General features: G+C 40.0%; 1 protein-coding gene across 1 annotated transcript; it reads left to right on the top strand.

Annotated features, from left to right (window-relative positions):
• Positions 1-29,081: 29,081 nt before the first annotated feature.
• Positions 29,082-51,413, top strand: LOC127021437 (1-acylglycerol-3-phosphate O-acyltransferase Pnpla3-like). Its single transcript, XM_050904493.1, has 9 exons — positions 29,082-29,268; positions 35,101-35,333; positions 36,089-36,154; positions 39,030-39,239; positions 40,907-40,967; positions 43,124-43,339; positions 44,308-44,440; positions 45,684-45,800; positions 49,095-51,413. Exons 1-9 carry the CDS (start codon positions 29,082-29,084, stop codon positions 49,384-49,386), a joined length of 1,515 nt encoding a protein of 504 aa, XP_050760450.1. The 3' UTR covers positions 49,387-51,413.
• Positions 51,414-51,678: the final 265 nt, after the last annotated feature.

Genomic DNA, 51,678 nt, shown 5'->3' with positions numbered 1-51,678 from the left:
AAATATTTATCTCTTAGTACTAGACAGTAAATTATAGCTAATTTCCATTGAGTTTACTGAATTGTGAACAGCAACCAGCTGGAGGTTGTGTGTCCTGTCAAACTGTCCTTTCTATAGGAGCAACCTCAGGAAAAGCAACAGTGCAAACAGCTGAGGGCAGTAACTGCTTTCAGCCTTTATAGTTCTATCTACCAGCATGCATAAATCAATGCTTTTACTGTAGTTTACTTACACTTGTTCATATGAATAATAAACTGCAGACATTTAAAACTATGGTTAGAGCAGCTAGGAAAAGTCCACCAAGAACTAACATCAAAAGTATTGTTTCATTGAATGAAAATGGTTTGCAGGAATGTGTTAGGTAAAAAACAAACAAAAACCTTAGAGAGAAAAATTCATCCCAGAGCCAGTGGTTGACTAGTAAGATTTGCCCTAGAAGTTGATAATGCAGGTTCAAGTCCCTGTGATACTAAGTTTAGTTTTGAGCCTGCTTCTTCAAGACACTGAAATCAGAATTATCTGTTGACATCTAAAAGAACTTTTCCAATTTAAAAAAAAAAGTTTTGATAAAAAGTTGACAAGAATAACATGCAGCTGGGCAGTTGGTATTCTGTATTTTAAGACAATATTGTAAACTCAGAAGCAACTGGCATTCTGGCACTGGTGCCTGTTCTTTTCTTTCCTATGGTGTTTTAAATAGTCTGATTACTTCTTTTCCATGCTTAACAAAATAATTAAAAATTACAGTTTTCTATGGGAAGTAGAGTTGTGGGGTTTTCTAGCCAACCTTTGAGGCAAAATTTATTTATTACTCTTTTCTGATGATTAAAAGCATTAAGCTATACTAGTAATAAGTAAATTTAAAGTCCAACAAAACAGAGACTTGAATTCTAGTCTCTATTACTTTTTTTAAATTTGAATTTAGTTTTTTAAATTCCTAACTTAGTCCTCGGGCATGGATATGGTCTTTGCTCAATACATCAAGTGGAGGGAGCCATATTGACAATAGAAAAACTCTGTTTCTGTTTTCTCTTTAAGTTAATAGGAGTTGTACAAATGTATCTCAGGGTGGAATATCAGCTTATGCAGAGCAAAAAGCCGGCCAGGCAGGCATTACCACAAGGGACACAACAATAATTGGAGCTATCTCTTTAGCAATGGATGCTTTCACTTACCTTATAATTTTTCAAATGAAAGAGCAATTGGAGCCCAATGTGGCTGAGAAACCAGGTGCCCTGGATTAACTGCACTTGGAAAGATCATCCCTGTGTTCCAGGTGCAGTAAATCCTAATGTAGGGGTGTTGGACCTATAGTGCATAAGTTGCACAGCTGATGTATGCATGTGGATATTAAGCATACAGGATTTACTGCATGCATGCAGATCACTGGCCCAGCGCTTACTCAGATCTGACATATCTGAGACACATCAGATATGGATGCAAGCCGTTTGTTTAGGAATTCCCCATAAAAAAGGATGACAGTCAGTACATTGTGCTCAGAGGCAGTGCATCATTCACCAGCAGGGTGGTCTACAACAAAAATGGTGAAGCGGGTAGACCATTATTCAGTTACCCAAGGGTATATGCAAACGACCTGAGGATGATCCAGTATTAAAGATAAATAAAAATTAAGTATGCTGTAACAGATGAACCACACTGGAGTGTTTCACTTCACGTCAAACTAGAGAGGAGTTGTGGGGGGAATCAGAATATGTAGGCTGCAAAGTAATTTTCGGTAGATTGCTTTTTTCCTGCTTGAAAGAAAAATTTTAACAGTATCTCAGTCTATTTGAATGTGTTCCCAGCCTTTTCTGTAACACTTAGACCATTCTGTAATGTAACTGATCCCAGAATGTATAGCTATTCAGTGTCCCCATGAAGTAGCAGGAAGAAATGTGGGTGAAAAAGTTTGGATTCTTTCACAATGATGTAAACTGGGACCAACTTCTCAGAAGTCACTAGACTCCCCTCTGTATAAAACTTGGTTAAGAAGAAACTTGGGAAAAGAAGAAGATCTTAGAAAAAGAATGAAATGCTGACCTTAGGAAAATTTTGATCTGTGAAAGTAGGATTTAATCCTGGAAACAGACTGTCTGTACCTATGGTGTTTTGGTATGTCTGTATTTCTGTGGTCTGCCACTACAAAAAGCACTCCTATACCTTTGTACTCCTGAAGAGTCAGAAAGTATCTCCTTGTCTTTGCTGTCAGATGTGCCTACTTATTAGCCAAAGATACTGTAAAGAATGTCCCTCTCTTGAGATGTGTGTGTACTGTTGCACACACAAAAATGGAGTTTCAGCTTTCAAAATCTGTCTGATGAAGAAAGATAAATCTGGCAATGTTTTGTCTTACCTTTTTATTAAACCATTGTAACAGCAACCTGCATCAAGCTTGGAGGGGCATGTTTAGAGGAAGATAAACTGTTTGCACATGTTGGGGTGCCAACTGCAGTTTAGTTTTAGATGTGAAATCTGTAAATGCTACCATAAGTATTACATGAAGTCTATGTAGTGATACCCTAATAACAGCATGTGATATTGTATTAATGCAGTAAACAGCTGTGCAATAGATTGGTTTTTGTAAACCACTGCTGCCTGCTAGTCATTTACATTTGTTCAGTAAGTACACATGAACTTTCAGGAATGTTTCTTACTGACTCAGCCCAAAGATGAGGTATAGCTGTGTGAGGTTTGAGAACATCATCCTAACACAGCATTTAATTCTTCTACTGAATGTGGCTGCGGATCAAGCTGTTAATCGGCACTCACCATCTTTTTTTTGTTTCTGGTCCCTGTAACCAGGAATGAGTGCTCTGGCCTCATAGCCAGGATGTTACAGAATCTGATCCCTTTTCTGCTAGGATTTCTATGTAACCTTAACTAACTCAGTCTTCCTGTGCTTTAATTTCCACCTGTGAAAACAGTGCAAGTACTGTAATCCACCTCACAAGGCTATCTGTAGATAAATCTCTTGCCTCTCATTACCCAAGCACAAGATTCATGGTCTTTCTAGGAGGCAAGATTGATGCAAATCATGATTTCTTTGATATGATCCTGATCAATACGGTCAGAATGCAAATGTGTTTACTTATCTCTGAAGTGTTCATAACTGGTACTTGAAAGAGCCAGTTGCTCGGTGTCCCAGGCTGCAGAAGACCACTCAGTGTTAAATTCAGTAGCAATCCAAATCACTCAGTGTGCCAACTCTGAGGCAGGTCCTTACCATACAATATTTTTCACAAATTTACAGTGCTTCTAAAATTATACCCTACGGCATTTCAAATTCAGCAGACTTGGATCATGAGTCCATGTAGACGTCACGTATCGTCTTTATTCTTAGCACTACGTTTCCCAGCAGGCTGTGTAGGGAGAGACTTTCAGACAAGATGAGCTTGCCTTACTACCAGCCTAAACAGTATAAGGAAATGTGTGGTCACTTTGCTGATGCATCATATACATTGCACATGAAATGAGGACAGGAACACAAAAAAGCAAGTAACCAAAAATAATCAGCAAGCTGTGGTATCACTTCAAAGGAAAAATGCAAGAGGTGCACCAGTATTTTTGGTGAGTCAAAGCAAAGATCACATGTGAGGAAGATGGGCAGCAAACAAGTCAGCACTGCAGATTAATGGCTTTGCTTTTCTGAAAGGTCAGCATTGCAGTTTTTTAAACCCCCACCACAAATTGTGCAATGATAATTCCACCAGACAAGACAGTATGGGATACCTTGCATAACTTAGCTAGCCACACTGTAAATATTTCCCCAGTGGGTTGTAGATGGCTTTAGCTATCTGCACGTTTCTACCTCCATTCCATCCTCCCACAATTTTGAATTTGTGGCTATTTTTAACAGCAACTTTTATTAAAAAAAAAAAAGGGCTAGTTTTTAATTGGGGATAATTTTTGTAGCATAACTGTTTAGGGCTGGGACTGAGCCATAAGGAAAGACAATTTCTAACTTAATCTGCCCTTGGTTTCATTGGAAATGTTGACAATGTGGCCTTGTAGGCACAGTGCTGGCCTGGGACATAGGGTATCTGGATTCCATTGCAAACTCTTGCCACTTCCGTAGGTGAAGTTGGGCGAGTTACTTTGCCACCCTTTGCTTCAGTCACCCTTCATTTTAAAGGGGGACAGAGACAGTTGATCATATTTATGTGTTCATGGGAGAAAGTACATTCAATATTGATATAACAATGCTATCAAATAATTATGCTTATTAATTATTAGTCTTATGTTCATTATTTGTGTTGTTATTAAAGTTGAAGATGAATGGTTTGGGGATAACTTAAATGGTCACTTAAGTAAGATTAGGGCACTGAAGGCAAATGATCATTTCAAGGCAGTAATTAATGTCTCTTTTACTGTATTCTTATAGTAACTATTTCTTAGTTTTCAGTGTATTAGGAGAGGCAGACAACTGAGTGGCCTTTGGATACGCTAGTTTCATTATCTCTGCATAATAAAGGTTGTGCAGCTATCTCGTATAAAACTGGTTTATTTTCGAGGGGCCTGATTTGAACATCTCAGTGATTCAGTACCACAAAACCATATCAGTTCTACAGGAGTTTTTGTGATTGTTGTGGTTGCAACACTATAGAAACTGAAGCCTGATAGGAGGAACTGGATGTGGTTGCTTGAGCACTATGGGCTGAGAGTTATTTTCCCTCCTAAATGCCTCTGAATTTATCTATCTCAACGCAAGCTGCTGTAGTAATGGCACAGATAACAGTTGTCCCTGGTGAGAATCAGTGAGAAAATTTTCATTTGTGTTATGCTTCTAAAAGTGTATTAGTATTTTTTTTATCTAAACATGGGCATAGTGGTATGAGGATGGATAATCTTCAAGTCATGGGCCTTAAACCACACAAGACCCTATGAGTTCCTGACTGGACTTTAAAGTGCGTGCTTTTGTATCAGTTTTCTGCTGTTCAAACAGCTGTGGAATGTCACGTCCAGTTAACTGGGAGCATGTGTACATGAAAAGATGACTCTCAGTTGACTCTGCACAAGTCCGGCTGTGGTGTAGCCAGGTTTGTGTAGTGATGTAGGGAGGTTTCACTGCTTCCAGACAGCAGCTCGGCCTTCTGTGTGCGGCTGAGCAACTGTGTGTGGATTTAAAGGCTTGGGATGGTATTGTACAGGGACTCTGCGCTGTGCTTTGCAATGCCTAGTGTCCTGGTTTCGTCTGGGGCAGAGTTAACTCCCTTCTTAGTAGCTGGTACAGTGCTGTGTTTTGGATTTAGTGTGAGAATAATGTTGATAACACACTGATGTTTTAGTTGTTGCTAAGTAGCGCTTATCTTAAGTCAAGGATTTTTCAGTTTCCCATGCTCTGCCAGCAAGCAGGTGTGCAAGAAGCTGGGAGGGAGCATAGCCGGGGCAGCTGACCTGAACTAGCCAAAGGGATATTCCATACCATGGAACGTCATGCCCCGTATATAAACAGGGGGGAGTTGGCCGGGAGGGGCAGATTGCGGCTCTGGCATCGGTAGCGGGTGGTAAGCAATTGCATTGTGCATCGCTGGGTTTTTTTCCTCCCCCCCGCCCTTTTTTTTTGTTATATTTCTTTTCATGACTATTATTATTATTATATTTCATTATTATTATTGTTAATATTATATTTTACTTTAGTTATTAAACTGTTCTTATCTCAACCCACGAGTTCTACCTTCTTTCCCGATTCTCCTCCCCATCCCACTGGGAGCAGCGGGGGAGTGAGGGAGTAGCTGCGTGGTGCTTGGCTGCTGACTGGGGTTAAACCATGACACCTACCCTTCAGGCACTTTTGTAAAACCACTCAGATACCTGATCAGCATCTCCTAGCAATGACAGCTTTATAACTCTGGCCTCCAGGCTTGAAATTTGGGGAAAGAAAAGAAAAAAAAAGAAGTGTTAAAGGAAATTAGCTACTATAGCTGTGCAGTCATTTTTACAATGAGGATGTAGACAGCAATAAAAGGTCATAGCAAACAAAGGAGCTGCTCAGTTGGGCTTCTGAGGAGTGTCTGGAGTTGCTTTAATCATCAACAGGTGTTGATCATGGTTCTAGACTACTTACCTCAGAAGGTAGTAAATATGCCATCCTAGACAATCTCTTATATGGTTTCAGAAAGGTACAGAACAACAGTCTCTGCTACACATTCATTAAAAAAATTGCCTTGCATCAACACAGAAAACCGAATGTGTACACACAGCTGTGAGGCAGCTTTCTGCCTCATTTACTAAAGAATTTCTGGGAGAGGAAAGGCCAGAAGGAAGAGATTAGAGAGATTGAGGGGAAAGCATTAAAAAAAGAGAAACATATCTCTGCTACTGAGTTGAGCAAACTAGAATGTCAGGGAAGAGACAGGACAATCACAGAAAGGCAGCGTAAAGGTATTCAGTCTAGGAAGAGTGGAAGCGCTTATCAGATAGAGGTGGAAGGATCTGGATGCTGAAATGAATGTGCCAGGTTGCTTGCAAAAGTGGGTGATGGCTTGGCACTGAGCCTGCTGCAGTCAGGAGCATTAAAGGTCCCAGAAACATAAGACACAGAAATTGAGGGGGGTGGGAAATGGAAGACCACACAAGGGGCCTACAAGAAGGTAAGAGCAGATTTACATAGTAATGTGATCCATACTAAACTACTCTAAATACTGACTAGGACTTAAGATGCAGACATTGAAGAATACATGACTTGAATTACACAAGCCCCATCAGCATGAATGTGGCTATTTACATACTTAAAATGACCATGTGCTTAATACTTTATTGCATTGATGTGTCAATAATAAAGGTGTTAAAATGCAAACTTTGAGTGGGAACTGATAGTAGTAATGTCATTAGTGACACAACTGACATAATGTTCTGTATGTTCATGCATGTATGTATCACATACATATGCACTTAACTAGTCATCTACTACTTCAGAACAGATTTGAGTCAAGCTAACTGTGATGATCAAGAAAATAGTTGCTGTTGATCTCAGTCCTGACAGTTCCTCTGTGAAGTTGTTCTACTTTATATTCTGTCTGCATGTGAGCACATACCCATGATGGTTTTCAAGGTTAGACTCATTCTCAAATGCATTCCCAGAGAGTCTGGTATTGTGAGTTACATCACCTGAGCCTCAAAACATACACCTCAGGAAGTGTGATGAGAAAACCTTTATCTGGGACACTAAGCAACTGGCTCACATGGTTCTCACAAATACGCCTGCTTCTTATTTTTAACTGCTGGGGTAAGGACTACCTTTCTTCTATGTGAGACACTAAATAGCGACAAAATGTCTATAATGTAGACAGCCTGTTTGTAAGAACATAATTCTTACAGACTAGAATCGATGCAAAACCTCCTTCCTTCTCTTTTGTCACCATCTTTGGAGCAGATGGTGCCTGGTACGCGTTACCTGTGAACTTGAGCTACAACAGTACTGCCATCCAACACTGTCCTCAGCTGAACATGTCTCATGCATTCTCAAGACAAAGTAGGTAGTACCATATATGATTTATCATACAACTAGAGTGCTTCTTTTCAATCTTCAGAGGAAGCTTTGGGTTTTTTGTTGTATGAGTCCAAAATTTGTCTCCTGACCTGTTTCCTAGTCACTCATTTAATTCCTAGGTATTGGTGGAGAAAATTCCTAGGTATTGGTGGAGAAAGAGGAATTTTAAGGGACTATTTCCTCTTCTGTAATTGTAGGCAGTCCAGGATGACAGCCTCTATGGGGGTAGATATCCTGGACACCTACCAACTGCTGCTGCAGCTACTATGAGGAAAAGTGGCTGGTAGATTCTAGCAGAATACTCAGCAGTGGGAAGGCATAGTGGTTGGAAAGAACTTGAAAAGGCGGAAGGAAGTGTGGTGACAGATGCCTTGAGGAGGATAGTTACTCAAAGCACCAAAATGTCATTCCTGCAGCTCACAGTGTAGAGCGTACAAGCTGCAGATGTGGACCATGATCTTGCTACTTGGCGATCACAGGGCAAAGTAAATCTCCCTCACGATTATTCCAGACACTGGTGCAGTAGCAGGCATATACTGCTGAAAGGGAGGGAGATATTTTCTCATACAAGTGTTTGAATAACATTTCTTATTATGTAAACAAAGTGCAGACAGAATAGCTGTTAGCACGTGAGAAATTGCAGCCTAGACTTTCCCCATGTTTTGCTAAGGCTTCTTATGTGAGTGGTGGCAGCTGCTGCAGTATTCTTCGGGACATGTCTTCTTTCTGATCCTGCCTGTTGCTCCTTGTGCAAAGTGCACTCCCTGAAGGCTTGTGTGGCACAGGAAGGGAGAAGCGAGGCTCTTCCTCTATGCTTACTACAAAAAGTCTGTTCAGCAGGGAGCAGGAAGGATGTGAGCAATGCCTACAGCATCGCCTGCGTGGATTGCGTAAGGCACAGGGACAACGACCCTCAGGTACCCAAGAGTGACTATACAAAACTGACTGAACCTTCCCTGTGTGTAAGACCCCACGACTGGTTCTGTGAGAACAGCAGTATTAATTCATATAGTGGCCTGATTGTGCCCAGGTGTCTGTAACAGAGATTAACAAACCACATTACTACTGTGCGTTACTATATGCCAGGCTTCAAGGCCACTCTGCCCTGCAAGTTCTGAAGTCATATACAAATGGAAGAGCAGGCTCTTTTAGTGGCACTTGCTGTATTTGGAAGTGAAGCAGTTCATCTTTCAGCTGCCAAATCCAATGCTCTTTGGGTAGGTCTGCTCTGCCTTTCATGCATAGACCCAAATCCATTATCAAGCTTCAACAACTTATTCATAACGGAGGGCCATATGTTCAAAAAACATTAATGTTTCCTCAACTACGTGTGAATTGCACTGAAACTGTAGATAGCCTGTAGAGGTTCTCCAAAGCACCACTATACGTTCACTACAGGCTGTGCTGAACAAGTAGCCTGCATTATTCTTGTCAAATTTAGTTTTCAAATGGAGCACTATCTTTGACCAGAATCACTGCTTACTCATTCCTCATATGACCTTCACCTGAAAAGTGAGCCATTGTTTTGAAGTGATGGGAAGTTGCCGTGTTTTGGATGGGTGTCCCTGCTCCCCCAGCCAGAGTCCCGCAGTAGCAATGTACACTCGTTGTGTGAGCACTCCTCTGATCTGCTTTACTACTAGGTCATCCAGGCTGGCTCAGTCACTCTTGCATTTCTATAGCAAATTAAACTAAAATGCGTGACCCCACATTGAAGCAAATAATGTATGCTCCCATTGCTTTTACCAACTTTGATGTGGGAGCAGCGATCTCCAGAAAGGGGTAGCAGGGAGACGAACAAGACACAACTGCTCCATAGATTTACAGCATGATCTTGTGGCCAGGCTCATGTTTTACAAATTAAATAGCATGTCCTTGGTCTTCAGTGATTCCATTGCTTTTGGTTTGCACTGCAATAGTCATTACCAGAGTCAGAATTGCTGTGTTTCAAAATGAATGCTTTTTTATTGTAAAAAAATAATAAGGAAGTGTCCCCTACTCACGTTTCATCTGGCAATATTTCCGGTGCTAGAGAATACATTTAATAGCAGTATAACTCCAGGCAATTTAAAAAAGTGTACAATTTCCTACACTGCAATTTCATACAATGCAATTTGCATTCACAGACTGAAACTGCAGTGACTGATGCAACTTCAGATGCTTCTTTCTCTTTCAAGGGGGTGGTTTCCAATTGAGGGCTACAGCTGTGACTACCAGATGTCATCCCTCAACACTAGGGACACATTAAGCATAAACTGCATTGCTTTTCATCTCTGCTGTGTCACAGGACAAAGCATTCTTGGATTTAAATATGGATTTAAATGGATTTTGGTTAAAAAAGGACACTTCATAGCCTAAGTAAATAATACATGCAAGGAGAAAGCAAATAAACAGAAGAAAGAATGGCACTTTAGCTGTAACAAGGAGACTGTTTTCCTCCCCAGTTCTAGGACTGCATGACCTAACCTTTGTAACTCTTGTTTAAACTATCCTTTAATTATGGTGTTGCATTTGCAAAAGCCAGGCACATGTCGAATGGGGCTGTCAGAATTTAGCAAGAAATTCAGCCTGCCAGATTTTGAAAATCTGACCTGCAAGGGAGTGTTCCTTCTTGTACAACAAACTAAATCTATTTCTAGTTCTCTTGCACCTGGCTTTTCTCTCACTTGATTTATATCAGCATTATGTTCCATGATGTTACATGCAAATGAAACTGGAAAAAAATAAGAAAGGAAAATTTGGCTTAATAGGTCTGGCTTTGGAATTGAGAAACCAGAACCCCCATTGCCTGTGTATGTGTCTTCCAGCTGCTGAGACTGTAAACTCTGGGTTGGCAATAGGACTGCATTAATCTGTGCTAGACCTGCTTTCTAGGTTACTGCTGTTGGCATTACAAAGAAAAAGCTGTAGGATTAAGCAAAACAATAGTTACTGGACGACTTGTTACATATTTACTTGTAGATACTATAACACCATTCACTTTTTGCTCTATGACAATTGATATCAGCTATACTTGAGCACTATGTTTTTCCTCCTGTAAATGTCTAGTGATACATTGCCCATTAGATCATAACAAATTTTAGTTTTAAGTGCAAAGCCTCAATCAAAAAAGGTCTGTTTGTATATATGATTCCTCGTGGTTTGCAAGAAGTGGGTGAGCAGTTAGGTCTTGGATCTGCTTTTTGTTCCTTCTCTGTAAAGGAAGGCAAAAGAGTTAGAATGAGAAAAATAGGAGTTATATTTTCTACACATGATGTTGTGCTAATAATAATGAATACAGAGGTAACATTCTGTGGTCCTTTGAATCTGCTGTTACATAGAGAAATCAAACTACTGAAATACAGAAAATGGACTATAAGTCAAACAACATTCAGCGATTTTAACTGAATCTTATGAGCTGCAGCAAGGATTTGGTTTTTACTACTATGTAGATTATACTTGCAGATTCATATATGCTTGAGATACATGCCTCAAAGAACTGATGAAAATGACATTACTGCAATGCAATGTTCTCCTCTGCTCTATAATGTCTTTTCTGATATTTTTGTTTTAAGAGTTGTTTCAAGATTTAAAGGTCATTTTATACAGTCTTTCTCTATATTGTACTCTTTTCTAATTGTGAAATGAACATTTGACAAGCTTGGTTGCATTGTCATGCTTCGCAGCGTTGCTCTGAGGATCTAACTTATTTTGTCATTCCAGGAAACTACAAATTAATCAAGCTTGCTTGACATCAGGAATGTTTTTTAACAAAAGATAAAATCTTTAAATAGAATTAGGACTGTCTCTCAAAATCAATTAAAGCAGCTATTTTCTGTGCATTAAACTTAACCATTCCTGTTGTGAAGCAATGACAGCACATATCCCTGATCCCACAAAAAGCTCAGCATATTAAAGAACAGTTTCAGACTGCTGTTCCACCATACTTTCTCTTGATCAGTTACTTCCCCATCTCCTTCTTTTTCCCAACCTCAGCTGTTCATTCTTGCTTATTTGCTTCTGTGCCAGCTTCTCAGTTGTGTTATTTTAACTGCTTCTGTGGCTGCTCATTCACCTTGCAAAATAGACCATGATGAGAGAGGATAAGCTGCAGTCTTCTGTAAGTTCTGAGTTTTTATTGGGAGGAGGAAATAAAAGGTGTGAGGGTGTTGACAGTAAATGCTTAACTGAGAATAATTTTCTATTAGAGAGTCAGGCTTCTGGTTGGCAGAATATCAGTGAATGAAATACAGAATAAGATTTTTCTTTACAAGAAAACCAGAAATATATATATTAGGAACAATACAACATAGAACTATTCCCTATTGGTCCTGCAGGGCACTGTTTCTTTGACCTAGAGTCTGTGCACTACTGATGGGCCACAGTACATGAAAGAGAACAGAGAAATCTTGGCAGAAATGGTAATGATCTCATGTCCATTCCTTTCTAGGAAAATAAAAAGATTTTAAAATCTAATATTTAATTCGTAGTACATAGTGACCAGCATGGCAATACTGAACAAATTTCCTTAGGTTTATTTGGAAAACGGTTAAGTAGTCATTCAGTTATCTCTTGCTCTTTTTAAAGGTGATGTGGGGATCTGAGGAATTAGTCACTTAGCTGCAACTGGAAGATCACAATGAGATGTGGGGACAACTTTCTTTTTTCCACATTTTCTGTGGGTGTTTCTTAGGCAGCTGAACTGGAAGTATACACACTTTCTTCAGAGCTAGGAAGCAGTATGTTATGGCTTCAGTCAGGAGACTTCGTAAATTTTGAGGACAGCTTTGATCTGGTTTGATTTCTCAGGAAGGGAAAAGGAATAACGGTGTTGGTTTAAGCAGAAGACTGGGATTGAAGTTCTGGATTCACTAAAGCTAGCAACAGTTAACAAAGAAGGGAATGGATGCATCCCCTTGGTAGGGGACATCACAGCCAACTCGCAAGATTAGGAGTTGTAGGAATGTGTTTTATCAGTGCTGGTTGCATTTTGAAAGGCGTTTTGAGGTCTTGGGCTGAGAGCTGACTGAGGTCTCTATAACTCAGGATGAATAAAGTGCTTGTGAGCAGTTTGGGATACGTACTGGGCAAGCTGTGTACAATAGGCCTCCATCTGACATCAGACCTTTTGTACTTCTAGGATTCATCAGTGAGTGATTAACAGCTGGACAGCCAAGAGCTTCTAGCTGAACCTTCCCATCAAACTATGGGGAAAAAAAAATTCCCACATGCTCCTTCTGTTGGACTTTGGATTTGAATGTAGATTATATGAAATTGTGTTTCACAAAGTGACAGGTAACTTCAGACTTGTGTAAAGACTCTTTCAAACCAGCCACACCCCTACCCCACCAATTTAGAAGCTGATCCAGGAAGAGTGGTTTGTCTCTACATGCTCCTTGAAAGAACTGTAGAATTATAACTGATCCCAGCAGTGACTTACGTGAAAATATTTTTAGCTGTAGACTCAATAAACCTCTTAACATCTCTTTAAGAAGGCATCCATGAAAAGTTTTTTTTCTGGATTTTTAATTTTCCAGGAGGCAGACAGCCCTTGGAGTGTTGATGTCAAGGGCTGGCTTTCACAGCTTACCCATTGCTAATAGATATTTTCTATGAAGAGAATAGATTGCTTGCACCTGACAACAGGAGAAAGTCCTGTGTTTATCAATGTTTCCACTTTCAAAAGCCTTTAGGCCAGATTAATGGGGACAGAGCTGCAGCACGTGCTGGAGGAAGGCTGGAGTACTGCCTGGTGTTACGGCAACAGAGCAAGGAGTCTGCTGCCTGCAAAGGAAAAGGGCAGCGAAGAGGGGCATTCAAGGACAGGCAGAAGCAGAAGTGGTAGTAGTCCTAATGCCAGGAAGATGGTAGTCCTGGTAATGTAAACCCAGCTGGCGTCACCTTCTCTTCTAGCAGTTACTGTAATGAGTCTCTGAAAAGAGCAGCTGATGACTCCTGAGCAGGTGCTGCAGCTTGTACAACTACCTGGGGTCACAAGGAGTCACCCTGCTTTGTTGCAACAGGCTTCCTATGCCTAGAGGGCAGAGCCAAGTGTCTACAAAACAGTGCTCCCAAGACTGATCTTTTTATCTTTCTCTCTGACTTGCACCCTGTCCTTTGTCTAGCTAGACCTGCCCCCAGGCCAGCTTCCTTGCTCCCTACATGCACCAGTATGCCTTAAAACTCTCTGACTTTAGAGCACACAGCTGCCAAGTATCTCTTTAAGAAATAACCTCTCATCATGTCTGGATAGCAAACAGAAAGGGGAACCTTTACTTCAGTTGTTCCCTATTATAATCTTAATTACGTTACTAAACATACCTCAACCTCAGTAACTATTAGATGTGAAATGCAGCCATTAAATGGATGCCTGTAGAGCTTTGGATATGGAAATACTTGCTGTAGGTTGCAGTATGGTCTCCTATATGCTTGTCTATAGCAAAGGTTGTGGTCTAAGATTTGCCAAAATTGAATGAACAGCCCAGTAACAGCCAATGGCAATGGACTGAGACAAATTGTATTCAGCTTTGTGGCAGCTTATCATGACTGAATCTTGGTATTTCCAGAGACTGCACCCTGCTCTTTGGGGCCAGGATTTCCATGGCCCCACACAGAACAGCATTCTCTTGGTACTCATAAAAAGGCTGAAAAATGTAAGCAGACACCAAGGTCAGAAAGTGACTCTATATGCATATAAGCATATATGCGTCTATGTAGTTCATTAATGCTAATAGTTTGTGACAGAGTAACACCTCAGTTTATAAACCTATGATGCAGCAAAAGACCTAAAATTGTATTTCAGTGCTTATGCTGTTAGTTGTTCTGTAGATATATGTATTATTTTTTGTGGTACAATGGAGGTAGGCAAAGTCACATGGAAGTCTTCTCTGAGTACAGAGATACCAAATATGTGCCTTAAATTATGCCAGAAAAGCAGCTTACCCTGATAATACACTGAAAGTTCCTGTGCATAAGGCAGGATTATCTAGCTGAACTTTGAAATCCCCCCATGAAATCATGCTAAGCTTCTAGTTCTGCTTGGCAAATTTAATGCAAGATAAAGATTAAAGCTACCAAGTGCGTTGCCTTTTTGTTTTCTGAATATGCAGAAGTTGTGCTTATGTTGATCTTGGCAACAAATGAGATTAAAAGAGGTCATCTAAAGATAAGATTGCTTATCCCAACTACCTGTACTCTTTCTTCCTCCTAGTCTCCCAGTTAATCTTCACTTATACTGCTGCATGCCTGGGGTGGGGGAAAAAAAGCAGTGGTGTTTCTTCTGAGATAGTCTAGAACTCTCTCTCCCCTTCCATGAGCATCCAGAAATGATGGAACACTTTTGCTGTGGTAGGAAAAAACCTGTTGTGTTCAGAGAAAAAAAAAAGTAAGAACTTGCTATAGGAGAGTGAATCCTCTGCCTGGCACGTGGTGTAGTCCGTCTGAGCTTCCTGTGACCTTGCTGTATTTCCTGGGAATAATCAGTATTAGCCTCACCTCTTGTGCAGTGAGATACATGTTATCCCCTTTTAGAGGTGGCAGAGAAGGGGTTGATCTGCTAGCTATCAAGGCCTGCAGTGTCTTACTCTGAACATCATCTTTTGCTGAAACGAGGAGCACAGTTCAGCTAGATGTAATGGGTTTGGGACTGTGCTTTGCCTAGGTGTGTGTGCACACCGAGGAGGGCTGAGTGGGAAAACAGTGGGCAGCAGGCTGGCAGACAGCGACAGCGCTCCCTGGAAGAGGGGTGGATAGAAATAGGGAATTTTCTTATTCAGAACTTGACTCCAGTGAGATTAAACTTTATTCTTTGCTTTTGAAATTGACTGAAGCAAACAAACCTTGTTTCTTGGGTTGACCAAAGTCAATGTTTAGTTAGGGAAAGGACAACCATTGTATTTACTCCTATTTTTGGAGTAATATAACTCATTCCACATGACAAGTCAGGCTGCAATCTATCACTGTGGGTAAAGTTGAAGTTAAGAGTTTCTCTGAATGTACCAGCTGGGAATTAAGATCAGAGTCTGGTTGTTTCACAACATAACTGACATATCATTCCACAGCCAAATTCCCTACAGCAAGCCAACATTCGACAGCTGTGAAAGAAGGGGGGGAGCGGTGAGTATGGTGTGGTGGTGTGACACAGTGGCCTAGATTAGTACATTACAATGCATTAGGGAAGGGGAGAAAGGGATTTTGTGCCCTCCCAGTACATGAACAAAAACTTAAGGCGTGAGAAGGTGACAATTACTGTTTTGTACACAACTTAACATGGTTAAAAATGTAAACAGTGTGGTCCGCTGCAGCATGGCTCAGAAGGCACACATACTGACATCAGAAGTACATCAGGGGGCATCTATTTGTGCATGGGGTATACAGAGAGCCGATTTGGGGGGGGGGGGGGGGCAGACAAAGAAATGCCCACCCTTTTGTCTCTCTTTTGTCACAGCAGAGACAGAAACTGCAAAAGGCTAGACTTCTGAAAGAACTGAAGGCAGATACAGCAGCAGTCTGGTTTCCATGGCATGTTTTTTGGGGGAATGGCAGAGGGCAGAGGAGGTGAAGGTCAGTCTCTTCCCATGCCAGAGGCAGCTGACAGACCCACTGACCAGCTTTGGCTGGCACTGTGCTGTGCCTTCTCCCTCGCACACCCAAGGGAGGGAAGCAGGGACTGCCCACAAGTCACAAGATGAGACGATTAGAAATGTGCCTCAGCACCCACAGCCTTGCTGCACTGACCCCCACCTTAGGGTGAAGTTATGCTACAGACAGAGCCAGCCAGCTGGCTCCTGCCAAGAAGGGAAAGACTGCCTCTGGTACTTGCTTAGCTGCTCCTTGCTAAGCCAATTCAGCTTTCTAACCCAGCAAACTATTCACTTTTGTCTTTCTGAATTTAGCTAATTAAATTGGCTAAGCCTAGGATCAGAGAAGTGGCAGGAGAAGGAAAGGAAGATGGGGGCACACAAACATGGAAGCAGAGGAGGAAGGAACAGAGAATCAGGAGCAGACAAGGGGCAAAGGGATGAAATATGGAAGTATCAGGAAGTGAAGAGTCCTTGGTCTTGCAGTAGAGCAGAGTCGGGAAAGATGTCAGTGCTCCCGATCCAAAGAAACACCTCCCATAAGCTGCATAATTACTTATTTCAGAATAAGAAATCTTAGAAATAAGGATAAAATAGTGAGGAAGGTCCCAGAGCGCAGTGTGTGCCTCTACATGAGGGGTTTGAGCAAATCTGACTGAGAAAATGGACAAAGTAACTATTACAAAAAAGGGACCAAGAAGTGATTAGCAGCCACCCATATGTCCTAGGAATACATTCACATATTTCTATTGTGAAAACAATGGGTGTCTATAGATGTCAATGGCTATTATTAGTGAGGAAAGGACAGTTGGTTTAAGGTGAATAAAGGCTGTGATGTCCTATATGTGGCTCTCAGTTTAATTGTCACTGGCCTTGCCTATAAGCACAAGTGAAGATCAAAGAGGAGGATTATTCAAACTTTTGTGATTTAAAGTTTGGCCAAAGCATGAATAGATGAAAATAAAGTTTTTACATCAGTTCCAACTAAATTACAGAAAAACAACATAGAACAGTTTCTTCCTTCAGAAAACTCAATCTCATGGAAATAATAAATCACAGGAATGTGACAGTTTCAACAATTTTCAATGATAAAAGAACAAAAGAATTGCTTAAACTCTTATATTTAACTTTAATAATAAATTTACTTCTAGTAAGATAAAATATTTAAACTCATTTGGTTTTAGCTCCATATTAATATTAACTTGGTTCATATATTTTAACATCACCAAATGTTTTAACATTACCAAACACTTATTCGAAGGAAATATTTGAATTTTCACACTGAAATATTTCCAAATAACCATTTATTTTCTTCTTCATAGCAAAAGAAAAGTAATCTGGGTTTAAATTCTAAATCAGAATGCAATCATAGTTGAAAATACTAGACTTTCTCAGAGGAAGCAAGCTGTAAAATCATAAAAAATGGAATGCAAAACAGCTACAAGAGGATGTATTGATTCTGTTCTCATTTTTCAGCTTCTCTTTTGCTAACACAAGAATAGGATTTATCAGATATGAATATCAGGTCAAGAGGAAAAACACGCTAGGGAAAGGTTCATATCAAACTGTAGCAAATATTTAAATGTAGATCAGATGCTGCAGTGAAACAAAAGCAGAGCATCAGCACAGTGTATGAACTGACAGTGCTTGTTTGGGAAATCTGCTTCAGTCTTCAAGAATTTAGTCAAAACTTTGTATTAATTTATTTCTCTAATGACAAATTCTGAACATATATGCTTATCAAAGTAAAATCTGTATTATAAAATGTGTATTGCTATGGTCTATTCATTTAACACTAGTCAATGAGCCCTGTAGTATGAATTTGAACTGATTGACTCAGAAGTAGAAAAACAGCAAATGTACAACGAGAATGTGCATGCAATTTTTTCTTGAGAAACAATAACAAAAAATTCTGTAGCAGTCAGCACTGACCTATAAAAATAACTCTAGAATGAACTCACTCTACATAAAACGTCAAATTTCTGGATGAACTACATGAGTTAGCTTCAGAATGATTCCATTATAACAGGGAAATGAGATGCTTGTATTTTAGCAGACGAATCTTGGGATGGGCTGCAATTTAGACAACTTTGGTGACCACAGTGTTCTAAATGACACCTTCAGTCTCTTCCTATGGAGGCCAATAGAAGTTTCTCGAATGATGCAGACAGTGATGCTAACGTTGCTTATGCATATTGTCTCTAGCTGAAGAAGTAACCCTCGTTACATTTTAATTATAAACATTAATGGCTGGGGGTGGGGAATCTGTCTTTCAGTTGTCATCTTATGTGTCCTCAAATCCCTCATTAATTTGTTCTGCTGAGTTGCTTATAAGATTGTTGCACAATAGTGAGAGAAGTGGTAAGTCCTGACAAATGCTTACTTTGTAGAGATGGTTGTTTAACTGTTCCTTCACCATCACATCCTACACTGTTGTTGTGTGAAACCCAGGCCTTAATTCTCCAAAGCCTTATGACTATGCTTAAAGGATGTACTCCAGCGTCTCTAGTCAAAGGAAAGACTTTCACTGACCTCACTTATCGCTGTAAGATTGGACTGTGAGTTTGAGTGTACTATGAGAAATTCCTTTTCATACAACTGTTTCAAAATTGATAAGGAGTTGTGTTGGTCTCAGCATACGCATCATTGACTGGGGACATTGGGCAACTTCTCAGCATTGTACATGTAGAAGACAACTAATGTGACTACATGGATGTGCTTAGTTTCTGCTCTCACTGTCTGTCTGCCCCTACCTTTGTTCCTCCTCGTTGCTGTTTTCTTCAATCAAAGATGGAGCTAGAGCCCCCTTCTCTGGATATATTTTAGTGGGAGAAGAGAATGGCAGCAGTCCCCATCCTGTCTTTCACCACCCAGTGTAGTTTGTTTGCTCAGGATCACAGCTCCCTCCTCACCTCAAACCATACCACAACTACATGCAGCCTCTCTTCTAGTTATCCCTGTTCCTCAACTGAAGTTCAGGCAGCCATACCACATAGATGGCATGTCTCCTTTCAGTTAATCACTGCTGTCCTATTTTATGGGTATAGAACAACACTTCGTCTTTCTGGTACAAATTTTATACTATTTTGCTCACTGAAAAGCATCACTGAAGTAAGAGGGACCACTCAAAGTAAAAGTGTTATTCAAGCAGAGCAGTTTACTGATTTCTAAAACTAAATGCAAATTCACCAGCAGATTTGAAATGTGAATACAATGATTTGCAGCAATTGAAGATCTGGACCTGGCATTTATTTTTAAATCGTAATACCAATGGATAAGGATAATGGCATTTAAACTGATGACACTGGAAGTCTACAGTAATATTCTTGCTGATTGTGAACTTCTGCAGGATTCCTGGTTAAGTTGGGAGCTTAACAGGTTCTCGTTTTCTGCTGTATAGATTATTTGCCTACTAAACAATTAGATCGTATCTAGTGCCATCTAGATGAAAATGAAATGGTAATTAGACCAACAAAAGGAATTAGGTATTGTTATATTCACCATTTCATCAGCTCTCTTGAAACACTTGATTCCCTGGGATAGAATTTATAGCCTCGGGTTAAGGCTGTGCCTAAATTTCCTGTGCAACATTTGGGAAGAATGGTGAATTCTTCAAAATGGAATTCACAACAGCCAGGGCCTTGCACAGTTAGCTGCCTAAAATAACTGACAGGAGGATGATGAGGACGGATGTTTACTTTAAGCCAGTGAGAGATGCATAGCTTAGATGCCTTCCTCACTGACCTTAAATAACATCCTTCCTCTATAAACAAAAGGCTCTCTATTCCTTTTAAAGCAGAGCTATAGGATGAAAAGCCTTCCCCAAGTCCTCCTCCTTGCACTATAATTCAGTGGTTAAAACAGAGGTCCAGGCTGAGGAAGGTCAGTTACAACTCCTGTAACACAGCTGGTTGGCCCGTAGATGAAGCTGTAGCCAGCTCTGATGGTTTCAGCCACTCTTCTCTAGCTATGTTCTGGAATAGCTGCTCCAAACTTCCAGCTCCACAAGCAGGGTCCTCAGAGACCTTTTGGGAAAAGGCAGACTCCCTAAATTGTCTCTTCTTTCTTTCCTCCCCATTTTTAGGAAGCCTAGAGGCTACAGAATTAATTTAGTGTGACTTGCCACAATAGGCACCGGCCAGTTGTCCAACACCTTCACAACACAGGGATAACTTTCATTAAGTCCCTCAATTAAGTCTCCAATATAGCTGACTTGAAGAGAAAGGTCCCTAAACACTGTCCAGCATACAGTGTACATCACCCCCACCTAGGCTGCCTCTCCTCCCACCCCCGGTCTCTCAGCTCCCCTTGCCCTCTGTTACGTGCCAGTGAATGCCTTTCCCCAGGTCACCTGGCTTACATAAGCAGCAAGGAAGCTTGTCCATGGTGAGGCCACAGGTGGTTAGCTGTTCAGCAGCAGAACGGTTTAAGTTGAGAAACACCCCAGAGGAAAAAAAACACCATTTCCTGGCAGTGTAGTTCCTCCAGCCGGTCCACTGTGCATGGATGCTTGTATGAGCAAAGCCAAGGGTGGCAGAGGGCTGGCAGTGACTGCTCAGGTTGGTATTGTTTCCCAAAAGCTCACTAGAAATTTTTGCTTTGCAAGATAAACTGCGTGAACTCCTTTGGGCAACCTTCTGTGGCACTTGTGAAGTCCCTGCTCCTTTTGTGCTGGCATTACGTGGTTCTGTCATCCAGCCTGTGGCTTGGTTTAGCCATCTGCAAGGTGCAACTGTTTGGTGTAATTTTCTTCACTTCTCCAACTGGAAGGAAAAAATCCAAGAATTTCAAATCCTTGGTATTTAAACAATCAAGGGAACCAGGACTACTATAAAAAAGGCCTATATTTATGCGCAGTGCATATGTTTATATCCCATCCACACACTCTGCTGACAGCATCTTCACCTATGTTCAGCTCCATAATCTCCTCTCCAGAATTTCTTACCACATTTTCAAATGTTAAGAAGGGGCTAACGCATGCTAAGCAGCTTACTGGTTACTATTTACACAAGCAATAATTTCTTTTTATTAGAAATGTTAGTTCCACACTGTTCTCATGAGTTTCCATCTCTCAGGGGTGCTGAATGAAGGACCAGCTGTTTCTGCGTCTACGGTTTCTCTGCAGAATGGGAACCTCTGTAAGTAGGTGAATATAAAATAATCTTCATGTGTTTTTCCTGGCTGATGGATCATTGTGCTGCAAGACAAGATTCAAAATGCATCATAACTCTTGGGAAATATTCTGCCAGAGAAATTGTTCCTTATGTACATATCTATCTCTAGAATAATTCCCTAAATATTATTGGGCTTAGAGTTGGAAAGACAAATATCTAGTCTTTAGAGCAATAAAGGGTTTAAAGTCTTTTCTTAGGTCAAGACCAAGGCGGAGGCTTTGCTGAGAATCTGTCGCAGCAGCTGTTGTAAGGTGCTAATTTAGGCCTTTTTATGACAAGATATTAGGTCTTTAAGATGCAACATTATTTGCCACCCAGCAGTTACCAGATTTAGTAATATTCAGAATTGTAATTAAAAATAATAATATAGTTAATGTAGAAATGACACAGCTTAAGAGAGAAAACAGTAGCCCCATTACAAACAGAAAAAGGAACTTGTGCTCTGCAAAACAAGATTTGAAAAATCTAACTCTGGTGGCTATCTGAATTTCCCCCACAGTTTGTAAGCCACACTCTTTTTTTCTTAGTTTTCTGTGCTAAAGAATAACAAATCCTTCAAAAGTGACTAATAAAAAAAAGCTAAGGTTGCAAGTTAGCAACGGGCATGGTCATTGCTGTATCTCATTTGTAGGATATATGAAGATGTATGGGATCTTTTGCAATAAACTGTTGCCACATACATATCAGACCACAAAGTTATGAAACAAAAATAATGTGAAAATATATATTAAAAAAAGAACCATGTTCATGTGAAATAGCATTAGGCTATTTGTTCTATGCAATAGTTTCGAAATTATGAAGAGTAAAGGCAATGGTTGTGATATCAGACCTGAGAAGCAAATTGTAACTCTCAGGATTTATCTGTTTAACTTTGAGAATGAAAACCACAGATCACACCAAGGAATTCAAGATATGAAAATTTATTGCTTCTCCTACCAGAACCAGTTACGCTGGTTTCCAGCCACCCTCTAATATGAAAATATGCTAGGAGCTGGAGGATTTTTCCTGCTTTCAGAAATAAATTGACAAAGCAAGACTCTGGTCGCAGAATTCAGTCACTGTTTTAATTCCTTAGCATGAGGTGGATAGCTCTTGATTATTGGCGAGTGGATTACATGCACTGTGGATTAACTAGACCCTTGCCAGCAGCACAGTGATGCCGACTGCATGATGCATAGTGTGTGCTCCTTGCACCGTGCTCTTCTCTACCTGCTGTCATTTAAAACACGTTAAGTTCTTGAGAGAGACCTGTTTACAAACAAGCTGGTCAAAGGCAAATGCACTCAATATGTTTCGTCAGTTAACACATGTTTTGTATTATCTTTTCTAAATTTGGATTACCACGTTTCTGCCTCCCACATCACTTGGAGTAAGCGAGGGTTGGCAGCAGAATTAGCATTTCAACAGACAATTTTTAGGACATGGGATGCACCTAGATCTGAGAACCTCCCATATATTTTGAGATTCAGCAGTAGTTACAAAATAATTTACACAATACCAGCCAAAGTAACCAGAGAAGGTACTTCTGATATAGCTTCCAAAATGAAGTTCCCGGTTTTCTAAGAGCATACAGCTTGAAACAGGGCCTATAAAGAGATTTTTCAAAAGCTAGCCCTACTTACCCCCATGCTTTAGCCATATTACAGAGAAAATAGGGGTCTACCCCTGCAGAATGACTTAGTGTTGGATCCTAGTGAAAGGTATGTGAAATGGATGCTTAATTTTTTTTTCCTTTAAAAAAGATTATGGCAGAAGCCTACAGAAAACTCCAGAGGTTTCTTTATCTATCTGATTTTAGATTTTGTATTGCTCCTTTTATACAGATCTTCATAGCTGATTTCCCTTTGCCCAAACCGGAGCTTGTTAGTCCACAGTCACAACTAGAACTCAGAGAACAGACCTCTTAGCTTAGTTCAAAGCAATCATTAGGATTATGCTGTGAAGCTTGGAAGCTGCACTAAAATTGCTCAAACTGTCAGTATCTACCGTATTAGATGTGTACAAACCAACTTTTGAGATCATACTCTTAAATTTCTACAGCTTTACTATGCACTACCATAATCACTTAGGAACATAATCACCAGACTATTAACCCAAACCCCAAAATCTTACTCAAGCACTAGAAGATCAGGCCCAAGGGAAAAGCAGGTCAGTAGCTTTCACTAAAATGACCTACTTTCCATCTCTGGCCAAAGAAACCTGAGAGTAGTTAACTTGAGACCTTTGCAAGTTTAATGGGCCATGATATGACATGCAAAGAGAAAAAAATCCCCACAAAGTGCCTGTGTCTTTGCTGGTTGATATCACTGTTTTAAACAGAACTGGAAGCCAATAATGGAACAAGAACAATGCTTGTGCCAAGCGCAGTTTCTCTGTGAAGGTTAGTATAGAGTGTAGTGAGGGTATTTCAGTTGGTGCTGCAAACAGATTAAAAACTGTGAAAACTTATTCTGGCCAGGAAAATTTAAGTATCCTTTCTCTGTCCCTGCTCACCAGCATACAGCCCTGCAGCAGAAGTCGGTGAAGAGAGCGGCGCAGCATGCATGTCGGGCCTTGGCACAAGGAATGTAATGGGATTTCTTGTCCAGGTTATGATTAGTATTTGTCCTCAGCTTACTTCCCTCTGTAACTCAACACTTCTCCGTTCCTGCCCTGTGGTTCCTCTTGCATTTTAAACAGTACTGGCCACCAATCCAGTAGGATTTCCCTTACGGTCTGCCCAAGTAGGATGATCATACAGGATGATCACACAAAAGGAGTAAAATTAATCTCTGTTATTGATTATAATTTCTGTGACAAATTGGCATCTTCAGGGGAACGTAAACAGGAGTTACCTGAATAACAAAGAGAGCATAGCTCATATGCTTTCTCCCCTGCATGCATTCAAACAAGAGGGGTAAACTTGCAGCATCCCATGTAAGAGATCTCAAAGGGAGTGTAAGCAATCCCTTGGTTTTACTCTTTGGATCCTTTTAGGGAGAGGAGAACAAGGCTTTCTATCATGAGACAAGGTTGCATTATTCACCAAAGGCACCTCAACTGTGCCAACAAATGCTTTGTGTTTCTTCTGAAAATTTTCACAGTAGAGCATTCCCAGAAAGGTGTTACGCAGAGATGAGGCCTTGATGCTTTTAGATTAGGTAGATTATCACTTGCTAAGGCCAGAATAATGTCATACACACATATGACAGACTGTACTAGCAAGTTAAGGCAATTTTCCTGGGCTCCAGAAACTCTAGTAGCTACTTTGTCATCCTTCTGGAGAAGTGCTAGGCCATTGATCTGGGTTAGCACTCAGTAAAATCAGGCTTTTCCTCCAACTTTGAAACTGGCCTTGCTGAGTGATACTGGGCCAACTTCACTACTGTATCCCTTTCCACCTCCCTCATGAAAATGGCTATCATGATACAGCAATCTCTTCTAAAATGCTTTATGAAACATGAGAGATCAATGATTACTAATGAATCTCTGAAAGTCAAAAAGATCATAGAAAACATGCACTGTTTCCAAGCAGGGCTTAGCAATCATCTCTTGGAGCTCATATTCTTCTCTTTCTGATGACAGAAATTCTCATCAGATTTTTAAGGCTGGCCAAGATCTCAGACCTGATGACTTCCCACCTGTCCAGTAGTGCTCTTGTTACCGCCTGCTGGTGCTCTATCCTATGTGGTTCCTTTCCTATAAATTATATACCTTCAGCTAGCGTAGTACTTAAATCGTCCCTTTCTTCTAAGGAGTTAAAGGCACTTTACGAGTGCACTATCAGTTTCTCTCTTCTTTTATGATAGATTTGATTTAATCCGTATCTTAGGAAAACAGCATGCCTATGTCATGATTAACATGGTAGCTAAGTGGAAAGGATTAAGGGAGAAGCTTTTGGTGGTTAAATGATGGACAGATGGCATGCCTGTTGAATTTACGTGCCAGACATTGGGTTGGGTTGATGTCTGTTTACAGAAGTTTGTAAGCTGCATGCAGGTTTCCTGGTAAATTGTACCCCCATCAAATTATATTTGATTTTCATCACGTGGCCTTTCAGGCCTTACTTCATATTCGTGGAGTTATGGGGAAATGATTATGGACTGGATTCAGTAAAGGATTTAGGATATGTCTGCGACACAGATTGCAGCATAGTATATGTAGTGATACTTGAGATAAATGGGACAATCTTGAAACTGCATATTGTACAACTGCAGTAGGGTTAGTTGGTAGTGCTTGTGACGAGGTTGCATCAGCTTGCTCAGATGTCCCAGATTTTAGAGCTAGCTCCAGGATCTTTATCTTAAACAGCTATGTGCAGGGCAGCTAAACCTGTAATTGGAATTAAACGAATAAACTGAAAAATGTGAAGAAAAAAAAGGAAAGAAAAAGAAGGGATTAGAACAGGTTTTGGGAGGAAGGACAATTATCTTTATAGGCCTGGACATAAAAGGGAAATGAGAGCCAGTGATTAGCCAAAGGTTCAGTGTGTCAAACTAATCTACCTTTTTCATGAGACAGCTGCTTTTCTTGGGAAGGGAAATGGGATCCATCCTGTCTATATGTACCTCAGCTGATTTTTTTTTTTTTTTTTCCCCCTGCATGAAAAGCTATTTGTGAAGCTGGAGATGACGTAGTGAAGAAATTGCATGACCTGTTAGGGAGCAGCCCAAGGAGATAAAAACAGGTACTGAAAAAGAGTAGGCATATGCAGGAAGGGGAGTCCAGTGTTGGGAACAAACTTGGTGTTGTGTACTGGGGAATTGCAATACATTTAAAAAAAAATTGATCTAAGCTGAGATGGGGAAGGACCTGGATTTATCAGCTGATCATAGTATGTAAGTGTAAGTAATCAGAATCAGTGATTCAGCTTCCCTAGCAAAGAGTGTGTAAGGCTCTAGTGAAACCCCATCTGAAGGACTGGTGGCAGTACTGGTCAGAGAGCATTTGTAGCACCTTTCTCATGAGAGAAAGCTAGAGGAGCTCAGCTCCCCAAGTATCACAGAATGAGAGCTGGCAGGGAATAAGGCTTATCACTCCAAGCATTGTCAGTGACATATAGGAGATACTAATGTAAAAGGACAAAGTACAAGAGCAGATGGTTATGAACTGGCCATGTATTATTTTACGGTAGAGATAAGACTCCTCCTAACTATCACAGAAACGAGGTTCAGGAACAGCCTTCTAGTGACAGTTTAGGGATAAAAAGTATTTTTAAATGGAGTTGATCTCTACTGGCAAAATTGAGATTAGCCCTGAAAAACCTACTGATGGGATGATGCTCTGAAAATCCCCTGCCCCCCTGACATTTAATTGGCTCTCCCTGTCAAATTTCTGCACATGTTCAGAAATGTCCCTCTCTGAACACCTCAGTGTCTCTTTTCCAAAAACATGGATTAAGAAATGGTACTCTCCTGCACTTAAACTCTGAGTAAACAGCGTGAGAGCACACATGGAGAGAATATGAAATACAGTGGAGCTGGCCCTTTCCTTCAGAAGAGAATGGAAAAAGATGGGGGTCACAGTCACCTTTTTAATGAAATAGGACTCTTCTAGGAAGCGTGGGATGTGGTTTCATCTCCCTTTTCAGCTCCTTCCTTCCCTGTGAACTGAAATGGGTTCAGTCTCGCACCTTCCTCTTCCCTAAAGGAAGGGAAGCGCCTAAATGACAGGCAGGATTGGGATTAGGACACTCTCTGCTCTGCTCATTGAAATGGTGAGACAATGAATGGATGAAGATGCATGGCCCAACAAGACAGAGGTGGCTAGAGAGCCACGTTACAGGTGGGAAAACTGGAAGTATGTCCCAGTGCTTGTGGTGCTCACTTAGAGGCAGAATCACGAGTTTCTCATCATAGTGTTTTGTCTGAGGCTTGTTCAAAATCTCCCTGGTAAAACTATCTAGTGATTGCTCAGTATGGCTTCAAACCCACTCCGATTGAAAAAGAGCTTGAATCCTGCTCTCTCTTCCTGGCAGTGTGCTTCCTATAAATAAAAAAATTGCACAACACAACCTGTCCTAGGTGTATTTGGAAAGTATGAGCTCCTCTTGGACTCTTTTGAGATGTTTTTAAATCCCATTGTTAGGATATGATGGTGCATGCAAGTAGCTAAAGAGGTTTTCTGCAGCCCTGAGTGAGGCATTTAAATCCTAGAGGATTTCAGACATGCTGTTCTCTGGTTTTTTTTCACAGTCCAGCTCTGGGGAGCTCCCTGCTGGGCAAGGTAATTATTGTGAATTCCCTTCTGAGCCGCTCAGTCTCCACCAGCATTACAGCAGAAGCCTAATGGAAACTCTGGGATTTGTGGTGATGGAGAGGAGTCACATGCAAATACCAGTTCCTCTTACAACTTTTAGAGAAAACCAGCAGCTTTTACAGGGAGCTAAACCCTGCCTGGATGTGTTCAGATGCATTTAAGACTTCCAGAGAACTTGAGCAGAGAAACATTTAGGGCACATCTCTGGTCTGCAATGCAGCACTCCACAGAAATACCTGAACTAGTGGTGAGGAAAATAGTCTGCAGAACTGAAAGCGTGATGGTATTGCTACAGACGCAGACAAGAGTCAGGACTGGTTGACACCAACACAGCACCTTCTTCATACAGGCATTTTATGTAGCAAATAGACAGATCTTGCACAGTGCTGTGCTAATAAACATATGGGGGCCTGTTTGCAGCTAAGTTAGACATCATGATGTGGCACTGCATTAAGCAGGTCTGTAAAGACAATTGCAAGTGATCATATTAATCAGTTGGTGCCAATCACTCTGTCAGTGTCCTTCAGATTTTCTGGAGGTCTTCAGGTGCTTGAAGATGCCATTATGAGACCTCCAAAAGTCCATCAGTACCTGATGCCTGGTTTTGATGGATCAGTCAGCTGGGTACTACTGAAATTCCGTTAGATGACACTGTTCTAGAATTCAGATGGCATTTAGCTGCTTTGCTTGTACTCTTGTCTGTAAAATGTTGGTAGAACATGAACACAGAATTGGGTAACTTAATGGTTTGAGATACTCAGAAAAAACAATTATTCTATAATCTTCCCTTTGTAAGCCTAGTATTATAATAATGAATTTTCTTCTCTTGAAGTTTATTACAGGATTTTTAAACAGTGCTTGCTCTTACAGCAGGTCATGAAATACAAATGATTGTATGCACTAGCACAATCCACCCCTTCGGGCCTTGGATCAGCAGGGTAATTGCTAAACCCGCAGCTCCCGCTGCCTGCACGGGCTGTGGGAGCCGTGCCGCGTCCCGCTACCCCTCCGTGACTGGAAGCAGCAGCAGACCCCAGCGCTGCCTTCGTTTCTTGCCGGAAGACTAAAGCGTGCGTTACCACAACCCGGCTGCCAGAGCCTTACCTAACCCAGCCTGGGCCCTATTTCGCGGTGTACGGCTGCGGGGGGGGTGGGCGGGCGGGACGAGCCCCGCGGGACCGATTCGCTCGGGGGCAGGGAGAAGCCAGCCGCCCCGCAGGGCGGACAGCCGGGGACAGGAGGGGCTGGGGAACCCGCGGGGGCCGCCCTAGGCCAGGGGACTGAGGAGGCCGAAGGACTTGGCGCTGCCGCCGCGGCCGTGCCACGCGGGGCACCGGTCACGCAGCGCCGCGGCCGCCCGCCCCCCGCTATGACGGGGGGGGGAGGACGTGAGGCCTCATTTGTATCTGCCCTTGGGTTGGCTGGGGCGCCTTGGGCCACCGGGGCGGGGCGAGCCGAAGCGCGGGATTGGCTGCTGCGCGGGCCGGCGGCGCTGGGCGTGGCCGCCATGTAAGCGGGAGGGCGGCTGCGCCGCTTGCGCCCTAGTTGCTCGGCAGCGGCTGCTGCTGAGGGAGGTGCCGCCTCCCTAACGGCCCGCGCGCCGCTCCTCGCCCGCCGGTGACGATGCTGGACCGCGAGCGCGGCTGGAGCGTCTCGTTCGCCGGCTGCGGCTTCCTGGGCGTCTACCACATCGGCGCGGCCACCTGCCTGCAGGAGCGCGCCCCCCACGTCATCCGCGACGCCCGGCGCATCTACGGCGCCTCCGCCGGGGCGCTCGCCGGCGCCGTGCTCGTCGGAGGCGGCTCTCTGGGTCAGCGGCTGCGCCCTTCTGCCCCGGCGGCGGCGGGGGGGGTCCGGCGGCCTGAGGGGAGCGGGGCGGCGGGCTGAGGGGACTGAGGCGAGGCGAGCCACCGGGCGTGCCCCGTGCCGGGGAGCGGGCCCGCGGGAAGGGGCAGGTGTGGCGGGCCGGGCCGGCGGCCGCAGTGGTGGAGGGCGGCTGCGGCACGGCTCCGGCCCCGGGGAGCGCCTCGGCCCGCCTCCGCTGGCGCTCTGGGCTGGCGGGGACAGCCGCGGGGTCGGTGGGGCTGGGCTGGGCTGCCCTTCCCTGCGGGGCTGGCTCTTTTTCTCTCTTTCTCGTTTTCTGCCCCGAAAGAGGAACGTGACCCCTTTTGTGAAATTAAATCCGAACGGGTTATATGGCCCTGTAGGTGCCGGGCTGTCTTTTTTTTTTTTCTATTCCCTTACGTCTCGTCCCGTGCACATCTTGCCTCCCAGTAAAATACACAAAAATCGTGTGTTTCCTTGAGGGTGGGGGAAGAGACAGGTGGTAAAGTCAGCGTGTGTTTACCTTGGATGGGTATTTAGCAACCTCCTAGGCTCAAGAAAGGATCTTGACGATGCATCATCCGATTTCAACACTTGTGTAGTCAAATGGTCAGAGTTTACTACCCCAGGTACAGGGACAGATACGTGTGTCTGTCTAAGGACTTCCTGTGCCTCCTGGCCTCGGAGTTGCAAATACTGGGTTGATGACAGCTGCTCTTACCTTTGTGCAAAGTAGAGGAATTAAAAACTGTTGGGAGAGCGGGAGGTAGCTCAATCCTAACACCCTTCAAAGCAAGCAGGCTAACCCTGTCATCAGTCTGAAACAAAATATTTACGCTTTATTGGGAAATAATGCATTTCTTCTGTACTTACCTTTGCACATGAAGTTTCAGTTAGCTTTAACTTGCTTTCTCTAAAGCTTCTCCTTTCTTGGGATAGGGCTAAGAGAGTTAAGGTCAGGGCTTAGGTTAGCTTTAATGTGCTTTTCCTCTTTAATCTATGCACAGTGTATATTGCATAGGTCACTTAGGTATATGATTAGAAACAGTGGATTGATTAAAATCACTGATTTTAATTGTGATTTAAGTAATAGAGTTAATCTTGTCTTATATTTATACGGGATAATAAATGTTAGTTTGCAACTAAATGTAGTCTCTCTTGTGAAATAGGCGCTTATTTTCTAGCAGTAGGAAAAGTATACCTTACTTTTACCTATTTAGGGCTCACGAGAACCCAAATATACATTTATCTAGTGGATTAGACATGGTAGACATTAAAGCAAGCTTGATACAAGTAAAATATCAAGGTGTTTAGGATAGTGACTGGAATGCAGTTTAAAAAGTGTATTAAATATCTGGAAATCTGAAAATGGTTTTCCTTTTAAGCCAAAGAAATCCACTGAATAAAAGCTTGTCTAGTTCATGACTCAACACTGATTGTTTTTGTTAACGGTACCCTTAACAGGTTTAGAACTAGAAGGTTTTGTAAATTCACATTTCGTCTTACTTATAGATGGAGGAGGAAAACAATGCGTACTTATTTTGAATTTGGAGAGGGTTTGGGTTTTGCTTTTAAATTTCTGAGGGAACAATTCACTGACTAAAACGAATAGAAGTTCTCTGTATGTGCAGGAGAGTAATGCTGTGAAATGCTTGTCCCTGCTGCTTAGCCACTGATCTCTATCACATGCTTAATTTCTTCAAAACTCTAGCAGTAAACTTGTACTACTTAAACTTTTAATTTAATTTTGCTGTAATGTCCTAACATAACACACTTGAGTTATTATGAGCCTAATATCAGGTTTTAAAACAAATCATATTTATCCACAATAACTATTTATTTTTAGAACATATCCAATTTTAGTCTTAAATAATTGTAAATTATTTAAGAAGGAAGCTGCTTTAAATATTTGAAGTGCTCTTAAGCACAAAAAATGTATATTGTTTACCTGAAAGTATGTGTTATTAACAACTTTTAAAATTTTTCGCGTTTTAATAGTTGAGACTTGCAGGCTTCAAATTATTCCCTTGTCTTTCCCTTCTCATATGCCAACTGAGATTTTTGCTTTTCTCTAACTAATAGAATAGCTGGTATGCGTGCAATCGCTGCCCAAGGTATTGTATTTCATGGGCAAGTGTATTTCTTCTGGAAACTCTTTAAAAAAAAAAAAAGCCACTTGGGAATGTTGGAAGACAATTCAAAACCAGCCACATTCTAAAATCTGTGAATCATTGTAAATTCATCAAACTAAGAAGGTATTCCCATGTTAATTCTATATCTTTTTAGCTGTTAATTTTTTGTGAGTGTGTGTGAAAGCAGAGGATTGTAAATAAGCTCTAAAGAAACACTATGTGGTATAATGATTTTGTCTATTTCATTAGTTTGTATTGTATGCCTCCCTTACATTGATATACTTTAATATGCAGTATTTGTTATTTCTGCAGTTGTAGCTGTAAGTTCCATGTGTTTTCACAGTTGCACTTCACTGTGGGAAGACAGAGTCAGACTCTTCTCAGAGATGGGTAGTGGAAGGATGAGAGGCAGCAGACACAAGCTGGAACATGGCAAATTCTGATTAGGTATAAAGAAAAGAAAATTACCATGAGGGTGGTAAAATACTGGAACAGGTGCCCAGAGAGATTGTGGGATCTCCATCCTTGGAGGTGTTCAAGACTTGACTGGACCTAGCCCTGAATTAGTACGCTTGTTGGTGCACATAAAACTCTGAGTGTGCATGTACATATATAAACAGGGTTTTTGACTAAAATTGATGTGCGTATTTCATCTCTTACAGGTTTGTAGCTGGATGTTTTAAATAAAGGGTTTTCTTTGTGCTTCACGTTAGCTGTTGGACAGGCAAACTGAGAGTCTGTAGAATTTCAAGTTTGCATAAATGTGAACATTAGCCATTGAATGGGGAAAAAAGTGTACTTTTCCAGACTGAGGAAGAAGTTTCCTTCACTGAATTTGGGGGAAGGTAGAGGGAGAAGCTTAGAGGTGACTGTTCTTCGGAGGATGAGGTGCATTCCAGGCTCTTCCAAACTGGCACTGTTAAGGTGCACTCCTCTTGTTAGATCTTCCCCATGGATGTCTTGGAGATCTGGTATTTCGGTGGAGATGTGGTCATCCATTCTAGTGGGGCACTAAAGAGAACAGGTTTGGTGGGGGCTGTAAATAGGATGTCAGGTTTTACTCTGTGGGAAACAAATTAATAGTTATTTAACCATTAAAAACAGGAATATAGAAATATAACTAGAAACAGTTCACATTTAATAAGAACATTAATTTCTTTAGCTCTCTTGCATTTCAAAAAATAAAACAGATGTACCAAGGTCTGCCTAAAATCCTGGTCTGACTTGAGCTCTAGTCCTCTGTCCCTTTCTGAGAAGATCCCATTTTGGAGTACACCAGGCTAAGAAGTAACTGTATTTTAGTCCTATTGAGGAAGGAAGGGAGAAGGAAAAGAAGTTGGAATACTTTGAAGTCTGTTGAATTAATAATGAACAGCTTTTTAAATTTTCAGTGTTCTAATATCACATACTCTTGGGTAGACACAACATATTCTTTTTTTTTTTTTTGCTTAGGACCCCTTCTCTTATTTAAAGTAGGTTACAATAAACGAAATATGTAAACTTGATTTTTTCTTTTTTTTTTTTTTCCCCCCTATAGACTACCTCAAATGTAGAAATTCTTGTATGTGGAAGAGATGCGTAAACTGTGAAATCAAATTTCATTTTGACGGGTAGTTATTTTCTGAAAGGAAGTTGAAATGACAGTTCAAATCTGAATTGTTAGAGGTCATCGGTTTTGCAGCCCTTTAATGGGGTATATGAAGTGAGCTGATACTTGCCTGACATTTTTTACAGTGAGAGGTAAATAATCACAACACAAGGTTAGTAGAGGGCACTGGTTTACTTTGTTTTTTCTGCAGAAACAGACCTGCAGTGCAAATGAGTGAAGATGTTACCATGCTTCAAACTTAAGTAATAGCTCGGGCTTCAATTTGACAGGATGCTAGCTAGAAAAACAGGGTCAAGACCTGGCAGAGAAGCGAGAGCATGTGTATTTGTTTGCTTATGCGTCCATGCACCCAGTGCTCTTGCTCTGTTTTTTAGGACAAGCAATTTACTTGCTTGGTGCATAAGTTTTCAAAAATGTACTTATTTTGCAAATGGAAATTAATGCATGCACTAAGACTGCTGTTCCTGGACAGAGTTCTGGTAGTTCAGTATCTCAGACTCCTGCAACGTGCCCGATTTCTCTCTTTAGAAAATTTAGAAGATAGAACATTGCTAAATTAGTTTATTTTTAAGAAGGGGGATGGTAATTTATATCTGAGTGCATGAAAAATAGAACTGCTAAAACTGTCTATATAAGTGCTTTTGGAAATAACTTCTTCACTTCTTCACAAGTCACAGCTTGTGCCATTTTCTTAATTGCATGTAAAATGTGGTTTACGCACATTGGAAAAGCCCAAGGCTTCACGCTGCAAGGGTGGAATGAAGAAAATTGTGGTAAAAATGGCGTGTGTCTGATACCTCAGATTTTTTTAGAGATACTCTTTTCAACATAGACTCTTGGTTTACTGTGTTAAGAATGAGAAAGGCTTAGGTATTGCTATTTGAGGGGGGAAGAAATAACATTGTAGAAAGATAATATTTTTGGAAATTAATCTGAACTCAAAGGCTTAAGCAGAGTTGTTTCCAGTGCAGTGCTCACATTTAACTTGGTAAGTTGAATCCTATCTATTCTAGAAAGAGTCTATGTAAGTTAAAATATGCAAGTTCTGAAAATATTTTTAGATGACCTTGTAGCGTATCACTCAGGTTAATAACCTGTTACTTTGACCTTCCTCCCCACCCCCTTTTCTCTACCAAGTTGATGAGCTTATCAGGCAATTTCCTCAAAGTATGCCCTGGACAAATACGGCTTTAAAAATTCAAACAAAACATTGCAGGTGGATGAGCTGCTGTTCTTACTGTGACTAGGTGTGTGGTTGTTAAAGTGATTTTTAGTGTTCTTCAGGAACAATCATGTCTTCTGTAGTGGTTTGATCTAGTTCCCAAATGCTGATTTAATTGGAGAAAAAAATTATTATATGTCTGTTACATATTGGTAAAAATGCACCTATTTAGGTGGAGACCTGTGTGAGAGGTGTTACAGATCTCCTCCATGTTCCCTACCCACTGCTTTAAAAACTTCCCTCCTGACGTTCCTTACCATAAGTTCCCATTTAATGTTCCCTTTTTAGTATTTATATATAAATGAAGATAAATGGTGCCCTGAAACCTTAAGTTTGGTTCAAGTCCAACAAGTGTTACTAGCTGTGATGAATGCAGGTCACTTCTTCAGCAGACATACTGCGGACCTTAAATCTGTGCATCATACACTGTAGGTTTTTATGGATGTTGCATATGGCATATGTCCATGCATACATGCTTATGGAAGGTCACTTATCTTTGGTTTTCTTAAAGTGTTTCTGGAATGAATAATTCCTAACGGAAGCATCTTATGTGGGTATTTTACACCTAGTCTACATTTAAATAACATATAAGTAACTTAGTGGCTGGGTCTTCACCAGGAGCTCTATTTGAAAGTCTGAAGTGACTTTTTTTTTTCCCTTGGAAAACTCCTAAACTCTGTTAAACACTAGTGGACTGCTAAACACGAGTTATTTTATTTGTTAAAAAGCTCTTGAATTTTCATGCTGGCAATCAGAGAGAAAAGTTGGAGCTCTAGACATGCTTTATTACTGGAAGTGTGTTTTTTGGTTTTTGACGTATCTTCTGTTCTTAAATTCAGTGTATTTTATTTTCAGCTCAAGCTTGTGCAGATGTTCTGGCATTAGCCAAAGAAGCTAGAAAGCGAAACCTTGGTCCTCTTCATCCTTCCTTTAATGTAATAAAGATAATAAGAGATGGACTGATGAGAAATCTTCCAGAAAACACTCACCAGTTGTCATCGGGCAGACTGTGTATTTCACTAACCAGAGTATCAGATGGTAAAAATGCATTGATATCTAATTTTAACTCTAAAGAAGAAGTTGTCCAGGTATGTTTATTTTTGGCAGCTTTTAAAAGTTTCTGTAATCTTAAGTCCATTTAACGTCATCCGTTGGATTTCCATTTTAAACATTTTAGGATATTGTGACTTTGACAGTATTTTAAAGATGAATTCAAGCTTCATTACACTAAATTCACTTACTAGTTTTTCCCAGTCAATGTATCTGCAAACTGTTTTGGTGAGTAGGTGCGAGGGATCAATCATGAAAAGGATAAATGCCTTTGAAGTGCACTGTATCTAATGAAACTACATCCTTCATGAATAAGAATTTTTTTAAGGTCATTCTTATAAAAGCAGTGATCAAGAAACAGTCAAAAGTAGCTTTTTAAAATTCTTAATATCAGTTACAAAGCTAGTTGAATATGATCCCAGAATGTTGATATTTGTGTCCCCAGTTAGTTACTTTGGTTATTCAGAAAATGTATAGCTTGAGTGATCATAAACTTTTCCTTGCTAATTAGCATTTCTAGAAATGGTCTTTTAGTGAGTCGTATCATTTTTTTAGATGGAGTGTGGTTGCATTCTAAAAAAGAAATGTGGAATACCCTCATCCTGTTTAAAATAATGCTTGATAATACCCCTTCCCTGCCCCCCCCCCCCCTTTTTATTCAAGTGTACTTGCTGGGGATTTTTTTGGTTGCTTGCTCAGTTGTTTTTGCTAACATCTAAAGAGATAAAGATAAATGATAATTTCAATAATAGAACAGTTACCGTTTAATTTATATGGTCTCATTTTCCTACAGGCTTTAATCTGTAGCTCATTTGTCCCTATTTATTGTGGCCTAATTCCACCGTCATTTAGAGGTGTGGTAAGTCTCTATTGTTAAGATGTAAAAATAGTTTTAGCTATTCTGAAAATATTAAGAGACAATGTATATGTTTTTTCAGTTATCCTACTGTAAAATAAATACCTTCATCATAGCTTCTAGTACTGTAGCTGTATGTTACAACTTTTCAAAAAGGAAGGAAACATTAAATGTGTGGAAGAAGTGTTATGTCTATTTCTTCTTCACCCTGCAAAATGCACACACGCTCGCTCCTAAATTTCCTGCTTGCTGATGGAGTAATTAAGAGGGTATTCTAAGCTAGCAAGTATTTAACTTAAGGATAAATATTTATTGAAGAAAGTGATGCTCATTCACCTGCACAAATTTATAGGAAGGGTCACTTATACTTGTTTGTTTAAAAAAAAATAATCCTGTAAGATAGTTTATTGTATATCTTTGTGTTCTTGCTGTAGGTAGGTCTGCCTTAAAACTGGATTAAAGTTCTGTGTTCAGTTAGATATAAACAAAGCTTTTTAATGTCTTCTGTCATTTGTATTCAGTGTAAGAAAGGTTGCTTTTTAAAGGTAAAGTGTCCATATATTAGTCTGTTCTATTACTTCACAGGAACTGTTGGTTACAAAACCTCTTAATACTTCATGGCTATACTGGGTTTTCTAAAATCCCCCGTTAAAGGGGCAACAACTGCAGAAAAGTTAGTATAGTTTGTTGTAGGTGTTTTGATTAACAGGTCTGGAAGCAGGCATGCATTTCAAGTCAAGGCAGTCACATTCATGGCTTTTTGTTATAGTGTTGTATTAACTTGCATTTGCTTTCCTTCCAACTTCAATGCTCCTTACACAGGAGAGGGGAAGAATACTGAAAGAAAACTCAAAACATCTTTAGCAGTGGTTGATTACAGACTGTTCTCAAGGCAATCTGGAAGTGCTAAAAGGTCAAGGAGAGACATGAAATGTATTTTCTTCTTCATGCTGAAATTTAAGCAAAAGTGATTAGAACCGTACAGGGATTTTTCTTTATCTGTACTTCTAAACCTTTTATGTCTCCTTAAACTCTTCCAGATTAAAGGTGTTATGAAAACAGGTTGTTGGACTGAATCCAAGGTTTAGGTGGATCCAGGCTAATCTGGCTATTCAGTTCTTGTCACCAGACAACAATGTTATTTTAAAAGGCTTAGTTCAGAGTACAGAAACATACAAGGGATGCTTTATTTCATCCTATTTTGAGGGAAGGGGAAGGAAGGAATCATTGTATCCTTTTGATCTTTGCAATTATTTTGATATGATTTTGATGCTTAGGAAGCATTTTTGATGTAACTTGGTAAGAATACCGCAGTTGCACATGCTTGGCATGACTCCTGTAGGGTTTAAACACAGTAGAATGTCAAGTATGTAAACTTTGTAGCATCTTGCTGTTCACTTGCTTGGTGCTTCATGTAAGTATACCTTAAAACAAAGACTTAAGGATAACTTTCAATAAGTATATCTAACTGCCAGTTGTGAAGCTTTTGGGTGTGTTGGGTTTTGTTTGGGTTTTTTACCCCTTTCAAACACAGCAATGGTTTTAGATTAAAAAATTACTAGGGGGAACAGATAGGCAGAAACTCCAAACTAATTAAAACCATTTACCTCTGTAGAACAGTGACTCAGATGTGTACTTCCACCTTTTAATAAATTCATGGGAAGGCTGCATCCTATGGCTCCTCCTTTGCCAAACCTGTTGTATTGTACTTGATACTTCCGCAAAGGACTTGGTGATTGCATTATACACCTGTAGGAAGTTTTTCAGTAGCTGCATGCTGCTGGGTCTAAGGAGTGACCAAGAAAGCTGACAGGTAGGAACAGGCTGCTCTAGAAGAGTATGTTGGATAAATTGCTCTGAGCTGTCATCTTCCTAATTCCTAATTTGTTTCTCAGAATGGACAGGGAGCAACTATCAAGGCAGGTGAAATTGGTAATCCAGGTTGCTCCTGCTCAAAACACCTGCTCTGTTACCTTTACATTTTACAAGGACCTACAGGTTATGTCTGTTGCCTAGTTAGGAAGAAGGAAAATGCAGCCACTAAACCAGCAAAGCTGGTAATGTGGAGTGGTCTTCTGCCACTGTCAGAACAAATTGGCTACAATTGGTCCCACTGGAAAGATGGCTGTTGTGAGTGACTGGAGGAGTTGTCTTTGGCCGTAGCAGCTGCTGCACCATAGATTAGTTACCCCGGTATAGAACTCTTCAGTTCTTGGATCTTAAAATGTGTGAGGTGATGAAGCACTAAAACTGCAGAAATGGGCAACTGAACACAAAGGAGACAAAAGCATAACCTGGAACAGCTTCTAAACTTGCACTCAAACCATGACTGTTGGCAAGGTTTCTGAAGCATTATCCATTTTTACTTGCAGTTTCTTTATGTCCAAATATTTTTGATGCTTTTATATCAAATTCTAATCACTAAGAGTAATTTTAAGTTATTCTAACTGAATGGTTTAGTGTCATGGAACTTGAGCTTTGAAGTGTAGAGCTATTCTTTTACTCGTATTCTTTCTAAAGAGGTACCCTCTTTAGAGCAGCTCTTTGGTTGCTGCTCTCCTTTGAGGAAGAAGAGAGCTGTGCTACTTTTTCTCTGCGTGCTGTGTAGGATTATGATCTTTAAAATGGACTTGCTCTTTCTTAAACATACAAAAAAATCCCAAATGGAATACTCTTAGGCTATCTATGGAACTATAGGTAGGAATGTTTTTTTAACTGGCATTAGAGGACAAAGCATGCTACTCGAAATGTTTAGCCTGGGAGCATAGGCAGAGACTGTTCTGTTAGTGTCTTAAATGTTATTTAATTCTTGCATGGGAAATCTGCTAGTTAGAAATTTTCAGCCTTTGAGACTTCTTACTTCTGTTAATTTTTGTAGCGCTATGTGGATGGAGGAATCAGTGACAACTTACCTCACTATGAATCCAAGAGTACCATCACAGTTTCGCCTTTTGCTGGGGAGTGTGATATCTGTCCAAAGGGGAATTCTGCCAACTTTCATGAAATGAATGTGACCAACACAAGCATTCAGCTTAGTTTGGGGAACCTTTATCGTTTAACACAAGCGCTCTTTCCACCAGAACCTAAGGTAACTCACTATCTTCATGTAGTTACTAAAACATCTTTCCATATTGTCCTGGTTTCGGCTGGGACAGAGTTAACTTTCTTTTTAGTAGCTGGTACAGTGCTGTGTTTTGGATTTAGTGTGAGAATGATGTTGATAACACTCTGATGTTTCAGTTGTTGCTAAGTAGCGCTTATCCTAAGCCAAGGACTTTTCAGTCTCCCATGCTCTGCCAGCAAGCAGGTGTGCAAGAAGCTGGGAGGGAGCATAGCCGGGGCAGCTGACCTGAACTAGTCAAAGGGTATTCCATACCATGGAACGTCATGCCCAGTATATAAACAGGGGGGAGCTGGCCGGGAGGCGCGAATCGCGGCTCGGCAACTAACTGGGCATCGGTCAGCGGGTGGTGAGCAATTGCATTGTGCATCACTGGTTTTTTCCTTCCCCCCCCACTTCCTTTTTTTGTTGCATTCCTTTTCATTACTATTATTATTATATTTCATTATTACTATTGTTAGTATTATATTTTACTTTAGTTATTAAACTATTCTTATCTCAACCCATGAGTTTTACTTTTTTTTTTCCTTTGCTTTCCTCCTCCTCACCGCCCTGGGAGGGGGAGGGGGAAACGGCTGCGTGGTGCTGAGTTGCTGACTGGGGTTAAACCATGACACACATAAATGCCTTGCTTTTGTGGAAAGCTACAGTAATCTCAGCATTTCATCTAGTCATATAAACTTTTCTCATGACATTTCTCTTCTTGTTTCTATTTTTTTCATAGTTTGTCTTCATTCTCCTCATTTTTAGTCTCTCAGACTAAAAATGCATGTCCTGCTATTGGCTTTCAGTATTTATTTGGGAATTAGCACAGGATTCTATCATAAAATCAACATTGGTAAATTAATAACTGTCAGTTTGTAGTCCTTTCATGTTTACCTGCTAACCAGGTGCTTCAGAACTTAGCAGAAGTTCTAAAGCTTCATGGTTTTGTAAAGTTCTCAATTAATACTTCACACAGGCAAGTTGCCTTTAAACTTTGCTGTTGTGGAAGCTGAAAAAATGAAAACAGACTTTGCCAGTTGGCTTGGGATATACTACAGAGGAGAAGTAATGTTCCTGACTGCTATAGATATTTTTTTTTAATTGAGGGCTTTTTGACCACTTGAAGAAAAATGTTAAATTCTACTTATGTAGGCTTTAATTTTTTTTTTTGTCTAGGACTACTGTGTAGGTCAGCTGGTGTTGCATCTGGTGAAAGATGTTTTCATATCGAAGACTAAGTCTGAGTTTGAGCATGAGAATTGCACAGCTAACTTTTCATAGTTTTGGGAAGCAGGAAGCACTGGGAGGGAAGGAAGGGAAGTGGCATACTCCAAGCCACCCTGTTTCATTGTTGCTTGCATCTGCTGAAAGGCTAGTCAAAGAAACAAAAGGGGAGGAGATTCTTGCAAACTATTAGAATGCTGTCCTTTTAGGTGAATAATTCAGTGCATCTGTAATAGCCAAAAGATAATTTCATGTATGCATCATCACAGTAGGCATATTAACCTGAATCTGTTGAATTATAGCAATTGTTAATGTAAATTTTTCTAGAATGGAGGGTGGATAGAAATGACTTTTCATTCTGCAAACTGTTGATCTGAAGTTGAATCTCCTTTTATTTGTCTGACTTGTTTACCTTATGCTTGCAGGTACTAGGAGAGATCTGTGAGCAAGGATATTCAGATGCTCTTAAATTCTTGAAAGAGAATGGTATGTTACACTTGTGGGTAATTATTGATGGTGTGGTCTTAACCTGAGTTTACCAAAAAAAAAAAAAGGTGAGGGAGTTGTACGAGGCTAAGAAGGGGCTAGGTCTTTGAGGTTTTTGAAGGGATCATGGTAAGTTTAGTTCTCATAGAGATCACATAGTTGTAGTAACTATTCACCTGAGGTAAGTTGTGCAGCCACACAGAAATTGAACTTTTGGGTTTCTGTCAAATTTGTGTGAAGTGAATGTTAAGGTATTGTTAGGTGAAATTACCAAAGAATTCCAATTCCAGGGAAATCATATTACTAGTTTCTTTTGTGTTAATTGTGAAGGATAGGAATAGGCTATTGTTTCCCACTCCTGTGAAACCTGTATCTTCTTATCACCTCCTCCACTATCATCCAAGTGAATTTCTAGGTAAAGCCTTATAGTCCAGAACTGGGAGCTGACTAACAACAGCGTAAACTTAGTCACAAACAAATCCTTAGTCTGTATCATGAAAGACTTTAGAAGAAGATGATGACGACATGTAATGTGGCAGTTGTTGGAACCCAGATAAGTTTAGGAAGAAGAATTGAAAGTTGCTCTGCTCTACTCCTAGAATTCTAGTAACATATTTTATATTAATAAATGTTATTGCTCTGCACACTTTGAGACAAACCAGTTAAAGACAGTAACTTGATACTAGCATGAAATTAACCATGTCTTAAATATGCGTAGTCCCTGTAGTCTTTGGATGCAGAAGCAAATTGGTACTGGGTCGGATTAGAGGAATGGAAACTGAAATGTGATGTTTGCATTACTACAGATAGTACCAGCTGCAGTATTGTAATGCAGTCATAGATTGATGTTCTCACTGCTTATACTCTGTTATAACTAAACATTAAATATTCATGTTTTCTTGGAACAATTTTCTTCACTGTTAAAGAATGTCACGGTTCTGCTTACAAGTTTGATTTTCTAGTAATATTATTAAATATTTAATGAGAGAGTCCTGCTTTATACCTTTTACCAGGTGATTAAAAACACAAGCTATACAAAGAGCCTATAATTTGTGGTTGTCTGTGCTAAGATGGGTTCTGTTGCTGTCCTGCACCCACAAGTTTCCTGTGTGCATGTTTCCATCTGACACTAATATCTGAGATTCCTTGCAGCTCTTCTTCGGTGTCTGTCCCCCGCGTCCTCTGTGTATTGCACTATTGTCCTCCTTTTTCACACTACTGATCCTGTGATCACCTTTGTTCTTACTCTGTCACAGGTTCTTGCTTCAAGCTTAATCAGTGATAATTACAACCTTTCCAAACTCATTCATTATGCATCTCCTTTCTTGTTAAGTTATTTCAACTGTAGGAGTTAATTTTTTCCCCCATCTGTAACATTTCAGATAACTTTTCTCCTAAATTCACTGTCTGTTCTTTTGACATTTGTCTTTTAGGAGTAATTGTAAGTAGGATACAGGTTCTGTTGTACGTAGGTATGGATCCTAGTCAAATTTGGTCGTCTTTATATATAAATAGCTTTAACGATTTTCTGGAAACTGAGTTATACTCAGTAATACCCTTCTTGTGTTTTTCACTTTGTGCTCATTATCTAGTGCTTGTTTCTAAGGTAATTATCAGTGCTATTTCTTAATTGGCACCAGTTTTGCAAGGCAACCAATGTTGATTTAGATCCGTACTTTGGATATATCTTAAAACAATGTTGTACCCTACGCGCTTTCCTTCTCCACCCTGTTGTAGCAATGCCTCATAGTACTCATGTGGTACCTGCCATGTCAAAATTTCTCAAATGTCTGATGTGGTTTAGGTGTTTTCTTTCAAATAAATACTAAATTGGTTTTCCTCCTCTCCTTTAAATCATTTGCTTTCTTGCTGGAAAACAGCTTTGGTAGATGACTGTATGTTTCCAGTGCAGTTTCAGTTAATTGTTCACTTTTTCCTTTTCTTTAGAACCTGTTTTAAAGTAAGACCTAAACCTGCAAAAGTATTCATCAGTGTGATTAAACGTTTGTGGGATTATAAGAGCAAGGGTATTTGACATTGGGTAGATAATGTTCCCTCAGGAAAGGCCTTTGTATGGATACACAGACGACAGGTACTGTACAGGTTCTGTGAAGACCCGTGGATCAAGCCTAAGTGGAAGCTCTTGACTCTTTCAGGTATTCTGAATGACTCAATTTATATCCCCTTGTCCTTCACAAAAAGAAATCCTCATGAGGCTGCGCAGCACGTTGACCATATGAAGAAAAAAAAATTGACAGAAAATAACAGAGTAGAAACTTTGAAAATGGAAGTACTTAATGACCAGCTGAAGCAAAATCCATGGCCTTTGGAGAAGAGCATATTTGAGAGTCTCCCTCCTAGACTTCGTAAAGGTACATTCTTCAGACTGTTTCCTGTAACTTTGGATGGCAAACTTTGATTTATTTTTTCCCCTGCTTACTCTTACAATTTGCATAAGATGCTTTCCATTTAATCTTATAACTACCTGTGAAATTAGAGACTAGCTCAACCCAAAAAAGTTCTTTAAATACTTATTAAATGTGAACATGTACGTTTTGATTTAGCTACAGAAATAAGATTGAAGCAGGAGGAAGGAGCTACTTTCAACACTGCAGAGTTGTGAATTGAATTATCATTTGTTTTTTGATAGACTGTATGTGCACAGTATTTCTGTAAGCATTTATTTCACACCAAAGCTGAACCTCAAATACAAACACTGGTTATCCCTGTCTTATTTCTAAAACAGACTTCTGTAGACTTCTAATTCTCTGGCTTTCCTTTCTTTTTAATAAGCTGTTAATATACCAAAACCACTTCTGATATTTCTTTAATCTGTAACTTTTACCTAGGTTTTTTTGTGGAGGCTGATGGGTATTTTCAAGATCTGAAATTTGTGATCCCAGTGACCTAGGAGAACAAAATTTGAAGTGTGATATTTCTTATAACTATGTAACAACTGGAATATGCAGAACTCTAGAATTTAAACAAACTCCTTAGAGTTAGAAAGTCTCTAACAAGACAGGAATGTTATCTAAAATACATAAGTGTTTTTGGAGAGGTGCACTTTACATCCTCTTATAAATTAATTCTTAGACTTATTGCTTAAAAGTTCTGGGTAATGCCTTTTGTCCCTGTGGTATGAGTCTGTGTTTCCCATATTTTAAAATAGCATAGAGAAGGTTTATGGTAAGAGTGCCTTGAGATGAATTCTTTCATTTTCTATCTGAGCCTTATTCAGTAACACTTGATAATGTTGACTGAAGATTACTAAACTTTGAGCAAATTATTTAAACTGTTTTCAAATAGTCTGACATCTTTTTCAAAAATAATTATTCTTAAGCACTGCAGGAAGCTTGTAAAGAACAGAGTGGATTCTATGCTCAGTTCTCTAAACTCTTCCCAATGAGGGTGATATCCTATCTGATGCTGCCATATACGCTACCAGTGGAGTCCGCTTACTCTGTTGCTTTAAGGTAAGGAAGTTTTAATGAACCGTTTTAAAATTATTATACTTTTGGAAATTTACTCAAGAGAGCTTATTCAGTGTTGTAGGCATTCTGGTACTCTAGAATTCAAGTGGTAACTGTCCAAAGACTATTATTTCTACTTACATAATGCATCCTCCTAAAGCCTCTATAGTCTAAGACTAGATAAATAAACCTATTAAGAAGATTTCTAAACAACTTACTCTTATTACTAATAGCTGTCTCGTAATTGCTCAAAAGAAGCACCCTTAATTGTGCTTTCCAGGAGCACATTCTTTATTACGATTTCTATATTCTGCAGTGGTATTTGAACACTATCGAGATAGTTCTTGTGCTTTAGCTTCTTTCTGAAGTCAGGAGTGAAATCCAGTGTTTACTCACCATGTAAATTTTCTTAACAGGTTTGTTCAGGTTGACTGAAAGTTGTGCTCTTGAAACAGGGCTTAATTTTCTAAGTTTTTCAATTCTCATAAAGGAGAAATTATGCTAAATGAATGCATCATGAACCCTAAGCTTTGTGCTTGCCTAAGAGAATTCCAGTCTTTGAACAGCAGATGTCATTACTGTCTTTAGCAAATACTTGAAAAATCAAATGTTCTGTAAATGGAACCACATGGAAATCCAGTAAAATATTTTGTTTCTGTGCCACTTAATGTGGCATTTCTGTGCCATTTTTTTGGTGGGTGGGGAGGAAGGAAGTTTCAACAGAATTTTAATGTGGGTTTTTTCCCCTTCGTCCCCCTCCGGTGTAACTGACTTCTGTTAAGAGCATCATAAGGAAAAAAATCCATTTGTGACATTTTTCTGTTTCTGCCTTCTATTTGTTCTTCCATTGTGCTTTTCTTTTGTTCTTCTTTCCTCTCCCACCTAACTTTAAACTGACCAGAAAGTTCCCACCACACAGAAAGAGGTCTCAGAGACAGGAATTTTTTGTGGGCTTTCTAAACATTGGTCACGAGGTGTGGAATGCGCATGCTGGTCAACCACTCAGCATAGATAAGAGATGCAGTGGTCTGTGCTGCCCTTTTTCTTAGCTTGTAGAAAGGCAACGAGTGGACTAGATGGAAATTTAGAGAGGTTGGGAAGACCTGGAGATTTTGGTGGGGGAGTTAACTTGGGGAGAATGAAAGCTGTGTTAATTTGTTGGATGTTGGACATGGTATGTAAGAATATAATGTAGATTGGATCTACTGCTTACAAAACAATGATTGTATTTTGGTTTTGATTGTAGGTTAGTAAACTGGTTTCCTGACATGCCTGCTGATGTTCGATGGATGCAAGAACAGCTTTGTCGGATTGCTGGTACAGTTTATTCCCAGGCTAAAAGCAAGCTGTTCTGTACCTCCAGGTAAAGTGGAGTGTTGCTGCATGCAAATGATGCATGTTTAGAAATTCTCTCTCTTTTGTCAGAGCTTCAAGTACTAATAAGTTTCCCTCTTAAAACAGGATTTAATAATTTTCTCAAAGGTAACACAAAACAGTTCTCACTGCATCTAATCCTTAGCATTGATTCTTAAGTATATTTTGTGGTGCTTCTTGGTTATAACTGATCAATGACTGCTAGGTCATTGTAGGTGAAGATACTGTAGGTGAAGAGGTGTTGCCTGTTAGTAGGCTTATGCTTTTTGGGGAGAGGGGTGGGTTATGGAGCAGGCATTGGACTGAGAACAGAGACCTTGTTTCTTCTCTGCTCCACGGTAGCTGGAGCAATCAGGAAGAAAAGAGGAGGAAAAGGTTGCTGAAGATGTTCTAAATCAGATGCAGCAGGTAGGAACTGGAAAACACTGGGAGAAAGACTAGATTCTTAGGAGTCTGGACAGGAAAGGTTGTAAGAGTTAAAAAGTAGATGAATATGAAGGACAGTCTTGTAAGATAGTTGGGAAGAATTAAAACAAGACACATACGGAAAATTTTTAGGAACCTCTGTTTCCATGGAAGAGAAATCTCTACTCTAACCTGGTTGTAACTAGGTTCATTATGCTTCTCTTGCCAAACTGGTGTGAGATTTAGCCTTTCAGACTTTTTGCTTCTGTTTAACTTTGTAGCACTATGTGTATGGAGGAATCAGTGACAACTCACCTCAGTATGAATGTAAGAATACCATTACTGTTTCACTTTTTGCTGGGGAGTGTAGTATTTGCCCAAGGAACCTTGCAAACTTTCACAAAATGAATACGATCAATATTCAGCTTAGATTTTCCTACTGAAAAATGGACTTGTTGCTGGAACAGAGAGTTGCACAGCCATGTCAGAGTAGTGCTGTAAGTAGAGAAACATAGGCTCTCTCTGAGGTCCAAATGCTTATAAATATGAAGTCTCCTAATATTAGGTCTGAAAAAGCATAAATCCAGACTTCAGCAGAGTAGGTCATATCTATTTTACTGTAATTTTTCTGATGATTGTCTCAACTCCTGGAGTTGCTGGGTAGGAGGTAGGAGGGGGAGAGAAATTAGCCCGAAAAGCTATTAGGAGTGAACAGAATTCTTAAACGCTTCATAAAAGCTTCCAAGAGATAGCTGTAGCACTGGAGACTCCTAACTGCAGCAGTTATTTCAATTCAAGCATTGCCATGCTCTATATGCAGCACATTTTTAAATTAAAATGAACACTACCCTTTTATTCGAGCCAAGAGTTCTTGAGCTTTTGTCTTCCTTATCTAACCTTATTATTAAAATCAGGAACAAAATCAAAGATGCTCTTTTTTGCCCTGGCAATGCCATACGCTGACCCATCAGAAATGCAGGTTTGATATGTCTGAGAAGAACTGCTTGATCCTACTTCCTTATAAGAAGCTTTGCCAGGTTCTGGATTGGCGTCATGAAAGATCCGATTCATACGTTCCATCCCTTAGAAATACAGAGCAGTCAAACGTACTGTTAAAGGTTCTGGCTTAATGTAAGACTTAATGAGGTTGAAGCTTGTGTTTCCTTCCCCCTTTGGAAGTATTAAATGGTAGCTCTAATATTAGGTTGTAAAGATATTTTCTTTTTACAATATTCAGTTTTATCTGGAATTCAGAAGCATTTAATTCCTGTATACAAATAGCCTCTCTTCTCCCTTTCTGAAATCAGTTAAAGCCTTTTCTTGTATAACTCTAGTTCGCTTTTCAGGCCATCTCTCTGAGCAGAAATGTAGTTCTTAGTATATATTTGCTATCGTCCTACTACCATCTCTTCAGTTATTTGATACCACATGTAACCCAGTGTCCTTTTTTCCTTCTTTTCTTAACGATATTTCTGACTCCTTTCCACAATAAATTTGGGTATAGTCATCTTCCTGCTTTTAGCCTTATGTAGCAGCTTCTTGATGTTGCTCATATTCCAGCCTTGCCAGCTGTGAGACTCTTCATCTGAAATGGGCATTTGGAAGGCACAGTATCACAAGACTGTCTCAGATCGAACTTCTCAGAGGGGTTATTTGGTCATTGAATCACGATTAAGTAGAAACATTGTTTCTCTTCTTGTGGAAAGAGCAAGCTCTTGGCCATAAAACAGAACATGGTGGCTTTTGCTGTACAACAGTACAACTGTTGTACCACTTCAAGGTGATCAGCTCCCACTCAACTGTTTACACTGTCAAACTTCTAAGCTTTCGGAAGCCTTCCTTTAAGTGGATTCCCTCTTCAGGTAGCTAGGTCCCAAGGCTCTATGTGTAGAATCCTGCATTGTATTCTACAGGTGACTGTGGGCTTGTACTTTGTTTCAGTATCCATCAAGAACTAACTGCTGCTTTTGCAGAAAGTAATCCCCCCCACCTTTTTTTACGCTCTTCCTCTTATGTCATCAGATCTAGCTTCTGTTTTGGAATCAGACTTAAATCTCACGAAAATTTGCGCTGTTCACAGTTTGAAAATCCTTTTAGGAAACTTAACTTGGTGGATGGTATCTTCTAGTGCACCTAAACTTCAGGTATGGAAACTGGTGTTGAAGCGTGTGTATGGCGAGTTGGGGTTTTTTGTGTGTGAGAGGGGGCGTTGCGGGTTGTTTTGGGTTTTTTTCCTGAAAGCACTGCAAGAGGGGAAAGAGAACTTTAAAGAAAAAACTGAGTATTCTTGGTGACAACTTCAAAAACTTTCCCGTTTCTCAGATTGGAAACAACTAACCTGGTGATTCAGGTGCTGGTTTCAAGTGTAGGAAAGTTCTGTTCCAGCTGTTCAGGTTGGTGATAATTAGCTGGTTGTAAAGTGGAATACAGAGATGGCATTTGGGAAGTTGAACAACTATATTTGCTACTCAACTTGTAAATGTTGAGACTATTCTTGTTAATGTTCAGTTAGTGCTGTGATGGGTAAATCAGCAAATATTCCAAGTGGGTAGCTGGGGGGAGATCAGGACTATTTAAGAGGTAATGTACAAACTTGGGTCTACCCTTCTGAGGTCATCAGAATGGTGTGACTTTTAGTGTAACTATTTTATACCTAGTTCTGAGGACAACACGTAATGGCAGTGCCCCTCTTTTAGATACGATCATTTCAAGATATTTTTCCTGTTGTCCCATACCCTAACTCACTAAATGCATTTAGAATTAAGTGTTTTCCTCTAGTGTTCTTCCTTGTGTGAAGATGCCCTGTCAGACATCTGAACAGTAATAGAAACGTCATTGAAACACTAATAATCTTTTTCTTTTTTCTTTTTTTAAACAGGAAAGACAATTATGCATCACTAAGAAAATGTCAAACTGTCCCATCTACTATGGAATTTAATTCTTCATGCTGCCACCTTAAAATGCCTCACTCTTCTGTGGACCTTGAAACCTGGCTCTGGGAATCTTCATGCTTCATGCACTCAGCTATGAAAAATGCTTCTGCTAACATGCAGGAGCATTCAGACTTAAACTCCTATCCTAATTTTCTCCCAAATTCTGATGAGTCTGGGTTGGAAATAGATTTTGACTCTTCCTCAGAGACAAGTTTCCAAACTGCTCCGGAGTATTAATTTGGAAGTAGATTGCACAGTTTCCAAAATTCCACTTTGGCAGAGAAATTTAAATCCTAAAGGACTAAAGATCACTTTGTTTATTGCCAATAAGTCTTGGAAAATCATTTGTTTACAGCTTCCTGACAAATCTGCCTTGGGAATTCTACTGTTTTAAGGATTATAAAAACAGTTGCTGCTATACTAGGTAACAGACTACAATTCTGTCGAAGCACCAGCTCAATCAACTGTAGTAAGACTTGTAGTAAACAGTGTTTCTCTGGAAATAAATTTTCAAAAAATCTACTTTCAGCATAAAAATGTAAATTCTGTAAACAGATTGTTAGACAAACAAGCATCAATAACGAAAGCTTTTTAAAAATATAATTCTTAACAATATTATGTGTTAGGATTATTTTTATAGCACTTAAATGAAATTGGACTTTTACTTCATAAAGGGAAATACACAAATGAGCTTTTTAGTGGCCTCCAGTGTTGGTTTGCCTTATGTTTAAACATACTGTTGTGTTTATGGAAAAGTTGTCTGCACGAGATACTGTAGGAACAGTATTATTCTAGGTTGTTGTATGTATTCCACAGTTCATATTACTTCTCTGTGTCTCTTTCCCTCTTCAAATACTTCAAGGGAAAAAGACATAAGAAATGGGACACATTCCCCTGAAGTGTAAACAGGCACAGTTTCAGTGATTTCAGAGGACTTTTTGTACTTAATAAGGGCTTAATATTTGACTAAGTATTGAAAAGTAGGTAAAATAGTGACTGTGACTAGTAGCAAACAGTAATTTCAGAATGTGTTAAACTTTACAGAAGATGTTAACAAAAATCAGTGTACAGCAAGTGGTGAATGATGTTTAGGTCTTCTCTAATTGCTGCCCAATCATTCTGAATTTTTTTTCCCCTCCAACTTCAGAGATTTTTCTTCCCTTCTTTCACTTCCCTCTTGCTAAAGGAGGGACGAAAAAAGGGGTCCCTCCTGTCTCAGTGAGGTGTGATAACCCAAAGGAAGTTTTCCAAGACTGATTGTTCGAAGAAGCAAACGTGTAAGACTTAGTGGAAGTATCAATATCCAGGGAGCTGTGCAAAGGTCTCAATGTGTTGAAAGTCAGCCAAATCATATCTGTATTGAGCGATGAGCATTTTAAAACACTTTCCACTACAAAGGTTCTGCATAATTTTAATAAAGACAACGCATTAGTGTATGAATACATCAGGAGAAGTAAATAACTGTTAAGATTAACTACTCTTCTGATGTTTTATTATCATGTCTTGTACAATTTTTTTTTAAGGTAGAAGGAAACGAGGGTGGCTTTAAAGTTGAGTTTGCGCATGTGTTTGGCGTGTGACATTTGAAGGCTTCTCATTCACGCAACTTGGTGCAGCTCAGTGAAGAGACTATAGATGCTTACTGAGAGTATCTTGTACAAGGAGAAACAGTGATTAGATTGTGACGCTCAGGAGAGGGAACTTTGGAGTGTGAACTTCAGTATCCAGAAGTCTGTTGAATAGCAAAATGTAGTATTTCGGAATTGGACTGGCCTTTAAGCAGTTTCTCAGTTGTGATTTCCCTAAGCTTGAAGTGCTAAATTTTACAACATTAAAATTTATTTTAGAATGGTGGGGGGCAGGAGAGAAAGTGTCAAGGTATCCATTTCCATACTACAGAAGACTGGTGCTATTTTACTTCAACCCTTTTGTCCATTTCTTCTGTGTTTGTATCTTCAAATTTGCAAGAAAAGTTGGAAATGTTACTCTAACTACAATTAAAAGATACAAGATCTGTTTTATATTGTCTTCATTTATAACTTTAAATTTTCTATAATTTAATTATAAAACATTCTGCAAAATGTTAGTTCTACCAGCATGTGTTAGAATTCAAGTAGGAATGCCAAGTTTTGCTTACTTTCTGTGTACTGGAATAGTTCTATTAACTACATTTAAATCAAACTTAACCACTTGTTCTGTTGCGCACAGCTCCAATTTTGTCTCCATTTTTTTTAAATAAAAAGAGAGTCTCTTCTGTTACCATGTTTTCGAAGCTTGCTTGAGTATAATTCACCTAGTGTAAGTTAAATCAGAATGTGTTAATTTCATTGGACATTTAAAAGATTTAATGGTTGTGAGGTGTCTTTTTTTAAGAGTAGTAACTTAGGTTACTACTCTGAAGTTTGAGAGATGCTTGTTCATGCTCCAGCTGGACCTGAAAGTCACCGTAATTTAAAACCTACTTCTTTGCAATCCATTAGTTTATAAGTAACTTTTCGTGTTTAAACAGACGCAATTCAAAACCAGAGA

Source organism: Gymnogyps californianus, chromosome 1 (assembly GCF_018139145.2).
Source record: "Gymnogyps californianus isolate 813 chromosome 1, ASM1813914v2, whole genome shotgun sequence".
Classification (NCBI taxonomy): domain Eukaryota; kingdom Metazoa; phylum Chordata; class Aves; order Accipitriformes; family Cathartidae; genus Gymnogyps; species Gymnogyps californianus.
The sequence above is the reverse complement of the archived record's forward strand: the minus strand, read 5'-3'. Positions and strand labels throughout refer to the sequence as shown.

What these genes read in the sequence shown, in the direction of transcription:
- LOC127021437 (XM_050904493.1), top strand. Translation starts at nt 29,082, where the DNA reads ATGCTGGACCGCGAGCGCGGCTGGAGCGTCTCGTTCGCCGGCTGCGGC. An exon ending in CGTCGGAGGCGGCTCTCTGG is followed by an intron (nt 29,269 to 35,100) that starts GTCAGCGGCTGC and finishes TTTTATTTTCAG; the next exon opens with CTCAAGCTTGTGCAGATGTT. An exon ending in TAAATTCTTGAAAGAGAATG is followed by an intron (nt 40,968 to 43,123) that starts GTATGTTACACT and finishes TGACTCTTTCAG; the next exon opens with GTATTCTGAATGACTCAATT.